General features: G+C 41.5%; 1 protein-coding gene across 3 annotated transcripts; it reads right to left on the bottom strand.

Annotated features, from left to right (window-relative positions):
- Nucleotides 1-7,798: 7,798 nt before the first annotated feature.
- On the bottom strand, nt 7,799-25,311 carry LOC143741269 (histo-blood group ABO system transferase 2-like). 3 transcript variants are annotated; one of them, XM_077233691.1, is made up of 8 exons: nt 25,113-25,310; nt 9,717-9,746; nt 9,582-9,617; nt 9,367-9,411; nt 9,043-9,075; nt 8,820-8,954; nt 7,950-8,671; nt 7,799-7,917 (listed from the first exon to the last, which is right to left on the bottom strand). In XM_077233691.1, coding segments are annotated over exons 1-8 (1,065 nt in total). In that variant the 5' UTR covers nt 25,175-25,310; the 3' UTR covers nt 7,799-7,915. The 3 variants fall into 3 exon arrangements, with proteins under 3 accessions (XP_077089806.1, XP_077089804.1, XP_077089805.1); XM_077233689.1 differs by having other exon boundaries at nt 7,799-8,671; XM_077233690.1 differs by lacking the exon at nt 9,367-9,411 and having other exon boundaries at nt 7,799-8,671; nt 25,113-25,311.
- Nucleotides 25,312-65,671: the final 40,360 nt, after the last annotated feature.

The following is a 65,671-nucleotide window of genomic DNA, read 5'->3' as shown; positions in this document are numbered from 1 at the left end:
CCTTATTAGAGACAGTCCACATGTGACCTCCCTCTCTTAGTTCTTTCATCCAGCCGGAACACTGTTCTGGTGTTACTGGGGAACCCCCTTCCCCCTCCACGGGGGCCCCAGGGCCCAGCAGGCCTCGATTCCAACCAGATATGGGCTCAGGCAGGAGAGAGATGACTCTCTCACAAAGAACCAAGGACAATCTCAAGAGTTTAGGAACAAAGACTCCAACCAACAACGACTCCAATCACCCATCCTTCCGACTTCCTCACTTCTCCTGGGTGCTCGGCGTGGCCTCAACAGAGTCCCAGGCCTTCACCAAACCCATCATGCGTTCCTGGAGAAAGAGAACGCTCAACCAACTTCCACTTGACACTGCCGGAACCATCAACGACTTCAATTTTCAACAACTTCAAGAATTGTTCCCATTACAAATGCAAGTATTCAATTCAATGAAATGTGAAAATGAAATTCTGATGGTTCTTCTCATAGACCCTCTTCCGGTTTCCAATTTCATCCTATCACTAACCTATTTATGTATTCATGTGTGTATGTTGTTTAGTTTATGTATATTCATATAAATATCTATATTTAGTTAATAAAACTTGTACATAATATGTATTTGGTTCTGTTTTGTTTGCAATACAAGTCACTTTACGATCACGGTTTTTGCTACTGGCTCAAAGTACTGTACAGGCGAAGAAATAATTATTCTTCGGTGCCATGGAAGATACCCTTTTCTTACAATAAATTAATAATCAAAAGAGTTCGTTGGAAGAACTGATTAATTGATTGTAATATTAATTCAGCCACATCAAGTTAATCCAATTAACTGACCCAAATATTTATAATTAATAATAACAAGATATTATTGATTATTAATATTTCCAAAAAGCTGAGTTCCTTACACACAAAAAAAAATGTCCTCTTCCAAAGTCGGTGATGCAGGGAGTCTTGTGATTGGTTGTCAAGCCAGCCAATCAGAATGTAGCAGCCTCATCTCTGATTGGCTGGAATTATGGCATATTGTAACGCTGGGTTGTGTTGAGCAAGTGAGCCGTCTGCGCTTAGAGAGTGCTCAGGGCTGGTATGAGAGGAGCAAGAAAGTGAAACTTTGCACATGCGAAAGAGAACGTCTGTGCATATCCAAATACTTATTTTAAATGCAAAATTGTTTTTCGTTCGCTCGAAATATTTCAGAAAACTCAGTTCACGCGCGTGCAAAATGCCCTTTTGCATGCTCAAAATGTGATCTTGCGCGCAGAATTGTGACCAAAATCTAACCCCATTTGCTTTAAGTCGGAAAAAAACAGTGAGCAACTTAAAGGTGCATAACTTGAAGTGGGCGTAACTTGAAGTCTTGCAGGCTGCAGACAGATTCTAATGAAATGGACAGCTCTCTGATCAATGAAGGACAACGCTGTTTGTTCATGGAACACATAACATTTAACAGTTGTTGTTTTACAAATTTATTAAATGTCTAATTTAGGATCAACAGTATTTTAACTGAGAAAGTTCCCACAAGTGTTTACCATTCGGAGATGATGACATTAACCTTTTGTTACTTTTCAAGAACAGCTGGGCTTTGTTTCTCAATGATAATGCAGGTCTGAGGAATCTCCGGGAACAGACTTTTATTTACCTGCTTTGTTGCGGAGGCTCGGAGTTACACTGTCATGCTGATCTCCATCTCTATGTAAATCCCTCCCCCTTGAAAGGTATAAAACACTGTGACATTTTAGCTATTGAGTTTAGGCTTGATGACTACAGCTACCGACAGCTTGTGTTCTCAATAAATAATCCTGCTGAAGATACAACCAAGTCTCCTGGTCTTCGCTTCTGATTTTCCAACACAGTCAACTGCATAAGGCATGTTATCAGATCGAACAGATTCCCATATTTTCATTAAATATTTTAATGATTTCAGCCACATAAAACCTCAGATTTAAACAACAAACAAAAGGCGCCATTCACGTCATTTGCGCTACAAGAGCGGCATCAACCCGATGGCCCAACCAACTTATGCATTCAAGACAACACAACTTTGAGTTTCAATTTAATCGTCCATTAAAGTGGGAACAATGAGGCCGCGCTTTTGATGCGCAGAGGTGTTCGATGCAGGGCTGCACCGCAGAGAGATATAAACGCAAGTCATCCTCCACCTGCAGCCTTGATCTGAAGCCTATTTGTTTTTAATCTGGGTCAGTGCGGAAAACACACACTCACACATTGGGATGGGACGGTATGAAAATTTCATATCACGATTATAGTGACCGAAATTATCGTGATTATCAATATTATCACGGTTTTGTTAAAACAAGATGAAAGTGTTAAAAAAGAACTGATGCTCACACTGAAAACATTTCAACAAGTTTTATATTTGAGAATCAACAAACAACAAATAAAACGAGCAGCTCTATGCACTTTTTAAAGCAAGATTCTATTCTGTGGCATTTCTTTCCTTATATTGACCATCGTCAATAGCAACGCATTATAACTCAGCGCACATCCATGTATATCACAACGTACGCACGCTCTCATTTCATTCAAATACAACTTGTCATCTTGCGTCTCTGTTTTTGATTGTATTGAAAATGAAATCAGAGTTGATTTATTGTTTACAGAATTTGATAATATTGTTGTGATCATCTTGTCTGGACGAGTTTTGTACGCTGTACAGAATGGATTTAACAGACGAATAGAGACATTAATATCTATGTCCCCGTAATTATGTGGTAAAAAACATCGGTGTAATAGGTGTACAATGAATATACATTATCTCTTAAATGTCACTCTTAATAGTCTTGTTTGAACTTGTTCGTTCGTCTTCGGCTCAAAGCCAATTATTGCTGCAAACTTTTCTTTGCGGAAACTTCAAGTTTATTTCAAGTGAGTGAGATAAAATATTTCAACTCAAAACAAAATTTTGTGCCAAATTATTTCCCAGACGTAGTTTTAGTATTGAGATTTGCCTTGCGTTCGCTACAGCAGTGTGTGATGGTCACACAGGACGGCTCGGCAGATTTGAAGTGTTTACCCCTATCACTGCGACTTTATGTGTGCATGTTCTGCAGACAGAGTGACTATCCTCGATTAAGTTTCCCTCAGGATTTTTGTAAATGACAAAATATGACCACACCTCAGATGTGGTCCTCTTAAAAGGCTGAAAAATACCCTGATCATGGTGACAGCCTTCCGCCATTCATTCTCGAATAAAATGAAAAACCCCAACGCAATGTTCTGTTGCATCAGACTGTTGCTGGCTGGACGGGATTTAAAGTGATTTATTAAAAATCGCGATAATCAAACACGGTTTTAATGATAATTTAATTTTAAACGATATTACTAACCGTCAGTACATTTTATCGTGGTTTATAGTGAAACCGGTAATCGTCCCATCCCTACTCACACAAGTAGGTAGAGGTGAAGGGGATCAGGACGGTGGCTGAGAGAGCTCATCGTGCTGCCACTGATGAAAACGCATGCAAATTAAGAAAACATCTTCATCAGTTTCACAATACAGGTGTGCTCCAAATACCCACAACACAACCAAATACAGAAACGCATTACAAATAACAGACCACAACGGAAATGTTTCCAGGGGAACCAAATAAGTGACGAACCCGGCTAGGTGCTTACAGCTCAAAATTCTACTTTATTTAATTTTATTTCTTTTAACTTTCTTTTTATTTTATTTTTTTGCATAACATACAGATATTACATTGTGGGCCAGAGATGACATGCAACTTGTATACAATATACAAAATGTATTAACAATATGTTCAATGTCATCAGAATACAAAAGAACAATGAGCTGAAAACTAAAATAAATAAATAAAAAAGATAGAGAAGAACATGAAGGAAAGATATAATCTATAAATCAGTTACACCGTTCAAATTGTTTTATGTTGTTTAAATTTTCGTAAAGAAAAGCATCATAAGAAATGTTAGGTAATGTAGGGTTCAAAGTTTTAAAGTTGAGACACTGACACACAGATATAATGCATATTTTAAAAGCTTTTGTGTAAAGTAAAAATAAATGTATCGATGTCTAGCAGATGCTTTCTGGAAGGCATGGAGGAAAGACTATCTTTCAACATTGCAAAAAATAAAGAAAATGTACTGAGGAAAGACTAAACCTTCAGGGGATGTTGGACTCATCATGAAAACCACACCGAGCAGTGATGATAGAGTGAGGAAAGCGGAGGTAAAGATAACTAAAGAAGGATTTGCAAAAGTATACCTGAGGCCTGTCTCAGAGGTAGTACACCTGTTGCCTGGGAAGTCACAGAAGGATTAATAGTGGTATGATAAGTTATTATACCAGGCGGGAAGTGAGCTGTTGCATATGTGTCTATTTGTGTTTATTATCTGTCTCCCACTGGTCATTTAAAGCATGCACTAGGTTTATGCAGTTCAGTTTACTTCAGGTTTCTCTAAGTGAATGCAGTCAAGAAAAACGTGCATGCAGTTCTTTTCAGCTATTAACTACAAGTCAACTTGTTCTCCTAACACCTAACAGTCTACTAATACTCTAATGACAGTTAGTTGACATGTAGTTGAAAAGTTACATATAGTTAGTAGAATGTCTAAAGTGACTATGGAAATAAAGTGTAACCAAAAAATAAATTTTATATATTAGAGGTAGAGAGAGAGATTTATAAAAAAAAAAAAAAACACCAGTACAGTAATGAAGACTGCTGTTATGAACCAGTAGAATCAACGGGATCCATTCGCAGCATTTATTAGAATGGTCAAGACAGGCAGGGTCAAAGAGGCAAACAGAACAGAGAAGGCAAGGCTGAGAAAAACCAGGTAGACAGGCAAAGGGTCGAGGCAGGCAGAGAGAATCAGAGTCCAGTAAACAGTCCAGGGTCAGGGCAGGCAGAGAAGGGTCAGCAATGATAAACAATCCAAAGGTCAAACACAGGAATCAAACTCGGGAAAATAACGTTCAGAAATGATATCCAGGAAAGTCAAGACTTCGCACTGGTGTGCTTGGTGGAAGTGGTTTATATGTGTGTGTGTGAATGAGATGCAGGTGTGTGTAATCAGCGCAGTGCAGGTGTATTGTGTTTGGTGTAATCAGTCCAGGGAGGTGCATGATGGAAAATGTAGTCCAATTAACCCAGGAAGTGCGTGGCTAATCGTGACGACTGCTTTCTGGAGTTCATTTCTCAAATTGTATGCTATCTTTTAAGCCTTTGCTCAACCTACGCAATTGGTCAGAACAATAGTATAGGCATTTTCTTTAAAGGGACCATCCATAGAACAAACAATCAATGCTCCAATTGTTATCCCAAATATTATTTTTATTTGCCCCATTACTAAGTGGTGTAACGGATTGACCTAATTAATTGGGGTGCCAAGCAGGGGTTTCAACCTACTAAATTTCTTTAAAGTCAGTCAACCATACAAAGGATTCAAACATAAAAAAAAAGTTGGTACCCTTAATATGTGGATGAAGAATTACTACACAACCAGCAACAGGCTCAATTCATATAGACTGTTATTAGTTTTTTGAGCAATATAATATTCAGTCAGGGGAAAACATTCATGGTTCACAAATGCAAACAAAAACCCTACAAAACCAGAAACCAAAAAATTATTCAATTTTGAAGAATAATAGCCCAGAAAGTCAAATACTCAATGGGGCTCATTTAACATGACAAAATCTTTCAACACAAACAAATCAGTTCATTCAAAAGTTAAATTAATTCAAATTCAGTTCATTCCTTTTCAACTCATTTAGAGTGCAAACCCCCAGTGTCACAAGTCCACATTAACAGTTCTTGACTGAGTTTTCAATCCAGCATAGGTGCTGGTACATGCACTTAGACCTTTAAGTCCATTCAGACCAGCACTGAGCAACCAGTCCACTGTGCAGTTCAAAAAGAGCTTTCTCAGCACTTTAAATAATACTTAGAGAGTATCATGGTCAAAAGTCTCAACTGAAAACCCAACATGAAAATATAAGAAAAAAAACAATACTTGTTTGGTTTTTTGCCCAGTCAGTCAGTTGAGGATCTGTCCCAGTCAGTCAGAGAAATGATCTGTCCTCCATTGTCGTTTGGACCATAGGTAGTTTCTCTGAACATCCACCAACTTCCAAAAGATCCATATATCCCAAGGCAAATCAATGAAATGTTCCTTTTACCTCACAGGTTGTTTCGGAGATATGCAGGGATTAACTTCCCACATCTTTCCACTGCACAAGGCATTGCTCAACTGCCATCTTCAAACTCTCTTAAGCCAGGTGCTCCACACAACATGTGACTCAGAACATCATGTGACTCAGAACATATCCGTCACAGTGGTAGCTATGAAAACATGTGATTTTCTTAAAAGAAACAAACAAAAGTATACATTTATTCAGAATTTGCTAGTAACATCCAAAAACCCATCAACCTCAAAAAATGCCCTGTGATCCATTAGTAATGTCAGTATTCATTCATAAACAAAATATAACACATAATTATTATTTTTTTACATATGCATTTGCAGACATTATTAACATATCTAATTATAGAGATCAAATATGCTCAGTCTTATCGCTTTTATTTAACAAAATTCAGCATGCTTAATTGCATGTGCATGTGACAATTAACTGGTACATTTATCTACCTATTATTTATATATATACACACACTGTATATATAATGTAAATGGCTCAAAATATATAGTGTGGAAGATTTTTCCCTAAACCTAACTACGTACCCGGGGCGTCTTCTGTCGACACTTAAAAGATTAGTTCACCTCAAAATGAAAATTTCATCTATCGTTTCGCTATATAAGACCCTCCTCCTCAGCTGCGATCGTGCACAGTCCGTTGAAGCACTTCAAAGACCTTTGAAACTGCATTGATTTAAACTCCAAAATGTTGGTTGTCATTGAAGTCCATTATTCGAAGAAAAATCCAGAAATGTTTTCCTCAAAAACCTTTAATTTCTCTTCCACTGAGGAAAGAAAGACATGGATATCTTGGATGGCATTGGGGTGAGTAAATTATTAGGAAATTTTCTTTTTCAGGTGAACTAATACTTTAATAAATAAATTTACCTGGGTCTTCAATCGACACTTAATACTTTATACTCTGCGTCTCCCGTCGACAACTGGCTTCGAGTTCTAAATCTCTCACTTCTTGCTGCTCTAACTAACTTCCTGCGCAGCAATAATAAACAAACAGACTTCAGCAAATGTCTTCTAAATGCTTTAATCACGGCCGGAGAGTACTCAAGCAATTCTCAGAGCATCTCTCTCAAGAAGAATCACGGCCGGAGGATCTCAGACAAATTCCATTGAGAATCCCACCAGTAAACACAGATACAACAGTTTTTATAGAATAGGGGTATGGCAAAATGACATGAAACATTACACTATTTCCCCACAATTTGGTAGGTTCTTCATAGACAAGCCCTCTTGTTACTAGGTAACCAAAAGGTTTCAAGTTTAGACCTCTGTCTAGTTTCATTTTCCATACTTTTTATTTTTACACTCACACAACCAAAGTCATGAGTTTTCACTAGTTTCGAACAGTACATTTTGTTCAAATGTTAGGATGCCTAAAAGGGAAGTCAGGTAAGAGTTAGTCATAATATTAGACCCAAAGGGAAAGTCTGGTAAAAGTTTATCATAAGGTTAGATAATCTAAAGGTCAGATTTTTAGGTCAGTTTTCTGTAGCTAAACCTCCTCCCTAAAATCCATTTAAATAAAAGATTTGATTGCACAGTAGATTTTTTTTGATTGCACAATAAACCAAAGAATTCTGTAAAAAGATATGTTTATATCAGTTCAAAAAGATTTTGGCAGATTTTGTTTACTGGTGCCACATACCAACATTATGCTCATAATTGTCTGCATGTCTGTGATTTTGGTGGCAGATGTCAACTTTCCTCATGTCACTTTGACTTGTGGAAAGACTTGAGATTCTCAATATCTTTCGGTTGGCATTTGAGAACACAGCATGTCAGCTGAATGCTGGCAACAGCTGCTACACGTTTGGAAGAAACTTCTGCATTGTTTTTAGCTACATGAGAGAAGCGAATTATTTTCACTATGCCCACACCAGCATTGATGTCCCGCCACAGATATTCAGGAGAGAGAAGTTTACTGGGTTTGTTATACAGGAAATACTTGTTCAAGTGAGACTCCTCGTGCCATATCGCCTCAATGGAGTTTGCAGCATCAATTTTCAACTTTTCCCAGCAGGTTTTGGTGAGATGATGTACATCAGCCAATGAGCCACCAAATGCAGCAGCAGTGTAATAATAATCACCTTCCCCAGCTGGAATGAATGCTTGAGACTCTGGTCTACGCTCATATTGGAATTTATTTCTTGGATAATCAAAGAACCAAGGATGTATGACACTGACCAGACGGCCCAAAGACTCCACCCCCCAGCGACCATAGAACTTTGCATCCACGTCCAGGCAGAATATATAGTCAGCTTTATTGGCCAGTTCGTTCTTTATTAGTTTTTCTAGTATTTCCATCCTGCCCATACTTATGTCCTGCCATCTGTCCAAACTCGGAACCGTCCGAACTGTCAAATGATGATTTTCACCCATCTTTACTTCAGGAACTTCTTCTGGTTGATCCGTAAACAAGTAGTAATGCACTCGAAATCCAACAAAGTAATGCTCCTCTGCTGACTCCAGGAAAACTTTGAGGAAACGTGTGTATCTAACAAACAGACACAGCGAGATGTATCATGGTTAGCTTATCACTTTATCCTTTACTCATTTCTATTTTCAAAAACAAAGAAAGAAATACAGAGATGGGGATAAGAATGAGAAATATTTTAACATGAGAGGAATCATGAGGAGCTCACTTTCCCAAAGCGAAGACAGTGGTCGCTACAGTTACATTGTGTTGTTTGTAGATAGAATCAATCAGTGTAAGGTCAAAGGTTCCTTCCCAAATGATTGGGGATAACCATGGTGTAATGGAGACAACATCTGTCCGACTGTATTAATAACACAAAACACTGTTATCATTCCATTCATGGGTGGAAATGGGTTTAAACAAGTTAATACTAAAAATATAATACTCACCCTACTAAGGTGCTGGGTTGGTTGTACAGAAACCTGTAACACAAATGACATTTCATCTGGTCATCCGATCAGAACCATAAAAACAGGCATGAACCAAAAATGTTTCTGAGCTGAGCAGTTGTCAGTAATTATGGATCTATTTCCAATTAAAAGCTCATTGGATGAGAGTCTATTTGCTTGAACAAGGTTTTACTTTTTTTTTACTCCAAGAAACTTGCTAAGAAAAAAGAAACTCCAATTTTTTTATTTATTCCTAAATTATTCCTTTTGATTGTGTGTCCATACCAAGTATAATCAGAGCATATGAAATAAAGTTTTACAGACCCCGGAGATGAGCGCAGTCCAAAGTTCTCAAGCTTCTCTTCTGACCTGATAATAACAGAATCAATCTCTTACTCAGTTGAATTATGATGGTGTGCGTTTTGGTGTAAATAAGAATAGTAAGTAAGTAAGTACAAATTGCGCATGTGTTTATTTGTTTTGTGTGTGTGTTGAAGAGAGAGATCAGATGTATATGTATGCATTACATCATTACTTACCTTCTGAAGACTTGTTCTGGCATCTGTTGTTTGCAACTGAAAACAGTAAAAATAAATAAATAATTATAATTAAATAAAAATTGTATATATATATGCACTATGTTTTTGTAGTGAGTATGTCTGTACTAAACTCACCTGTTCTGGTTGGTGCTAATGTAAATTAACCTGTGAAAAAAGACAGTACCTCATGAGGAGAGAAATATATTTAATTTAAAGAAGACATGATTAACTATGTGCACATACATGGTGCTGGTTCATGTTTAGAGCATGTTGTTACATTACATACTATTGTTGGGTCAATGACATGACGTGCATATTTTTGTGTCCAAGTGCATTATTTCCTTTTAAAATAATTTGATAAATTCATGACATATATCACTTTATTCTATAAAACCTGTTTAGTTTAAATTCATTTTTAGTACATTTAAATAATACATATTATTTTATGTTTTGTGATCTTTAACCCCCAAAATGTCAGGCGGTGCAACTGTCTGAACAGAATAGGAAAACTATTTAAAATGTTGTGTTGATAATAAAAAATTATAAACGAAAATACTATGCCATCATTTTAGGTTTGAAACCTTTCATATAAACAAATTTGATAAATATCAGTAGTTTTAAAGCTGTTAAGATAATTGAAAAACTGTTGTCCAGCAATTAGTATATTCTCAAATGTCAGGGTGGCACAACTGCAAACATTGCTCTTTTATTATGAATTGACAAGATAATAACACTAAACATGATAATGCATCATCCAGAGGACCCCAACTGATCCTTCAAAAAGAGTGAAAAGGTTTGTAGATCTCTCTCAAATACTGGTAAAAACTAGCCTGGGTTTCCCCATGCTGCCTTGCCGCAGCGCGATTTTATTCACGCTGCTAGGCAGTCTGGATTCCATGGTCCAGATTTTCGCCTCATCTAGGGAACCAATCACAGAACAGGGAGGGAGTAGCAAGACGATGACGACGTCTATGCGACAAACCGAAACAGTTTGTTTTTGCCTATGGATCCAACATGGCAGCAGACTTGAAGTTACCTTTCGATGCGCCGTTTCACACCGCAAGCGTGATCGGCACTTGAGCACGCGCGAGAGTTTTCACACTGGAAGCGTTTGTAGGCCTACAGTGTCACAGCAGCGGCTCCAAAGCTACATATATAAGCGAGCAATTCTTTACAAAGACAACTATACATTTGTTTTTAGAAGTTGGTCATAACATTGATAGTCTTGAAAGTTTGTTATTAGGAGGTGTACAACATTCGCATATAAATGTTAAACAACAAAACAACCCAGAAAATGGCTCCAATCTATTCGTTTCAGTCATACTTTCGATATGTTTACAAGACTGCAAACTCTGCGGATAAAAAACAAAACACACAAAAAAAACACACACTCGGGTATGATTTGGGTTGTGCTAGACTATGTAGCTGTCTGTGTGTTACATAAACTAAAAGAACGTTTATATATAATATTTTCTGGCTAGTTTACTTTAGTTTTTTTTTATATAATACACAACTTTCACCCAAACTGAATAATTAAAAACAAGTTTTTACTGGGTAGCCTATATCAGGTGTGCCCAACCATGCTCCTGCCGATCGGCTGTCCTGCACAGTTCATCTCCAACCCTAATCAAACACACCTGAAGCAACCAATTAAGGTCTTCAGGATCACTTGAAAATTAAAGGCAGGTGTGTTTAATTAGGGTTGGAGATGTAGGATTACAATTTTTATTTAAATGTTTAATTTAGATTTCCAATACAATAGTATTTTATATTGAGAAAGTTTATAAATGATGAGACCAGGAAATCTCTGCAAACGGTAGGGGTTCCCAGCGAGATATTCCTGACTGTCCCGCTCGTGCCTCACCGGGTAAAGACTCATGCTGAGCAAGTTTGAACACCTGCTATTTAATTACTGAGACCATTTGTCTTGTAGTTCTTGTCACAGTACGAGAAGTCCTGCACCGTCCTTTTCTCGTGTCTCATGCTGAGCAGGTTCCAAAACCTGTATACCTCATTTACATTTGCTTTGTTTCAGAGAAGTCTCCACCTATATGTAATCCCTCCCCCTTGAAATGTATATAAACTACAATGTAAAGTTCCCTTAGTTGGACGAAGCAGACTACAGCAAATAAAGAATCCTGCTTAAAAGATACCCCCAAGTCTCCTGGTTTTCGCTTCTGAGTTTTTCTACACTTAAGAAGAAGAAGGTTTACAACAGAGATAAACTGTGCAGGACAGTCGATCGGCATGAGCAGGGTTGGCCACCCCTGGCCTATATCTTCTATAAATATTTTTGAGTCTTCGTTTTCTTTTATTTGCCTACTCAAGTTCTTGTTAAAACTCACTAGACATGCTTATTCTGTGCATTTTGGGTACTTTTTGTGTGAAATCACTGCTGCTCACATGCCGCTCCTGCTCCCAGACATGCACGCTGGAAAAAATACATGCCGCTCACGCATGCGGTGTGAAACGGCCGTGATACACGCCATCGTGTACACATAAATCTCTGACCCATCGTCTTCTTCCTCATCTCATTTCTGTTGCTCTACATACGTCATCTGGTATAATTGAAACGATTGGCTATGAGCTACGTACAGGCGCATTTGATAGACATTCTTAGCACCCAATAAACGGCTCTGGGCATTCGTAAACCACGCCTCAAATACGAGAAAATGAACATCTGGGTCACTCAATTAGACTTGGGTCTGACATTAGCCAGGCTAGGTAAAAACTAGGGATGCTCCGATTGATCGGACGCCGATCATGATCGGCCGATATTGGCTAAAAATAGATTGATCGGCGAACCCCAAAAGCGCCGATCAAAAAAGCCGATCACGTGACGTAAATTACTCGCGCGACTTTTTCCCACCTGCATGCGTGGCGCACGGGCACACAACAGCAGAGTGGAGCTTGGCAGTGGCAACATGAGTTCTCCCTCACCGGAACGAATAGGGAGTCTCCCAACGGATTGAAGCGCGCGTCCGAGTGAAGACCGTGCACCGCGCGAGCCACAACAGAACGCGGTATCTGCGCGTATCACTTGATAAAAAAAAAGAAATTTCAGCACTAGATCGCCTCTTATTTAACAAATGAACAAAATGAATGCTCTGAGTTAACTGGAGATTTTTTTATTTATTTGTATTGGTACATTCGTGCCGCGAGATGTTTCAAAAGTGGTGGTGGTATTTTTTTTTTGATCTAACGTAGTTGATTCCTCAACTACATCGAATTCAGATTCAGATTATTTTATGTAATGCCATGTCATCATTCAAAGCTATTTTCATGGCAAAAATTAAATAATAAAAATACAAATATCATATAAATACAATAAAACAAAACGAATATAAACAAGAAGTCATTTTATACAATATATATTTTTAAATGAACATATGATAAAAAATCCAAAACCTTTTCAGGCATAATCTCATTAAATATGTCATTTAATGAAGTAACTTCATAAAAGAGCATTCTGCTCAACTACATCAGACGTTCATAATAATAACAGACAAAAACTTGCCATAGTTCCCTTTCAGTCGATAACGTCGGAGGTAGTCGTAGCGTGCGTGATCGGTCTGGCGATGTCCACCTTGGTGGTCCAGTAGTGCATTCGTTGGCTCAGCCTGGTTGGTATGGCGGATGCGGACAAGGTTCGGTTCCTGATCTCCCCAATTTCCCAGGTTGGGCTGGTCGGCGACGCGGTGGAGAACTGCATCCACATCTGGACGTGCGGAACGTCTGGTGTTAGGCCTACCACTCGTAAGCTGTGTGGAACCTGTGTTAGGCTGGGTCCATATGTTGCGGTCCCTACGGCGACCCCATATGTGTATTCTTCCACGATACGGCTCCCTGCGGCGAGCCCGTGTCTTCCCTCGGCAGAGTCTCTCTGCCGTCACTGTCCGGTGTGTCTCCCCCGTCTTAGGCTGGAGCCACCCCAGTGACATTCCATAGGTTAGACTGCCCGGTTTCCGCCCAGTTCATATGTGTATTCTCCACGTTACCTCCCTCTGGGTTGGATGTGGCTTCCGCAGCGTCCCTTCCTTCCAATGTACGGGGAACGCTTTCCCAGTGGTCCTGTAGGAACAGCAGTGACTTCCCTGGCCTAAGCCCTGTCCTTCCCCGCCCTAAATTTGCGGGGGCATCAGGAGGCTTTGGTTTAGGCACTGGAAGGTGGCAGCGTTAGTGGCGTGTTCAAAGGGTGATCCCATTTCAGTCGACCGTCGACTACGTCCGACGTTATCGACTGAAAGGGAACGTCCTGGTTGCGTATGCAACCCACCGTTCCCTGAAGGAGGGAACGAAGGACGTAGTCCCCTTGCCACTACCGCTGGACCACCGCTGACCCCAGGTTACTCTCGGCTCCTCAGCGAAAAGCAACTAGTGCGTGCATCCACTTCCGTATTTATACCCGCACCGCGGGGGCGGAGTGTGTGATGCGAATCACGCACGCCAATTACATTGGCTCGTTCAATAGTACTCGAAGAGGATAGGCTCTCTAGCGAGATCCCATTTCAGTCAACCGTCGACTACGTCCTCCGTTCCCTCCTTCAGGGAGCGGTGGCTTGCATACGCAACCAGGACGTTTTGTCCTTTTATCAGTAACCAGTTTTGGTGTAACAAGTTGTACATTTTGTTGCCAATTAGTAAATGTAGTGGGTGTATTAAGAGGCTACAATTTCCAAATATGCCTAAGTGTAACTTGATCCCCTCCCATTAGGCTGATCTGATGTGTGTTGGTCTGCCTGACCCCTCTTTGTTTGGAATAATTTAATGTTACTCTGCCTTATTTGGGAAAGCTGACCTACAGTAGCCTTAAGACATCTAATTTTCTAAATACAATTAAATAAACCCATTTCTACAAATGGTGCAAACTCTGCTAGATTATAGATAAAAGATTCCCATTCCCCTGCCATTCTGTGATCGGCAGTGATCGGCAATCGGCAGATCATGATTTTGGTGATCGGTAATCGGTGATCGGTCCCAAAAATGCTGATCGGAGCATCTCTAGTAAAAACTGCTTATTTCAAGAGTTGGTACACATTCCATGTCAGGTGGTACAACTAACTATTTGGTTGTACCACCTGACATAAAAAGTCAAAAAATAAATTGAACACTTTGACATGTTATTTAAAAACTGAAATTTGCTCACACTTGAACACATTGTTCAAGGCTCAAAATTGCATAACATCAGTTTTGAAAAAAAAAAAAAAAATTGAAGCATTTGTCAATGATCCTGTTACAGTCATATTTTCCATATGCAAACTTATGACAGCATAGCATCGTGAAGAAAATGAAGCAAAACTTTTGTGCTACTGTGCTGAGGAAACATTCATATACAGGTATACTTTTTCAGGTGTTTTAGTGTCCAAATGCAACGCTGAACAGGCAGAAGTGAAGGTACAGCATGAAATGATCTTTTGTGACGTTTGAATTATTCGCTGTAATGCGACCTCATCTGCATTTTCAGAATTCGACTCGGTCTTGAACTGATATGTATCACAATTATGTTCTGTCTTGTCTGCACCTGTTCTCGTTAGTCTATATGGCTTCTAATTAGTTAGTTAGCTCTGCTTCCCTTATAATGTTAAAAAATTAATGGTCAAATTTGTACTATTGTGTTAACATTTTATTGACTAAAAATGCGTTACAACACATCTCAAAGACGAGTTGGCTCAGAATCAGCTCCATATAGCAGATCGGCTGACTCGATTTCCTTCTCATACATTCCCGGAGCGTCACAGTGCATTTCCCTGTTGAAGCCCAGCGGCCATTGACTTCAATGGGGCTTTGAACAGTTTTTTTCAGTGCTTCGAAACTAGACGGTCATTGGATAAATCTGCGATTATGCGATTATTATGGGCGGGGATGGACTCCGGGCTTCTGCGTTATAATTGGAGGGTCTGTCCAAAGACTGCATCTCCTTTGGATTGACAGCGATTTTGTACTATAAAAAGTCACTGACGCTGAAGCTGTTCGAGCTCAGTCCCATCGCGGATTTGCAAGTGTAGTCAAAAGACAAACTGCTGCAACATATTTCTTGGTATTTTCTTGGTAGTTTAACCTAATTCCCACATTTTCTCAGTCGAGTTTAATATATATTTTTTATTAGACTTCTCTCTTTATTAGACTTCCACTGCTTTTTTTTAGCTCCACTGCTTTATTTTTTATTAGACTTCTCTCTTTATTAGACTTCCACTGCTTTACAGTGATAATAGGAAATGAAAGTAGCAGAGATTGTTTTGGCTTTACAGCAGCTCTAGAATAAAGTTATTGTCCAGCTAAAGTTAGTTTTGATGAATTCACTTCCGTCACAACGATCATTAGTTATTAACTTAGGGGCCGCTAAGACGACACCATTCTAACAGAAAACTCGTAATGCGATTCGGCCTCTCATTTGCACAGATGTAACAAGTACATCAGGATTTATGGGAAGTGTTCCCGGTTCCGGCTGACCTTATCTATGCAGCCTAATATTGAATTATAGAAGTCTATAATATGTTGTGTATGCTAGGTCAAATAGATGTGTTTTTAGTCTAGATTTAAACTGACAGAGTGTGTCTGCTTCCCGGACATTGTTAGGAAGACTGTTTCAAAGTTTTGGTGCTTAATAGGAAAAGGATCTACCGCCTGCAGTTGATTTTGATATTCTAGGTATTATCAACTGGCCAGAATTTTGAGATCGCAATAGACGTGACTGACTATAATTATAATTAAGAGCTCGCTCAAGTACTGCAGAGCTAAACCATTTAGTGCTTTGTAAATAATCAGCAATATTTTAAAATTTATACGATGTTTAATAGGGAACTAATGCAGTATTGACAGAACCAGGCTAATAAGGTCATACTAAATGGTTCTAGTAAGAACTCGAGCTGCTGCGTTTTGGACCAGCTGTAGTTTGTTTATTAAGCGTGCAGGGCAACCACCCAGTAGAGCATTACAATAATCTAGCCTTGATGTCATGAACGCATAAACTAACTGTTCCGCATTTGTCATTGAGAACATATGACGTAATTAAGATATATCTTTAAGATGGAAAAATGCGGTTTTATCGATACTAGACACGTGACTTTCAAATGAAAGATTGGTATCAAAGAGCACACCCAGGTTCCTAACTGTCGACGAAGACTTAACAGAGCAGCCATCAAGTGTTAGACAATATTCTAGGTTAGAATGTGAGGAAGACTTTGTCCAATTAATAGAATCTCTGTTTTTTCAGAATTAAGTAGTAGGAAATTACCAGTCATCCAGTTTTTTATATCAGCTATGCATTTCTATGCATTCCAGAGCACCAAATTGGACAATGTAGCTCAAGGCTACCCACCATGCTATCAACAAAGTTTAGCTGCTGTATGTTTTGTTTATGACAAAGCATCTGCTGTCATCATGGGCTATCCAGTCATTATTTACACTCATAAGATTGCTGACTTACTAGAAAAGGGACATTTTGTTTTGACACAGGCTAGATGTTTGGCATTCTCCACATTGCTTACTTATCCTGATATCACAATAAAGAGATGTGCCACAACAAACCCAGCTAATTTTGTCCCACTAGAGGGGGAAGGAACACCCCATGAACGTGTTTCTGCCTCTCTGGCCTTTACTCGTCTGAGACCAGATTTAGAATCAACACCAATTGTTGATGCAGACGTGGACTATTTTGTAGATGGCTCGTGGTTTAGAGACCACTTGATGGTTTTGCCGTAGATAACCATAATGGTTTTGCTGTTGTACAAAGAGATGGAGACAATTTTAATTCTGTGCTAAGGGCAACATTGTGAACAGCCTTGCTCAGCACAATTGGCCGGCACTTTGATGGATTGGATGTCAGGGTAAGATTGGCTCAGGAAGTGGGAATTGCAGACTGGGATCCTGATGATATGGGAGCATTGGAGAAACTTACCAGGCAAAAACAGAGTTAAAAGTGCTTATGCCCCAGACCCTAAGGTGAGGATTGATGCAATTGGACAACCAAGGGCTCATACCCCATGAGTTTAAAGCCAGAAATGGGGTATCATCAGGTTTTGAATCCATACTTGCATGTATATTACCAAATAAGAATCAATAATGGATTAATTATATATTTTATAATCAACAGAGGTTCATTAACTATACAGACCAAGCACTTGATGGCTTAGGCCATCAGCTAAAATACACCAGCAAAATGACGTGGCAAAACAGACAAGCTCTGAATTGGCTACTGGCAGAAAAAGGAGGAGTGTGTGTGATGTTTGGGACTGATTGTTGGACCTTTATCCCTAATAACACAGCCCCTGCTGGAGCTTTTACTAGGGCCATAAAGAAGTTGAAGGATCTAAGACAGGAAAGACAGACATATTGGATACTGGTTAGTTAGAGTGTTTTTTTTGTGTTTCTTTGGTTTTATGAAAGGACCCCTTCCTGAATATATTTTACACTTATAATCATACTAAGAATATTTTTACATATAATCACACAAATTTTTCACAATTATGAATATGTGAATGAGAGGGGACGACATAAGGTTTGAAGCAGGTCATTGCCAATGGTATGAGGTAATGCAACCAGACATAAAGGGAATGAGATAAAAATGTTTTTATTACACTTAAATCACTTTATTCACTTTTTTAACTTTTTAAATTTTTGAATGTGTTTTAATACATTACTGTAACAAGTTTAGAAACTATGCATTAGACTACTAGAACATGCAAAAGAGAAATTAATAGCATGCGTGGTCGTCCAATGTTGAACCAACAAGGGCAGACTCAACTGGTGGTTTAAAAACCCGCTGTCTGCTCCAACACCAGATGGCACCCTAAGCAGAACCAGGGCACCTCTGGCAACGATGGAGCAACCCAAATAGCACTCCAGGCCACCGGAAGCACCTGCGCAGTTCCTCTGGCACCGTGGGACAGATCCTAACTTCAAGCTTGTACACTGAGATAAGTTGATTACACTGAATGTTTGAAGTAATATATCCCTTCAGAGTAGTAGTCTGACAGGAAGGTGAGATCTTTCACTCCACTTCAGTCAAAGGGGGGTGGAGATGTTTGGTCTCACTATTCCTCCAGAGTGTACCTTTGTGACAAGAAACCTATTGATAAGAAAGATGAATGGTCTATATTGACCATGTTTGATAGATAAATAAAGAGAGGCTTACTCATGAAGATATATTCGGGGAAAGAAAGATGTGAAGGTGAGACTAGAGTTAGTCCCAAAGGGGGGATGTGTTGGGGAATCTCATCTGTCTCATGCATAAGTTTAAATTCTGTAATGCCAAGCAGAAAACTAAGTCACAGGGCATGTAAAGACAGAAAAGTACCTGAAAGACCATGTACAATATATCTTATTACCAGGTGGAATTGGTGGAAGGTACAAAGAGGTACTAAAAAACATGTATGAGGTATTTTTTTAAAAAGCGCATGCGCAGAGATTGTCCACCAATAGAAAGAAGGCCTCGGAGAAGATGTTTGAACTGTGGCGAAACTTCGAGGAGGAGCAAAAAGCAAAAGATAACTGTACAGATGCTCATTGCGTACCAACGATAAGAAAAAGGTATAATACCTGAATGCTGACCATTGTGAGTTAGATGAACAGCTGGCATCTCACTTTGTTGAATTGATCAATAATGTTAATTCTTCTGAGACCTGGAACTTCGACTCTGAAAGATTTATTTGAGACCTGAACCAGAAACTTTAAATCTCCCACAACAGAATTTCCACAGGTTTAAGCAGTTCGAAGACGACAAACTCATTCAATAATCCATTGATAATTCCCACGCACATTAAGCGGTCGAATTTATCATAAAACAGTACAATAAAGAAAGTTGCCTCAAGACTTATTTAGCATGTGCTCAATTAGAATATAAGGCTTAAATGAGTAGCAAAGAAAATAATTATTTCTCCTCAGAAACCAAACCACAGATGAATACCTTGAGCTACAGCTCACATCCATGTTTTTTGACATCGCCCCCTAGTGTAGTGGAAAAGCACTAGTAACAGTGAGTTCATCCAACTGTAACAACATTACACATACTGGCCATTAATACATTTATTTATTAAGCAAATATGAGCACAATAGGCTTCAGTTTAATGCAGAAGTACACATCTTCTATGTGTGTGTGCAACTGTGCATGGCTGCTTGCTAGCTTCTCATAGTCATGTGATACGAGTCAGCAAAATATGTCAGGGGTGTCTTGGCATAAACATTTTTTTTTAATTTTTTTATTTTAAAGAGTATTTGAAAGTGATGCAGGAACACATATTTTGTATTAATATAATGATACCAAATAAGTAGCTTGTGAGTATCAACCGTATTTGTGTGTCATTTGCAATAAAACTTGTCTAGAACTGAACAGGTTGAACTAGCTAAGCAAGTTAAGGTTCTTTATTTTACATGACATTTAAATTCAACATCACTGAGCCCAAAGGCATCATGCAGATCACTATTTCTGAAACACTTCTGACCAAGTCCAACTAAAATCCAACAAAATAAATAATGAACTAATAAAATATAAACAAAAATGAATTTAGATCATTGACAGTCTTATATATTAAGAATAAATGAAACCAAAAATGTTCACATTTTTTAGAAAGAATGTCAATTAAAACAACCACAGCAGGGAACCAGTTGATAAATTCTGTTAAATTGAAAATTTAATTTAGGCTACCGAATTATCCATTTGTTTTCTGACAGAAACACATGAACGAATCACCGCTCCACATTTTGATTGACAGCATCACGACCCACTAGTGACCGTGTTTACTCCTGTGCTTTCAACCATTGGATAGGATTTTAAAAACGGCTGTTGTATTTGTACTTCTGACGAAGCGCTGTTAAATACAGGTGAAAAACTACGCCGCAAAAAGAAGAAATAAAATGTTTTCTTAAAAAGGCAAAAGAACGCATGCACGTTTTCTTAATATGATCATTAAAAACCGACAGACTGATGAAAATGCGGGACATTTTCTCAATATGCGACGTGCGGGACAAGGGGTGAAAATGCTGTGCGGTAACGCAAAGCGGGACGGGTGCTCACCCTACCCTAGTATTTTATTTTATTTTATTTAAACATATCTTTATTACGAGGATTAACCCCTTGAGATGAAATATCTCATTTTCGACCGGTCATCCAATACATCAAAGCAAAAAAAGAACCAAAACAGCAGAGCCAATATCACGGTCAAAAACAGCACAACAAAACACAACAACACACACACACCTGGGGCCTATACCATGAAGCAGGTTTAGGTGGCTAGCCAGCTATGTTTCAGTTTAATTTGTATCAACCCTGGGTTTTAGGGACCATGAAAGTGGTTTGGCTTTTAGCAGTGTTCATCGCCATAGTAACTTACGCTCCACGGCTAACCTGGTCCGGGGCAGGTTATGTTCCAGGTAAGAGGTTGCAAACCGAACTTGGACCAATCAGCTGTGAGCAAAGTGACACATGTCTGATGCGATAAAGTCACTCCACCTGTTTCTACTCCAAATTAAAGGTCACTACATAGCAAATTATTTTTACAGACAATATCGTCTGGTTTTTAGTGATGCTTATTTAGAATAATAAATTTGTATGATTTAGATATTATTTATGCAATTATTATACCCTTTATCAATCACACATGTACAATTTTAGTTCATCAATTATTATTACGCAGTTTAAATGAATAAATATATAAAGGTAATATAAATACGCTTTAGCATCAATAGATGAAGCAATAAAATGACTACATGTGAGCTTAAATGTTCAATTCTCTCTATACCTTTATCAGCTGTATAAACTAACTTCAAAACTTTTACTTGCACTGATATACAGTAGCGAGACTTTTCCTTTTAGTTGTCCTCTTTCATAGACAGCTGTTTTCTTCTGGCTGTGTAAATTTGTTTAAATTCTTAATATTTTTATACTTTTATTTAATAAGTGAATTGCGCTGCTTCTCTCGCGATAAATTAATCTCAGTTTCACTCTCTCTCAACATGTGATTGGCTGTTCGCTACTGATGTCACACTTAAACTCCTAAACTCAGGATCAAAGCCTGAGTTGACAGAGAAAGTTGATGATCAGCATCATGGTACCAACAAAGCCTGGTTGGACTGGTTTGGTTTTGTCAACTCTAAACTAATCCTGTAACCCTGAGTTTGTTCAACTACCATCATGGTACAGGCCCCAGGGGCCTATACCATGAAGCCGGTTTAGGTGGCTAGTCAGCTATGTTTCAGTTTAGTTTGCGTCAACCCTGGGTTTTAGGGACCATGAAAGTGGTTTGGCTTTTAGCAGTGTTCATCGCCATAGTAACTTACAATCCACGGCTAACCTGGTCCGGGGCAGGTTATGTTCCAGGTAAGAGGTTGCAAACCGAACTTGGACCAATCAGCTGTGAGCAAAGTGTCACATGACTGATGCGATAAAGTCACTCCACCTGTTTCTACTCCAAATTAAAGGTCACTACATAGCAAATGATTTTTAAAGACAAAATTGTCTGGTTTTTAGTGATGCATATTTAGAATAATAAATTTGTATGATTTAGATATTATTTATGTAATTATTATACCCTTAATCACACATGTACAATTTCAGTTAATTATTATTAAGCAGTTTAAATGAATAAATATATAAAGGTAATATAAATTCGCTTTAGCATCAATAGATGAAGCTATAAAATGACTACATGTGAGCTTAAATGTTCAATTCTCTCTATACCTTTATCAGCTGTATAAAATAACTTCAGAACTTTTACTTGCACTGATATACAGTAGCGAGACTTTTTCTTTTAGTTGTCCTCTTTCATAGACAGCTGTTTTCTTCTGGCTGTGTAAATTTGTTTAAATTCTTACTATTTTAATACTTTTATTTAATAAGTGAATTGCGTTGCTTCTCTCGCGAGAAATTAATCTCAGTTTCACTCTTTCTCAACATGTGATTGGCTGTTCGCTACTGATGTCACACTTAAACTCCTAAACTCAGGATCAAAGCCTGAGTTGACAGAGAAAGTTGATGATCAGCATCATGGTACCAACAAAGCCTGGTTGGATTGGTTTGGTTTTGTCAACTCTAAACTAATCATGTAACCCTGAGTTTGTTCAACTACCATCATGGTACAGGCCACAGCTCACAATGCTCAACCCCACCCCACCCAACACGATCCACATAGATAACATGACAGAAAAACAACCACATAACTAGCATTGCACAAGGTCAAGGACTAAGAGTTACACAAAAAAAACAATAAAAAAAACATTGAGGATGAAAATTACAATAATAATAAATAAATGAATAAAAATGAAGACATAAAAATTAGATATAGTAAACACATGACCAATGAAGCCCATGGTCAAACAAGCAAAACTAAAAACAAAGACAAATATTCCGAACATATTCCACGAGGGCCCTTCGAAACGCTGTAAATGAAGTTAAAAGTGAACGAATATTTGATTGTTCTTTTTTAACTTTTTTTACTTGCGTCTCGGATGTTGCTGTAACATAATCAGGCAAGGGAGGTTTGAAATGTTAATTTTCAGGAGAGTCTTTTGTTCCCTCGAGGGGTAGCCCAGCTTTCTGGCACCCGCCTTACAACTATCGAGAAGTGAACAGGTTGATCTAGCTATGCAAGTTAAGAGAGTCGCATCCTTCAGCAAAACTGAAGATTTCCATTTGCATTTGTCAAAAATGTTTGTTTTCTAACCTTTAACACAAATTCCATTCACCATTGTTGTTTATGTAAAGCTAAAAGAAAAATGACTTCCATTTTAATAATAACCATTTTAATGACCATTTTAATAATAAAAAATGCATACCAGCAGACTGGCAGACTGTCACGACAGCTATACACTAATAAAACAATGTTGTTAGACCAAAAAAAAAAACCCCTGACAGGTAAAAGATAACGCAATCATTATTAGATTTGTCAGAACTTGATCACAGATCAGAACATTCAGAAGGTCTCAAGTACAATCAGAGCTTGCCTATCCTATCCACAATGCGTTTACATGCACGTTCTGGCTGACTTTTCCATTAGTTGACATGACATGGTTAAATTCAGATGGCAATATCATATATTAAGTTGGGTGTCCACCTTAGAGATAATACCCATGGCCTATTTATAATGAAACTGTCATATTAAAAAATATGATATTAATATAATAAAATATTTTTGATACTATACTGTAAATCTATATTAAATTATTATGGGATCTCAATCAATGCATTCATAATCTTTACTTTTTAAAATAATTTTGTTTCTGTATAGTTTTAAAAATACATTTTTATATTAACATATTTTAAATTACAGTACATTTATTTAACAAAAAATTATTTTATTTATCAAAATAAACAGAAAATAGTACATACCTTACTATAAAGTGAAAGTTTTGAACAAGTATTAACTTAGACAGTATTAAAAACATATTTTTTATCTAAAGTATTTGAATCAATACTGTGTGCCTTTTGCCCCGTGTGTGGGTTAAAGGCCCCCCTTCACCACCTCATACATTTATAAGATTTTTAAACAAAATTAACCACTTTTATGATTTATTTTCACACAAAGTTTTTTGCTCCATCAGTATTCAATACAAAGATATATTTTTGTTTTTGCAATTATGCACTTTGGGAGGAGTGAAAAGCATTTTTTTTCCAATTGCACCCAATGTGACAGGAACGTTTTGACGTCACTGCAGGGAAGAAGCCTGATTTACATTTACATTTATTCATTTAGCTGACGCTTTTATCCAAAGCGACTTACAATTGCTATGTCAGAGGTCGCACGCCTCTGGAGCAACTAGGGGTTAAGTGTCTTGCTCAGGGACATATTGGTGTCTCACAGTGGATTCAAACCCGAGTCTCTCACACCAAAGGCATGTGTCTTATCCACTGCGATCCACTGATTTGTATGTAAACCAGCCCAACATGTTATTTCAATAAGATGAGTTGTCAGTGTAATGGTGTGCATCTAAACATGCTCAGTGATGACCGGTAACACAAATTTTCCATGTATGTTTTAAAAAAGAAGTTTTTTAGCTTGGTAGCTGATGTGGGAATATACAGGATATTTGACTCATTCCATAAGGGTATTTTTATGTCATTTGATGAGTTACATGTAAAGCATAATAGCCCCAAAAAGGATTTCTTTAAATACTTGCAGATAAGACATTTCGTTCAGATTAGAAATGCTAGTCTTAACTTGAATAGCTCTGATTTATTTTTGGATAGATTTTTTCTTAAGGATACTGAAGTTAAACACTTCATATCCCAATTTTTCTCTATGACAAGCCATCACAAAGCAGACAATCTGATTTTGTTGCAGAAGGCATGGAGTAAGAACTTATAATGTGACATTGATGAAAATGTCTGGGAAGATTTCAGACTACCCTTGAATATTTCAGTCTGCTATAGATTCAAAGAAATGCAATTTAATATTGTGCATAGAGTATTTCTCAACTTAAAAATAACTCAAATCCTTCACGTAATTAAGAGTTTGTATTTATACTGAGGTATCATCACATCAATTCAAAAACCAAACAGAAAGTCAAACCAACAAATAGTGATAAAGAGTAACTACATACCCACTCAGGGCCATCCCAAAGACTACGAAAGTCATGAAAACAAGATTCCGATGGTGTGGCATTATTCCAGTTTACTTGTGTCCACAATGACATGAAGTTATAGACTAAACTGGAGGTTAAGCGAGAGGAATAAACCAAGAGAGATTTAGAACAAGGAAGGAGGAGTGTGTTGCCATCGTGATTCAGGTTCAAATAGTCACCATGGTGGGGCGCTGGATAAAAGCACAGGTAGCCTAAATAATGCTCACATAGAAAACACTCTGACAATCTCAAAGCCATTAGCCGATGATAACATTATATAAGCCTGGTGACAAACTTAAAACTGGTGACAGTGACATTGAGGTAATATTTATTAGTAGTGGATGATAGAATCATGAAAGCATATGTGGAATGGTAGTGGGTGTTACCCAATCAGTGAGGGGTTTTCAAACCAAGATGGGTATTTACATCCAATGAGTAAAATACATAATGAATATTCACATTATATATGCTAAAATAGAGTTTTAATAGTCCTGTGAAAACTTTGGGGCTTATTATAATGTTATCAGCGACTAATGGCTTTGAGATTGTCAGAGAGTGTTTGCTATTTGAGCATTATTTACCTGTCCTTTTATCCAGGGCCCCACCATGGTGACTATTTGAACCTGAATCACCATGGCAACACACTCTTCCTTCCTTGTTCTAAATCTCTCTTGGTTTATTCCTCTGGCTTAACCTCCAGTTTAGTTTATAACTTCATGTCATTGTGGACACAAGTAAACAAAAGTTAACTTTGGGTGTTTATAAACAGACAACTCACTTACATGTAAAACACTCACTGAATGCGTTTGCACCAGAGATTACACTTCTTATGCAGATTATGTCTTTGCTGATGCCTAAGAATGGCTTCACGTCCACGAATGATCCAATAATAACGGCGCTTTTCGGCAATCACTCGTTCAGGTCCTGGATGATGCAACTTGCAATCATAATGCTAGATGGCTTGTATTGGTCTTTTGATATCTCCGTGTCTGTTGGCAACTCTAAAGCTTTTTTCCTCACAGTTTTCGCTGTTGCACTGTTGTTAGAAATATCTTTCTCCTTCAGCATACAAAACAATAGTCTATGTATGATTTTTATACTAGGCAGCAAAACTGCCACGTCTGTACATTTTTCCTTTTGTGTGTATGTTAAACATCTGGTATCCGTTAAGAGAGGACTACTCAGCCCCTCCTTTCTCAATGTTCGTTCCTTTCTATACATTGTGTGTTTGAAAAGCTCCTAGGATCCAAAGGATCCTGTGGAAATCTAACAGGATACTGCCCATATTAAGAAGCTGTTATATAACGTCTATATGATATCTATGATGTAATGTTTGATTTTATTGGTTAGACTTGTATTCTTTTGTTTAAGACTTTCACTATATAAACCCTAGACAAAGGATATTGGGTTGAGCTTCTACTCCAACCAGCGCTGGTTTATTGTATTATCTGTTCATAATAAAGGACCAAGAATTGGGGCACTTTTCGTTTGGACCATTTCATTTCCATTTCTAACAATTTGGGTTGCTCGTCCGGGATTTCTCCAGACAGGTAAGAATTAAATTTTTTTTACAAAAGAAAAGGTTGATTCTTCCTGTCTGCTGAGAAAATTTTACCTATAGTGCCGTGATTTTCACCATATTTGGTGAAATTTGTTTGTTTGTCCGTCGTATATGCGGGACGCCTGTCCGTCGTATATGCGGGACGCCTGTCCGTCGTATATGCGGGACGCCTGTCCGTCGTATATGCGGGGCGATTTGTCCGTCGTATATGCGGGACGTTTGTCCGTCGCATAAATAAATGCGGGACGTTTGTCCGTCGCATAAATAAATGCGGGACGTTTGTCCGTCGTATAAATAAATGCGGGACGTTTGTCCGTCGTATAAATAAATACGGGACGTTATCCTCGTGTTTGTGTTTGAACGCGGGAGGAACGGCAGGAAAACTGATCACTTTCCTCCGTTTGGAAATATAGATTTGACACGAGATATTCGGTTTTTCTCTTGCAAATTGTATTTCGATTTACCTTTGGTCTTGGTTATGGATAGATAATACATTATTTTATTTTATTATTATTATTTTTTTTTATTTTTTCTCTCTCTCTCAGTTTTTCTCTTCTCTCATTTCTCTCTTTATTGGCCAATTTACTAACACAATTAATTTTCTACTGCATGTTTTTTATTTTGCTTTCTATTTGGCCATACTTATTTGTTTAAGTTGCATCACGGAGAAATTTTTGTGTTGATAATGGGGAATAAAATTAGTCCACCGTTAAAAGATGAATCTCCGAAAGACTTTATGATTAGAAATAATCAAGCATTTTTTACGGAGCCATATTTGTCAAATTTAGCTGGCTGGTCAACTGGCAAAACACAATTAGATCCGTTTCCCCGTGACGGCTCCTTCAAAGACGCGGATTTACACGCAGCAAAAGATATGATTTTTGGAAATTGGGGCGACCCCGATTGGGATTATTCATACATGAAACAATCTTATAAAATTTGGAAGGACATGCAATGTTATTGGAACAAAGGTCCACAAAGAGTTGACAATACAGGCAATAATATGATTCCACAAACTGAATTGGCTGTGAGAGAGAGTGTAGTTTCTGCCGTCCTTTCTTCTCCGGCCGAGAGAGACAGAAATTCTCTGCTAGGGGAGGGGCTCTCGCAGCCTATGGAGGAGAAAAAAAGGCTCTCACAGTCTGTGGAACAGCAAGTTGTCCCGCAGCCTGTTGTAGCAAAAACCCCCCTACCTCCAAAATACGAGTGTATTCCGACTCTTTCTGAACCAACAAAAAATAGATTGTACCCCGATCTGACGACTCCGACTTTGTGTCCTTTTGTTGAAACTTCAGAAGGATTCAAAGTTCATCCGTTGCAAATTTCTGAAGTGATGGCAATTTCTAAGGAATTGCCAGACCCAGCACGGTCGCCACATCAATTTGTTTCGATGCTTAAACGCTTAACGGCGTACAGCCAACTTACTGGTCGTGATTATCGTTTTATTTTGACTAAAACGTTGCCTGCCGACATTACAGAGGAAGAATTAATTGCTGAGGTTGATTTGTTAGACCCAGTGAACGACTCACCACCCGTCCGGGGTATTGTGTTTAAAGATTCGGATCCTGTTGATTTGTCCGACCCCACAAGCGCATTTAGGATCGCTGATTACGGGGACTATAATCCCGACTGGATTTGGGCCAGTCCTGGTAAACTGAAACTATTTTTCAAACAACTGACTGCCTTTTTAGTGAAGTTGTCTTCTGCTAAACAGGACATTTCTCACGCAGCGAACACAAAGCAAAAGGTGGGAGAAAGTCCACTTGCATTTTTTAATCGATTTCGAAATGCTTGGATTCACGAATCTGCGATTCCTATTGATGAGGATAATTGTTTGTTGTTTGTGAACACGTTTTTGAATAACATGCACAACGAGACTGCACAAATGATTCGAATCACTACCACCAACATTAGTAACATTTCTGTTGATGAATTGGGCAGACGCTTGCGTGAACTTTCCTCTGCTGGGGCATTTGACCACTCCAGAGGAAAAGTTCCCGCAATGTTTCAAGTTAGTTCCGCTGTCCAAAATCGCCCGCCACCCAATGACGGAAGGGACATAAAGTGTTTTTTCTGTGGGTGTCGCGGACACACGCAACGCTTTTGTAAGAAAAGAGCTGAGAGATTTCAGCGAAATAATGATAAACAGATGTTCAGGCGCTCTGATGGCCCGATGCCAAAACCCCCTCCCTTCATTCCTCCCTCTGAAAGACAGAGACCTGTTTATCCAAACGCATGGCAAAAGCAATGACTGTGCCGAGAAAAGGTGCTGCATTTTTCTGATAACTTTTCACAGATTTCAATGAGTTATGCAAACAAGTCAAATGTTTTGCCCTTTATTGAATTGAATGTTGACCACAAGCCATATGTTTTTTTAATTGACAGCGGCGCCTCCATCTCATCGCTGTCTTCTACTGTGTATGAGGGACCAATTACAGGAAAAAAACTAAATTCTATAGGAATAGACAATGTTCCTGTGGTTTGTAATTTGACACCAACTTTACCAGTTACCTCTAATGATGTACCATCATTATTCAAAATGCATGAGTTTGCAATAATTCCCGATTCTCCATTCTGTTTGTTAGGAAGAGATTTAATGCACAAGATGGGCGTTAAATTGGAATTTGACTCTGACTCTTTGCAACTCATGTTTCCAGCAGCCTTTTCTCTTACGACCGACACAGGAAGTGCTCCCTTCGAGGATGTGTCTGCAACTGAGCTCGGACAGGAAGTTGCTGGGGTAAACCCGAAACTGTGGGCGGCGCATAAGGATGACGTAGGCCTACTCGACATTCAACCTTATGTGGCTAATTTGACAACGAATAGGCCTGTGTTTCAAAAACAATACCCGCTTTCAAAGGAAAAGGAGGAGGGAATTCGACTTCTCATTGATCAGTTTCTGGCTCAAGGCATTCTGGTCCCCACTCATTCACCTTACAACACACCAATTAATCCAATCAGGAAAGCAAATGGTTCTTGGCGCTTAACGCAAGATTTGAGAAAAATTAATGAATTGATAAAACCACTTGCTCCCATTGTGCCAGATGTACAGACTATTATTAATTCTATTCCTTTGGAACATACATTTTTTTCTGTTATTGATTTATGCTCCGCCTTTTTCAGCATTCCTGTTGACCAACGAACACAGCCACTTTTTGCTTTCTGTTTTCAGAATTGCCAATACAGCTGGACTAGATTACCCCAGGGATTTAAGGACTCTCCGGCCGTTTTCTCCGCTGTAGTGCACGCAACGCTGAAGGATGTCAGACTCCCTCCTGACACCTGTCTGCTCCAATACGCTGATGACATTCTCGTCACTGGTGCTTCTGCGGACCTGTGTGCTGCTGCCACTACTATTGTCTGCAACGTTTTAGCAGAGGCTGGTTTCAAGGCATCTAAAGAGAAACTTCAGTGGGTGAAGAGGAAAGTCACTTACCTCGGCCATGAACTGTCACAAGGCCAAGTTCGCCTGTCGGCGGACAGAGTCAAAGCTATCGCTTCGTTCAAGCACCCATCAACACGAAAGCAAATGCAAAGCTTTCTGGGACTGGTCAATTACTGTCGATCATGGGTACCGAACTGTTCCATGTATGACAAAATCCTGCGAGATGCTACGCTGGATGACAAAGAGGACATTACATGGACAAGTGAAATGGACCAAGCGTTCAGACATTTAAAGTCCTCCCTGTTAAGGCCTCCTGCCCTCGGCCTTCCGTCCTATACCGACGATTTTCACCTGTACGTGCACGAAGGTGGGGGCACGGCCGCGGGAATCCTGGCCCAAGAGCATGGGGGTACCTTTCGTCCAGTAGCTTATTTGTCTAAAACTCTTGATCCAGTGGCTCGGGGACTCCCGGCCTGTTTACGTGCAGTGGCTGCTGCAGCGATCATGGTTGTTGACGGATGGTGAATTTGAGAGCGATGACCACGACTGCCTGACCAGACTCCAAACTTCGACTGCCTGCAGGCCAGATGTGTCTACATCTGTCCTGGAGGAGGGAGATAATTGAAAAGCCAACGCACCCGTTTGTTCCAGGACAGCAGGTGCTCATAAAGTGTTTGAAGCCCACGAAACTCGGTGAGCCGAACTACTTAGGACCATCCACTGTTATCGCTGTGACGAGGACAGGTGTTCTGACTGATCTCCAGCCCCAGTGGATCCATGCTAGCCGAGTGAAAGCAGCTCCATCCCAGGGGAACGCATAAGCCTATGCGGAAGTGGTGATCGAAAGGAGAACGAGGAAGAGAAGCAGACGAGTAACGAGATTGCTGATTGAAATTAGCAATAATTATCATTGAATCCATTAAGCCATGTCTGCAAAGTTGATAATATGCCTGATCGTGCTGACAAGCATGCTCATATATACACAAGCACTTATTGGCAGTGGCAATGAAACTTGGTTGAAACAGGAAGACGAACCACATGCGTTTGCTTCCAATATGTGGTGGAGGTTAGCCAACTTCACTGCTAAGTCTACAGGAAAACAGGGTGACTGTTATGTTTGTACAAAAATGCCACAAAGTGCTTCTGGACCTCATGTAACTGTTCAATCGCCAACGACAGAAGAAGAACTGTTCTGTCCCTTATATCTTAGTAATATTGGTGCACTTGCTCCCCAAAATTCAACAGGAAATTGGACTTGTCCTGGTAATCGGGTATTGACAGTTGCAGTACAAGTACATGTTAAAGTGGCAACTGTAGGTCCTATTCCAGATTCGTTGTTCTGTATGGAAAGAAAAATAGGAGCCGCAACATTGGGTTCAATTCCTGAGAATAAATGTAATCAAATATATCGCCGTTGTGAAGTACGAAATATGCCCTGTTGTTTGAGCTGTTTGACGGGAAAAGGAACATTTGACGTGGAAGAATGCTCAAAAAGATCTTCACTCCCTCTAACTACTCTGCATGCTTATGCAGGGGCAACTCCCGAAGAACAAGAATTATGTGATGAGTATTGTGGACTTTATTCGGGTAAAAATTGTAATAGGTATGTGCCATCTGTAAAAGGAACAAGAGCTTTGAAAGATTGGTTTTGGTTATGCGGGCACATGGTTTATACCTCGTTACCTTTTAACTGGAGTGGACGATGTGCCCTAGTAACTTTGGAAGAATATTCTATAGTTATTAGACAACAAAGAAATGATAGAGTAAACAATCAAAGGAACACACGTGCTCTCTCTGACCGCAGTTCAGTTAGTAGTTTGGGTAGAGATAATCCAGTACCAAAAGAACACCGATTATGGACTGGTACAGAAAAATTCTTTGAAGGTATTTTTCCAATGATAGGTGTAACCAGTCTGCAAATTGAAGTAGAAGTTACCAGATATGAATTGATTTCCTTTATTAAAACTACAAGGAACACTTTAGCTGGTGTAAAAGAAGAGCTTCGAGCACTTCGCTTAACTGCCTTACAGAATCGTTTAGTCTTGGATCAACTTACCGCTTCTCGCGGAGGAGTATGCGTGATTGTTGGAATTTCGTGTTGTACGTACATCCCTGACAATGATGCAGATGGTCACATTATAGCTGATGGAATAGATAATATGACAAGAATTGCTGACGAGCTACAGAGGAGAGAAGTGAGCGATAGAAGTGGTTTTCTAGATTGGATCACAAATTGGAAACAAATGCTTATATCTGCTTTAATCCCAATAGGAGTTATACTTTTAATCCTTGCATTTATTGTTTGTTGTATTATTCCATTTATTAGGATGTTGATTCATCGTGCGATGAATACATTTGTATCCTCCCAATATGCTTTGATGAACAGAACTGTTAAGTATTAGTGATTTTGAAGGAAATGTTTGATTGAAGAATATCTCATGTATTATGGTACTAGAATGAGTATGCTGAAAAGTATGTGATACGATAATTCTATTATAATCATCTTATCAAAGTGGCCATTGTTAGAAATATCTTTCTCCTTCAGCATACAAAACAATAGTCTATGTATGATTTTTATACTAGGCAGCAAAACTGCCACGTCTGTACATTTTTCCTTTTGTGTGTATGTTAAACATCTGGTATCCGTTAAGAGAGGACTACTCAGCCCCTCCTTTCTCAATGTTCGTTCCTTTCTATACATTGTGTGTTTGAAAAGCTCCTAGGATCCAAAGGATCCTGTGGAAATCTAACAGGATACTGCCCATATTAAGAAGCTGTTATATAACGTCTATATGATATCTATGATGTAATGTTTGATTTTATTGGTTAGACTTGTATTCTTTTGTTTAAGACTTTCACTATATAAACCCTAGACAAAGGATATTGGGTTGAGCTTCTACTCCAACCAGCGCTGGTTTATTGTATTATCTGTTCATAATAAAGGACCAAGAATTGGGGCACTTTTCGTTTGGACCATTTCATTTCCATTTCTAACAACTGTATACATAAATTATGGTTTATGAAAAAGGTATTGAATAAGTATTTTTATTTTAGGCTACCTTAAAAAAAACTGGCAGAAAATAAAGTTTTGTGAGAATCATCCTCAAGCTTAATCCTGAACATGGTCAAATCAATTAGCCTATCTTTATTTAAATTATTTTTCAAGCCTTCAAAAGATGATTTAAGTCTTAACATGTTTTCCTTCTGTTAAAATCATACTGGGATGTTTGTTAAAATTGTTGGATGTGGCACAGCCCAACCTAGAAAATGTTCGACTAGCCGCCACTGCACACGACTTGTTTACTGACATTCTTAAATATATCTTCCTGTGTGATTAGCAGAAGAAAGAAACTCAAACAAGTTTGGAAAATTTGGGGTCCTACATTGTTTGAAACAGTCAAGTGACTAGGCGAGTGTGATAGGCTACAAGCTCCGATCCACTGACAAGAAACAAAACTAATTCGTAAAAAATAAAATTAAAAACTATCATCACCTCAGACTATATATATATATATATATATATATATATATATATATATCGATCGGCCCAAAGGAGGCATGTCCGATCCGCGGGTGAAGGTCTCTGTCTTTCCGCGTGGCAAAGTAATTTGATTAAATGAAATACATTTTCTCATATGTATTAACTCGTTATTTCATCTGACTCCATGAAAAAGGTTTTAATGACATCTGTGCATTTTTTAGTGTGCGCAAATGTTTGACTATTCTTTTTAACTCTTTACTGAAAATAATGTCAGTGTCCATTAGAATAAAATCAAATGTTTACAATTTATTATGTCAGGTAAATGTATCACGCCAATTGCATAATCAGTTTAAAGATAATAGATGCAAACATCAAATGCTCTAGAACAGGAGTTTTCAAATTTGGTGAATGTGAGCCTCCCAGTACAGTACAGTACAGTGGGTAACAGCCAAACCCCCCCTTACCCAAAATCCCGTCCACCTGCCCTAACCCACACTCTCCTCTGCAGTAAATGCCATCCTTTGTGTGTTCCAGGCAATGATGAGTTTCAATAAAAACTGATAAAATTTAAATATTTTTTAATATCGTATTTGAAGACATTTTATTTCCATAACTTTTTTAAAGGTGCATTCATAAACGATTCTTTGTGTATTGAATGCTATAGTATGCACCGATTGCTATTACGGTTCTAAACCACCTTTAGAGGATTATTTTCCAATTCATGTCCAGTAATTAAGAGAGGAGTAAGGGACAAGTATTTGAGAATTTTCTTGCCCGACCGGACAAGTAGCCTGATTAGAACAAATATATATATATATCAATAACAAAAATAAACAAATGACTAGGGAATCACTAATCCGAGAGAATGATTCTGATTTTATTACATTTATTGTAAGTTGCGATCGATTGTGGATAATGTATAACTGACGGTAAGGTTGCGCTGTTGACGCTCGCGCAGCCTCTCGAGGAGAAATCTACACAAATGAGCGCAGCACTGAGCACACACACACACACACACACTCAGTTAACAACATACTGCCTATAAAAAATCTAGTTTTTATATTATTAACATATGTTAAGCAACCTCAATTATTTTTCCTGACTACTATCACGATTGAAAATGTGACATTGATTTCCTACAACAGTTCAATAAACAGTTAAAATTAAGTTAATTACATTTTAGATGCAATATTGACTGTTTTTGTTCTGTTTCAGCAGCAAAAATAGTTCCAAACAAAAATCACAGCAGAACCACAGCGCATCTCACAGGAACACTCAACCTGTTTTCGTTACTGAATGATTCAGCATTTTGAACAATCGGTTAAGTCAAAGATTCAATGACCCATTCATAAACATCTGTGGCCCTGTCCCAAATGGCACACTCCGGACTTGTGGACTTCCTCAGAGTCCACACTTCGGTGACGTCATGTAGTGCAGACCTATAGGGCCCTTAGCGCGAGGGCGCATTGAGAGGTATTTTTGTGACAGACTCGATCGTCACGCCGGAAACAGGAAGAAGGTCTCAGCTCAGACGTCAAAGCTGAATAAACTTAAAGGTCATCTCATCAGTCCCTTTATTAGAAAAATATCACAAATATCATTAAAAAAATTACAGTCTTTAGCATCGAGAACAGGATTTATTTTATTCTCCCAAATATTATGTCCATGTGAACTACACAGCCTGCTTTTACATTTCTATAACTGTATATGCCACCTGGGCATTAGAATAGATGTCATGGTTATGTAAATGATCAATACAGTTGTACATAATAATACATAATGTTCAATTTTAACACAAAATTAAAATGTAAATGAGTTTAAGAAAAATGTATAGGTTTCAATATTCATACTACGTTTATATGACTCAGTAAAGCCATGACATTCGGTTCTATTTATGTAATGAATCATAATGCGATCGTATTATTTAACACGCTATTATTATGTTTGAGATATCAACCACTGGTCGATAATGTTTGTATAAACTGTAAGTAACAACTGGTAAAATGTACGCCTATATCATAGAGCCATGTTAACATTCATTGAGCGAAATCTCCTCCCATCAGTTTTCTGATTGGCATTTCGCAAGGATTCCTGGGTAGTTAAAGTGCGTGGAGCCTGCATCTATGCGGGCTTCGCGGAAGAACGCTTCAAGGGTACAAAGGGGGCGCTGCTGAGCACACTTCAGAGCGTTAAAATGCTAAATGGGACGGCCTACGGACTCGTAGACTCGGCGAGCACGCGCAAATTAAGTCAACGAGACCGAAAGTCTCCATGAAGTGCGCCATTTAGGACAGGGCCTTCATTCTTGAATGAATCAGCCGTTTGAATGAATCAATGACTCACTCATTAAGACGGTCGCCTGCCACCACCTACTGGCGGTGTAGTATTATGTTTAAATTAAAAGTTGTATCATTCTTTCCAACATTTCTTATTTGTATATTTAAATCAATTTCATAACTGATTTCCATTACACGAGAGTAGATGTTAAAACTTCATGCTGATTTGTACTCGGCTTTCGCCAAGATAAGCACCAACTAAGACATAGCTTTACAGTAACCTATGCTTCTCCATCCATTTACGCTTCTTTCCATATGGTGATGTAAATCTCCTTCTGTCTAGTGTTGACACGCGTCAACACACACAATGGCTGCAATCACAGTGCAGTCCCCCCATGACAACCGTCTGGATTGAGCTAAGTAGGGGACATCTCTAGGGTCTTCAAGTGGGCACCTTCCGTCCTCAGTGTTTCGTCAACTAGCTCACGACACCTCAAGAGGGCTCGACAGTGACTCTGGCGTCCCAGAGTCACCCCCCTCCGTCCCCCACTCAACTCAGCCCAGCTTACTGACCTCTACATCCCTCCTGCTGCTGAGACCTAACCACAATCTCTCCGCAACCCAACCATACACGCCAACCCGTTTGACTAAGGCTGTCGAGCCCCACTGGTGCATTAATATGCAGTTTCAGTGGCAACGGTTCCGTATGGCATACCACCTACCGCAAAACACAATATCTGCCCAACCACCCGTCATTCACGCAACATACACAGGAACGTAATGACTGTAAATACTATACAACCTATACAAATAAACCAACAGACTCTTCAAGTTTTAAAGAATTCTACGAAACCGTAGCATGGCGGCCTGTACACAGCCAGCCAGAATCTTTCCGTCTCAACCACAGCCAGATGCTGCTCCTTTCTGCTGCTTCAGATAAGTTCTTTACTGTGCGACGCAACTCTTGGCCACTGAATCCGACGTCTCTGAGGAACCGGGTTGTAAAGTGTGCCAAAAAACCTCGACAACCCACTTCCACTGGATAAACCTGGACTCTCCATCCTCGCTGTTCTGCTTCAGTGGCCAGATGAGGATACCGCAGTTTCTTCCTCTCATATGCCTCATCTACCGCATCCTCCCTATGGCACTGTTAACTCTATTAGTTGAACAATGCGTGCTGATCCAGACCACAAAACAATATCTGGTCGTAAGTTAGTGGTGGTAATCTCAGGTGGAAAAATAAGCCATTGATCAAGATCAGCCAGCATTTTCCAGTCCCTAGCAGCTTCCCGTTGTCCTGGGCGAGAATTGGTGTTAGCACCTTTTCTTGGTGGTTGCTCGCCTGGGCGGAGGAATATTGTCTTCTGCGTGTAATGTTTTGCTAGAACAGGCGGCAACTTATTGGTCATACTACGCTTGTCTTCAAATGCTAAAGCCAAACATCGCAATACTTGGTCATGGCGCCAAGTAAACCGACCTTGGCTAAGAGCCACCTTACATCCTGTCAAAATGTGCCTTAATGTGGCAGGTGATGAACACAAAGGACAAGAGGGATCCTCTCCTACCCAGAGGTTTAGGATCTGCGGTGATGGGAGAACATCATATGTTGACCTAATAAGGAAACTGATCCTACTCTCTTCCATTGACCAAAGGTCTTGCCAGCCCATTTTGCGTTGTTCCACACTCTCACATCTCATCCACTCTGGCCTTTATACATCTCATCCTCTCCTCCTGCTTTCGCAACTTGTTGACTACCAGCTTCCTCCTTTGAGCTGGGCCTGCCCTGTGCCATTTAGGAGGAGCTAAACTGAGCCCAAAACCCCCTCTTCCATGCTGTACCTGTCCCACGATATCCCCAATTTGAAGGTCAGCCTTTCCCTCTACTACAGATTTCTTTGCTGACCACTTTCTACCAGTTTTTACCACAGGGGCTGCCTCCATTACACATTTGTCGCGTGACTCTGCTAAAGTCATTTCCAGTCTGACCTTGGCACACTTAAACTCCTCGGTTAAAGCAGAGACTGGCAGCTGCAATACTCCTTTACAATAAAGTCCCACTCTGCTGAGGCAGCGTGGAACTCCCAACCATTTCCTGGTGTAGGAACTTATTAACGCTTCCAGCTTATCCACTGTTGTCAAAGAAACCTCGTACACAGTCAGTGGCCACAGCAACCTTGGCAGTAGACCAAACTGAAAGCACCAGAGTTTTAGTTTGCCTGGTATAGCACAGCTGTTTATGCTCTTCCAGGGGCGTCGGACTGGGGGGGTAAAGGGTACCGAGTACCCAGGGCCCGAGGCGGGGGGGGGGGGGGGGGGGGGCCCTTAGAAGTCAGTTTTCTATACATGCATATAAATGCACTAACATTTGTATAGCATTAATGTACAAATAAAAAAGTTCCTGTGGAAAACTAAAGTTGAAGTCAGGCACTGGTTTGGTATAAAAAAAGTCATTTTCATGCTGTGCAGGGCCCCACCACCCCTCTCGAATCAATGTAAATGGTACGACCCGCAGGTCAGGCGCTTCTGCTGCGGACCCGCGGTGAATCAGTTGATGAGACAAGAGCTGGAGTGAACCGTGTTAGGAACTACAGGGGATGTCTTTCCTTAAGAAAGGAAAATCAGGGGCTCAAAAACGAAAAGAAAATAAGATTAAAGAGAGAAAGGCAAATGAGGGCAAGCAGTTGCTCACTCAGTTTTTTGAAAAGAAAGGTGAGCTCCAAATGCATCATCGAGCATTGACATTGTTGTTTTAACATAAATATCTACTCCAGGTAGAATAGCATACATTTATGTTCGTACTCTATTTGAATAATATACCAATACTTTATAGTATCACACCCCTACATAGCGAGTAAACAATGTTTCTGGGTAAATAACAGGGAGTGAGAAGCAGACGGAGGCGGAGCTGGGAGCTCAACACACTGCCACTCCAGGCAGCGGCGCAGCTTGTCTCCTCTTCTGCTGCAGTTGTCCCAGTTGCATATTTCCCTCCGTTGTCAAAATCTAACACCCGCGAAAACACAGATCGTTAGCGCCTATTTTACCGCATTGTTATGCAAATTAGCTCGCACACGCTCTTACATTAAAGTACAGGATTGTTCTCAGTTTAATGCACATCTTAATGATTGAAAATTACTTATTTTAAAACGTAACTGACTGAATGTCTAGTTTGGCGGTTAGTGTACCCTGTGATTCTATAGTCTGCATTTATTTTAAACAGACAAATAATCATCAATTAACTTGTACTTAGCCTACACTTTAAAAAAAGGTATTGTTTGAATACCTTGTTGAAGCCATATATTTCAGTTTCAGACCCTGCTGCAGCAGCAGGCCCCTCATCATGGCCAGGTGAAAGCAGTGACAGTGAGGTGAATGTGACAGTGAGACAAGGTGAGCTTTTAGCGGAATTGCCTGTTTTAACACTTAGTAATTATTAATTAAGTGTTATAAGAGGAAATAAGCAAAATGGGTACATTGTTATTGTACACATTGAAACTTTAAACTGTAATTATTTCCTCTTGTAGCAGAGGCAGAAATAGAAGATGAGGTTGATATTCATATAAGTGATGAGAGGGAAAGTGAAGAATGTGATGAAGGTAGTCAGGAGCAGGAGGACAGAGCTGAAGAGGAAAGAGAAGAGAATGAGAGACTTAGGGATACTGGTGAGGGATTGTCAGAGGACCCAGGATTATGGCCAACAACTCTTACTGATAAGCACAGGAAAACTATTGTTCAAATGCTAGCCAGTGAAGGTGGAGCAAAACCTGGTATTGGAAATATCACACCTAAAGATATGGAGGGCAAACCATTCCCAACGACCTTCAGTATGCAAAGTCCGCTAATGGCCGTGAGAAAATCAGAAGAGATTGGCTTATATATAGTGAAAGTGCAAAAGCTCTATACTGCATCCCATGTCTGCTCTTCTCTCATGAGCAGAAAGCACCATCAAAAAGTGCACTAAATAGCAAAGATGGGCTTAAAACAGCAAACATCAGATGGAAAAAAATGTATGAAAAGTTTCCAAAACATGAGACACATGCCCCCCATAAGCAGTGCTATTTGAAATGGAAAAGTCTTCAGCACTCCATATTGGCAGCAGGAGGTGTGGATAGTCACGTTGAACGACAAATACTGACAGAAATTGAGAAGAACACATTATTATTGGAGAGGCTTTTGGATGTGACCATTCATTTGGCTTCAAGAAATCTTGCATTCAGAGGCAAAACCCTGGAACTAGACAATGTCCATAATGGAAATTTTCTCGGCACTCTTGAGTTGTTAGAACATTATGACCCCATTTTACATGAGCATCTTGAAAAAGTAAGAGAAAAGAAGAAGGGATCACGGCTAACTCATTACCTTAGTCCTGAAACACAGAATGAGTTCATTGAACTATGTGGCAAAAAAGTTCTGAACAGCATTCTTGCAGAAAGAGAAGAGGCAATTTATTACTCAGTGATCTGTGACTCTACACCTGACATATCTCACACAGAGCAAAATGTGCTACTACTAAGATATGTGCATCAAGACAAAAACAGTGGTGTTTGGGAGATAACAGAAAGATTCCTCCAGTTCAAAGACTTTAATAAAAAGTCAGGTAAGGAAATTTCACAAATGATCCTAGACATGTTGAAAGACAGCGCCGTACCATTGGAAGACTGTCGAGGGCAAGGGTATGACAATGGTGCGAATATGTCAGGCAAAGTTAAAGGTGTTCAGGCTCAGATTTTACAACAAAACCCAGTTGCAACATACAGTCCTTGTGCATCCCACACTCTCAATCTGGTGGGAGTACATGCTGCGCAGTCCTGTCCTCAGGTTTCTACTTTTTTTGGATGTATTAATTGTCTGTACACATTTTTCAGCACCAGTCCAGAACGATGGGCAATTTTGAAAGACAAAACTGGTTGCTCTCTTCATCGTCTGTCAGAGACTCGTTGGAGTGCTCGTATTGCGGCTGTTCGAGTTGTGGCAACTCATTTGCCTTCAATTATTGAAGCATTAGACAGCGTAATTGCCAACTGCAATCTGACCAATGAGGCAAAATATGAGGCAAATGGTCTTAAAGATTATTTTTCAAAGTTTGATGCAGTTCTTCTCCTTACTGTGTGGGTAAAGATTCTGCAGTGCATTGAGAATCGAAATATTATTCTTCAAGCAGGAAATATTTCACTGGATGTGGAGGCTGCAAACATCGCAAGTTTAAAAGAGGAAATGCAAGCACTTCGCAATGAATGGGACAGCCTGCTTGGTGAGGCCACACTGGTTGCTCAGGCAATGGAGATCCCAACTCAGTTCAAAGGTGAAGATAAAAGAAAGAAGAGAAGAAAAAGGATGTATGATGAGACAGAAGGGGATACATCTGAAGAAAATGCAGAACAAGCATTCAAACATAACATATTTTATGTGGCTCTGGATTCTATTATAAGTAGCTTGACAACAAGGTTTCAGACCACAGCATCTGTATGTGACACATTTGCAGCTTTTCTCAAGATTACTGACATGACAGAAGATCAGATGAAGATTTCGTGTCAGACTCTAATAAAAAAATACAACAAAGACCTTACAGCAGAATTTGAAAACGAAATGCTTCATTTAAAAGCAATTCATGGAGACACATTTCCAAATACTCATTCACCACTGGAGCTGCTGAATGCCATATACAAAATGCAGCTAGAAAGCATTTTTGGAGAAGTTTGCATTGGCTTGAGGATCTTTTGTACACTCCCAGTGACTGTTGCTGGAGGGGAACGTGCTTTCAGTAAACTTAAACTTGTAAAGAACTATTTAAGGTCAACAATGTCCCAGGATAGACTGAACAGCCTTGCCATACTCTCTGTAGAAAGTCAGTTGGCCAAAAAACTGGACTTTAAAGACCTGATCAGCAAATTTGCACATGCAAAGACCCGTCTATGGGCATTTAGTAAAAACTGACATTTAGTTTGTGTTTATTAATGTACAGACCAAAGTTTTTCTCATTTGGTATGGTCATTGTTCAGAACTGCTTTACAGTATATTTGATTTAGTCCAGGTTTGGACCTGCTAGACCTTTTGTCATCTCAGTAAGTAGTACTTTTGACAATAAAACAAAAAAATATTAATCAGAGTGTGGCTTATTTTGTTTACATTTTAAGTGTTTTTATGATAAAAATGCAATACCCCAACCCACTGGTATCACTATGATATTTGGTACGGGGGCCCAGCAAGATGGTTTGTACCCAGGGCCCAAAATTTGGTGCTACGCCCCTGTCTTCAACCCTTCCACTGCTTGTCGTCTAACTTCTCCCACTCGAACTGTGTCCTTTAGATCCCCATCGTACCATCTCCCAAGACTCTTCACTGGCTTCTCAGAAACTGTTGGTATTGCCTCACCATTAATGAAGAATGTTTTATCTACTACCTTTCTTTTAACTATTGAGATGCTCCTTGATTTAGGGGGCTTAAATTGCATTCATGCCCATTCGATATTATCTGTTAACTTCCCCAATAACCGGTAAGTGCAGGCTACTGTTGTAGTCATGGTTGTCATGTCATCCATTTATGCTCTGATTGGTGGTAGTCGCATCCCAGAAGCCAAGCGCTCTCCTCCTACTACCCATCTCGATGCCCTAATGATTACTTCCATTGCCATGGTAAAAGCCAGTGGAGAAATGGTGCATCCTGCCATTATTCCAACCTCTAAGCATTGCCATGCGGTGCTGAATTTTGGAGTTGAGAAACTAAATTGCAAATCTCCAAAATAGGCTTTCACTAAATTTGTTATTGACATTGGTTCTCTAAAAAAATCAAATGCTGCCCAAAGAAGCTCATGTGTCACTGAACCATATGCATTAGCCAAATCCAGGAATGTCACATGGAGCTCCTTCCTCTCCTTTTTAGCTAATTTAATTCGTTGCCAGATAACATTGATGTGTTCTAAGCATCCTGAGTACCCTGGAATGCCCGCTTTTTGAACTAAAGTGTCGATGAAGCCATTCTTTAATAGGTAGGTTGACAATCTCTACGCAATAATGCTGAAGAAAATCTTACCTTCGACGTTTAATAGTGAAATAGGACGAAACTGACTGATGCTTGCAGCATCTTTTTCTTTAGGTATAAAGAATCCACCTGCTCGGCGCCATGCTCTAGGTACAACCTGCTCTTCCCATGCCACTTTAATCAATTAACATTATTAATAAAATTATTTTATGCAATTGAAATTTTTCAGTGTAAATTATTTAATTTGATCAGCCCTACCTAGGCTAACAGCCCTATAGTGTTTTATTATTCTTAATAATTGAATTTATTGATCAAATTAAGGAATTTAAAATGAAAGATGAAGCATACATTTAATAAGATTGGGGGAGGAGATGCCCTTTAAAGGTGCAGATATTACAATATTTTAATTTAAATATCAAAGCTGATTGAACACTGATGAGAATATTGCTTCAGAATAAATTAACACACACACACACAAAAAAAAAATCCGGACAAGCAACTTTTTTACTCGGACAAGTGAATGACAGATTTACTTGTCCGAAGGACAAGCACATTAAAAGGCTTAATGTCTAATGTAGAAAACAGCAGTGCGTTAAGTCAATGATTACAATGAAATTCATTACATATGTAAAAGAAAACACACACCATAAGCATACAACGCAACATATCTGCATCAAATAACACCAGATAAAATTAAAACAATGTGGGATTTGCAACCCACATAGAATGCAGTGCCTGTTTGTCATGAGAGAGAATGGATAACTTGGACAAGAAGAAACTGTGTCAAGAATTTGTTCAAGTTACTGACCGGCGCATGCATGTTTTGGGGTCATTTTAGAATCAGTAATAGTTTATTTTGTTAAGTTACTTTTTCTGGACAATGTACATTGTTTCTTTCTGTATATAAACTGCATTGAATGTTTTATTTTCTTCAAATAAACCTTTAACATTTCTTGGTTCGTTTGATTTTTCAGAACATTTTAACCAAAAGCTTTCAAAAAGTGGGGACAAAATTAGCCATTTCAAAAAGTGGTGGGGACATGTGCCCAGTGTCCCCAGTGTAAATGACACCTATGTATGAAGGTAAGGAAAATTATGTTAGTGAAGTACTCAGTCTTTCTTAAGAAGTCCCAAGTATTTCACAGGAAGTTCACTTGATGGCAGAAAGGTACAGATGTCCTCAGGCGGCGATCATCCGACGCGGAGCAATCCCAGTGAAAGTTGAACAGGTTGAAAGTTTTACATGTCGGCGAGGATCCCGGTCTGGTCCGGATAGGGTTAACGTGATGAAACTCCAACCGTGAGGCTCGTAGCTTCGCGCGTTGCAAGGCTCAGTATGCGATAGGTTTGTGTGATAGGGTTCAGCTGGATATTTGTGGATAACTTGTATGGCAGTGTATTTAATGCGTGGTTCTACAATAAACAAACATGGTCAATTATCTTTCTGTGACAATTTGTACAACAAAAACGAGTTATCACTTCACGTGACTGAACGCGAGACATCGCAAATATATAATAATAACATCATATGTCAGCAATTCTCTTATAACTGAGGAAATATGTTATCGATGCATTTAACAGAATATCAAACAATGATTATTAGATTAAATGATGTCAGATAAACACTTACAATCTGCAATGATGCACAAGATGATATTCGCCAGATAATACCAACGAGCTCTGTAAATGATCACACAACTTCGACTGCCCATCAAATCTGAAATGCAAACTGGTTACCACCTAAATGCTATATTGTCGATCGATAGCTTTATAATCTTAATCCACCTCACCTCGTTGCCTCACGATATAACATATACTACATTCCTTCTTTCTTTTTCCTATTGCCTCATATCTGATCTCGCTTCACTTCACCGAACTCGCGAGACTTCCTAATAAACTCGTGATACTTCCTAATAACTCTGCCTATTCAGCAGACATAACACTTAACAGAACACTATACAACTGCAAATACGAGTTAAGTTCAACATGACCATAGCCTTTTGCACACTTTGCAACAGCAAATCATTTCCACCTTCATGCAGGCCTAATTAAGGCTACTTTAAAAATCACTGAACATATAGCCTAACCACAAGTCAACAAAACGTGTAATCGAAAGCTGATGACAACCGATGGCTGAAACCGGCGCGGTGTGTGTTGGCCTTAAACACACATTTGAAGGAGATGCACATTGTCTGCACAAAAATCAGGACAATGGACAGCTTACGGAACACATGACATTTAACAGTCAACAGCTGCGGACATCCCAACCTGCATGAAGTCATTTCAGGGAGGTATGTCTTTTTGTTGATGGGGGTATCTCTTTTTGTTGTGTAAACACAAGCTGTGTGCTACACAGCACAAGACAAAACATGACATGAAAGCACGCAGCCATTGTAAACTGCATTGAAGGCATGTTAACAGATCGAACAGATTCACTATTTTCATAATTTTTTTTAATGATTTCAGCCACATAAAACGTAACCTCGGTTCTCTCTAGAAGAGGGAACGAGTATTGCATAAGTTGCTTACGCTACGGGTAAAGTCATCTTTTCCCAATGAGGGTGCTTCGTGCCCTCTACGCGTCACAGCCCGCCAAAAGGGGGGTGGCTTAGCGTATAAAAGTCGGGCTCGGAGGCTGCGTCACTGGTTTCATCAGCTGAAGCGAAAATCGCTCGTGGCACCTGCACGGTTGGGTTACGCAATACTCGTTCCCTCTTCTAGAGAGAACCGAGGTTACGTATGTAACCGAGTACGTTCTCTTACGAGAGGTTCTCTCGTATTGCGTAAGTTGCTTACGCTACGGGAACCCATTGTCAACGCCGTGCGTGCCCAGCATCCACTTCATGAGTCCCAGGGATTCTCGGGGGAACATAGATAAGTGGGAAACAGGTGGCCAGCAATGCGGGCCAGCACATATTATAAGCACATATAGGGTATACAGAGCGGCGTTGCTGGTCTATATAAATATTCACAATACAGTGCAGCTCAACCAGGAGAGCTAAGGTCGCTGAGTAGTCTGCGCATGATAAATCTGGACAGGAAATACACACCGCTCATACTGACAGAAGTCTAGCTTGCAGGGCGTGAACTTCCAGGTTATAAAACCTAAGAAATGTGGACGGGGAGGCCCATCCTGCCGCCTCACAAATGTCCTGAATGGAAATCCCACTGGACCAAGCCCACGACGAGGCCACGCCTCTGGTGGAATGAGCCCTGACGCCCAACGGGCATTACAGACCTTTAGACACATAAGCGGATGCAATAGCTTCCACTATCCATCTGGACAGGCTCTTTTTCGAGGCGGCGAGATCTTTGGTGTGCCCACCAAACGAAACAAAGAGCTGCTCCGAGCGCCTGAAAGGGGCGAAGCGCGTAATGTAAGCCCTCAAGGCCCTGACAGGGCAGAGGAGATTAACATCGCTCTCACTATCGGATGCTGGCAGAGCCGATATAGAAATTACCTGCGCTCTGAAGGGAGTGCCTATCACCTCAGGGACGTAGCCATGCCTTGGTTTAAGTATGACTTTAGAGTCATTTGGTCCAAACTCAAGACACGCAGCGCTATCAGATAGCGCGTGTAAATCCGCCACACGTTTAACTGATGACAGAGCTGTCAGAAAAACGGTTTTGAGCGAGAGGTACTTTAGGTCCACGGAGTCTATAGGTTCAAAGGGAAAAGCTTTCAGGGCCTCTAGGACCAAGGAAAGATCCCAAATGGGAACCAACACGGGTCGCGGGGGATTCATCCTCCTGGGTCCCCTAAGGAAGCGGATGACCAGCTCGTTCCTTCCTATTGACTGGCCGTGCGTTGATTCAGCAAATGCTGCAATGGCCGCCACATAACCTTTAAGCATGGAGGGGGACCTGCCCCTGTCCAACAGCTATTGAAGGAAACTAAGCAACCACGATACCCCACATGTCCGGGGGTCCAGATTTCTATTGGCACACCATTGGAACACAGACCATTTAGACGCGTAGAGCCACCTCGTAGAGGGAGTTCTGGATTGCGTAATCGTGTTCATCGCTCCTTCTGGCAAGACAATGGGTATCCGTTGATTAACCGTACATGCAGAGACCAGCGCTCTGGATGGGGATGCCAGATCGAGCCGCGGGCTTGAGAGAGGAGATCTCTCCTCACCGGAATCGGCCAAGGGGCTGTGTGTGACAGCCGCGTCAGCTCCAGGAACCAGAATTGGTTCTCCCATCGCGAGGCTATAAGGAGCACCGAGTGGCGTGTTTCCCTGATCCACTTGATTACCTGTGGTAACGGAGAGACCGGAGGGAAAGTATGGAGTGGGAGGCTGGGCCAGATTTGGGCACGCGCCTCCTCGTTCTTTGAAAAGAACATTGGGCAATGAGCGTTGTCTTTTGACGCAAACAGGTCAACTTCTGCTTTGCCGAAGAAGGCGCCACAGTAACTGGACTGTTTGGGGGTGCAGGGACCATTACCCTGGGGGAACGCTGTTCGTGGACAGTTTGTATGGGCCGTCGTTCAGATGGCCTGGCACATGCGCGGCTCTCAGCGAGCGCAGAAGGTGCTGGGACCATATGAGGAGGCGTTCTGTCAGACTGCAGAGATTCCTGGATCTGACACCGCCCTGACGATTCACATATGACATAACAGACATGTCCGATCAGACTAGAACATGGTGGTCTCGTATGAGCGGTAGAAAGTGTTTCAGCGCATTCTCAACCGCTATCATCTCTAGACAGTTTATGTGAAGGCATTTCTCTCGGTCTGACCACAGGCCAAAGACCGGTTTGCCCTCGAAGAGAGCCAAAACCTAGGTTGGAGGCATCCGTCGAGATTACTTTTCGATATGAGACGGCTCCCATCGTCACCCCTCGCTGGTACCAGTCGGCCACTAACCAGGGCTGCAGAGCTGAAACGCAGCTCTGAGTCACTCTGATTCGTCTGCAGCCGAGAGTAATGAGCTCTTGGTCCAGTTGACCGTGAGACCAGGGCCGGAGTGGGACTAGTTTTCAGCCCTGGAGTTTCATACCTTAGACCGGCCCACTTTAGTTCCCGACCGACTATATTAAAATAATGTAATTAAACCCTCGGTATATAAGTCTGCAATAGTGCACTGTTCTGTACAGCCTTGTAATTCATTGTATTTTTCAAAAATATAATTGTCTATTCAGTGCAATAGCCGTACATAAATACAAAGGTCCCAAAAGTGATCTGGGTTCGAGGGCATATTATTTTTCCACTGTCATTGGCAAAAGAACATGTATATCTGTGTTAAATAGGAATCCATTGTAATAAAGTTGTTCTCCTTCTGGGTATAGTATGCAATAGGCTATTGCTCTTCCTGCTCTCCTCTCTCATCTCCATCTCCTTCTCTCATTCTTCTTCTCTCAGTCTCTTTATCTTTAGGTTACCTGTAAATCTCCCCTTCCCGAAGCTGAGCTTTGATTGATGCAGTCTTTGCAAACTGATCATTTATTTCGGTCGTTTAAAACTTCTATCGTAAAACAGCTGTTTAGTTCAGTTCCACTTGCTAATCTCTTGAAGCGCTGCGTTGGGATTCGCGCGCGGCCACAGCACGTGCTTCTGTTAACATAAATCCCGCTTGCTTTGATCGGTCATCTCAAACATTTTGCCATTGCCGACGAGCGGTGTTGAGTAGCTACTGAAGCAGCTCAGATTATGAGGTCGGTTATCGTCGTGATATGCGAATCATTGCAGCACCAAATTAGAGTATTAGGCAATTATTTCACAAAGTTCATTATACACTCAGAAAAATGACCAAGGTCCGGACCTCGGAGACCACAATGGTGGGTACGGCCCTGAGGCTATTTGGCCGCTTGAGTTTCTAGAGAGGTTTTATTATTCTGGCCTTTTCAGCGCCGCCTTTGCGCCTATTATACATGTTTTGCATCTCTTATTCTTTGTTCGCACATCTCTAACAACTGACTTTTTTTTTTGTGGGGTTGCGAGAAAATTATAATAAAAAATAGTGGTGAGACTGGAGCATTCAACCCAGAGACTGGAGCATTCAACCCAGTGCCATGACAACACCAGCCCTCCTGGCCAATAAAACAGACCGGCCCAACGGGAATTCTCCCGGTGCTCCCGATTAGCCAATCCGGGCCTGCGTGAGACCCAGGCTTTCCAGATGATTGAGGAGCACTGTTCTGAGAGATAACAGTTCTATCTCTGACTGTGCCAGAATCAGCCAATCATCCAAATAGTTCAGAATCCGCATACCTGATTTCTCAGAGGAGCGTGAGCCGCGTCCATGCACTTCATAATGTACAGGGTGCTAAAGACGATAAGCATCTTTCAGATCGAGAGATATAAACCAGTCCCTCGAGCGAATTTGCGGGAGGATTTGTCTGGTCGTGAGCATATTGAACAGTCTTTTCACGAGAGCTTTGTTCAAAAATCGCAGATCTAAGATAGGTCTTAGAGCTCCGTCCTTCTTGGGTAGGAAAAAATAGCGGCTGTAAAAGCCTTACTCGCTCAAAGAAGGAGGTACTGGTTCTATAGCCCCTTCGCATAACAGTTTGGCCATTTCTGGGTGGAGTAGATGCGCTACTTCTGCTTTCACTTTCGTCTTGGTCCGTGCTCGAAAGCGAGGGAGACGGCGAGCGAACTGTAGTGAATAGCCCTGTCTTATTGTGCTCAGCACCCACTCTGATATCCCTGGAATTACTTCCCATGTTTTTACATGTATAGCTAAGGACAGAATGGCCTCCGAGTTCCGATTGACGCACTTCGTGGGCTCGGGAAACTGAACCGGAGGTCTGGGTGCGGTGCGCGCCCTCTGCGCTCGAATACGGCGGCTCACTGACAGTGGTAGCTGTTTCATATGTGACGTCCCGATTGCTTTGAATGGGGAACGTTTTATGATACGCGAGCGGCGCCCGGGGCAAAAAGTTTGTTAGTAAGCGTGAGCGGGCACGTAACTTACATTTATATGTGACGTCCCGATTGCTTTGAATGGGGAACGTTTGGTGATCACTTTGTGATGCGAGCGGCGCCTGGGGCGAGGTGTTTGTTAGTAAGCGCTCGTGAGCGGGCACATAACTTACATTCATAACCTGACCGATATGAGGCTGCATTGGCTGTGCAACAGAGCTGGCAGATAGTAGGCGTGGGCACGTAGTTGTGGGCACGTTTCCTATATCTAACATTCGAGCGGCATTCGCCAGCTTTAGGAGAGTGGGCTCTGTGAGAGAGAGAGACATGGGTATAGTGCTTGTGTGTAGGTGTGAACACTGAGATGTGGGCACCTTTTCTACACTTATGACACCATCGGCCTGAGCCGGATAACCAGACATTATACCCTTCTTTGTGATGTGCGAGCAGCGCCGGGCATTTATTAGTAAGCGTGAGCACTCGTAAGCGGGCACGTAACTTACATTCATAGCCACGGGCAGAATAGCCTCCGGGTTCTGATTGCCATGTGACATTCTGATTGCCATGTGACGGGGAACGTTTTGAGATAACTTTGTGATGCGCGAGCAGCGCCGGGCGTTTACTAGTAAGCGCGAGCGCTCATAAGTGGGCACGTAACTTACATTCATAACCTGACCGATATGAGGCTGTTTTGGCCGTGTGACAGAGCAGGCAGAGAGTAGGCGTGAGCACAGAGTAGTGGGCACATTTCCTACATTTAGCACTGGAGCAGCATTTGCCAGCTTTATGAGAGTGGGCTCTGTGAATGTGAGAGACACGGGGGTATCATGCCTGCGTGTAGGGGTGAACACTGAGATGTGGGCACATTTTCTACACTTAGAGCACCACAGCATGAGCCGGATAGCCAGACGTTATAATCTTGAGATTTTGCAGGCGAGCGGGTTGCATTACCGGCTCGTTGGCTGCCGAATACATCGCTGCAGTAGCCTTTCTAAGGGGACTGACAGGGCGAGATGTTTCAATGGTGGTCCGGCCGCGGCGGGACTCAACCATCTTTTGAGAGATTTGACCGGGTCGCCGTAGCAACGGCGGTTGTGTGCAGGCGAGCGGGTTGCCAAAAACACCGCTGCAGTAGCCTTTGTAGCCTTCCCGGATCGAGGAGGAGGCGGAGTGATGAGAACTCGACCACTCCTCGCTGTCCGATGCCAGGATGGAACAGCTGTCACCTGGGTCCATTCCTTCAGCTTCGTCCCCTGAGGCGGCGGCAGTGAGGGCCAAAGCCGGCAGCTGCGCGTCCAGGAGGGGTGGATAAGGAGAGAGAAGCTGACGGGATGTAATCCGGCAAACTCTTCAGTGTGACCTCAGGCTCCGCTCGCTTCTGTGATCGGCGCTCCTTCTTGTGCGGTCCAGAGGGCGGAGTGACAGTATCCATAGTGACGGCCTCGAGTCGAGCCCGCAGGGTCGACAGCGGAAGCGCTTCACAGTGCACAGACTCCCGAATCCTGGGTGAGGGCTGCCTGTTCCGGGCCAAGGCAGAGAGCGCACATCACATGGCGGTCTCCGGCCCTGGGCGGGCTCTGCACGAGCCACAGGAAATGCGAGGCATTTTTAGAAAAATGCCTTGTGCCCTTTTAGAAAGTGAGTGTCGCAGCGGCTAACACTCACAGAAAGCAATAGCACTAAATGAATACTCGTCGCCGGATGGTGTAGCAGGCACGGAAGGCTGAAGGCGCCGAAGACGACCGGCTTCCTCAGGCTCTTTCCTCTGCATGCTGGTCGCTGGTTTCAACGGCGGCGGCTTCTCTCAGAGTCCAGCGATGAGGAGAGCTTCGCTGAAGATGATGAAATCAGTGACGCAGCCTCAGAGCCTGACTTTTATACGCTAAGCCACCCCCATTTTGGCGGGCTGTGATGCGTAGAGGGCGCGAAGTCACGTGCGAGGCTCAGTGGTAGGCTGCAGCAGTTGCCGCAGGGCAGCCAATGAGCACGCAAGATAGCCTGCTCTAGGTCTGCTGGCTGCACTGCGTTGACAATAAATGCAAAATTAAGGATAATTTTTGGCTTCAATATCTCAAGAAAAGCTGACTTTACCCATAGCGTAAGCAACTTACGCAATACGAGAGAACCTCTCGTAAGAGAACCTCAGATTTAAACAACAAATAAAATGCGACATCAACCCTATGGCCCAACCAATTTATGCATTCAAGACTACACAACTGTGAGTTTCAATTTAATCATCCATATCAATGGGAACAATGAGGCCGCGCTTTTGATGCGCAGAAGTGTTAGATGCAGGGCTGCACCGCAGAGAGATATATCGTCCTCCACCTGCAGCCTTGATCTGTATTTGTTTTTAATTACTGTCAGTGCGGAAAACACACACTCACACAAATAGGTGGAGGTAAAGGGGATTAGGACTTTCATAGCCTTAGTGAAGATCTGGGGGAACTCGCTCTCCACAGACAACCAGAAACACGTGATCAGCATTTCTCCCAGTCTCTGCTTCAAGTCCACATTCGAGCTGAGCTCGACCAGGACCTCCTCCTCCCGCAGGCTCAGTCCATCACGGGGTGTGTCGGGGAAAGAGAACAGATTTCTCACTCACTGATTTCCCATTGCCGCCTCTCCAAAATACTCGCCAAACTGGTCACGCAACCCATTGAAATGCGCAGTGATGAGCGGTTGGACATAGGCAGCCCTGTCTTCCCCCGGGGGGCGCGCCTCACCTATTCAAAACCCCTGGCTTAAATTATTGACTATATTTTGAGACAAAGGTCTTGTTAATGATTTTCAGTTTTGTTCAAGATAATTAAAGTAACAGTTTATCAGTAACGGAAGAATATGTTGTAAACAATTATTTATTAACATAATTAACATGATAATATATAACCAGCTGACTTTTCCACTGTTTAAAATAATGAGTTTTTGTTCAAGGTAATTAAAGTAACAGTTTATCAATAACGGAAGAATATGTAAACAATTATTTATTAACATATTTAACATATAACCAGCTGACTATTCCATTTTTTAAAATAATGGATTAAAAATTTTGGCTTTTTCATCTAATTAATCGATTACCAAATAATCTTTAGTTGCAGCCCTGTTGAATAGTATTAAATGCAGATATAAAAAAATCAATAAATAAAATAAAATACAAAAATAATAATCTTATCAATATCTACGTACTTATGAAGTTCCTTTTACTATGTGCACTATTTGGATTTTGTGTCTTTTAGTCGTGAGTTCCCAAATGTGCATAAAATCATTTAAAAACAGCAACTTTAAATGCTGAGTTTTCATTATCAAGTTGTTATTAACATTACATTGAAGGAGCTCTTCTCTATTCATTTCACAAACTGCTTATGATTATGCCTTTATTTGGCGCATCTAAAAATGTTTTTGTTCTGCAGTTTTTTAACTCTTAAATAATTTTACTACTAACAATGCTTTATTGTATTTTACTAAATACATTTTACTAAAAACTAAATAAATAACATTTTGACGCTTTTTCTGTGTAACATATGCATGTAAAATGGAGCACTTGTCTTGTATTTGTTGTAGATTAAGAAAACATGCATCACAAGATAAAACAAAGTTGTAGTAAATTACCACTGATTATTATTATTTTGTCTCTCAGTTTAATTTTTAGATAGTCCTTGTGTAAATTACAAAACACATTTTTCAACCGAGTGAATCTACACACGAGAGGTCTTCAGAAGTCATAACTTCAGGGGTCAATGGGTCTCCTGAGAATAATTAATTTCCCTTAAAAACCAAAGATTAAGCTAAATGACTGGTTTCCAGCGTTCCCCCCAAAATCAAATACTCTATACGATTTGTATTACACATTTTTCAAAGGATAATCTTGCTTTAAAGTTTGAACAAAAATTTAAAAGCACTTCTTCATATTTGTCGTGTTCTGACACCATGCCATTAATTGGTACTTTTTCTTTTATAAAATGTACTTTTCTTATTATTACAAAGGTTCAATTTCAATTAATTTCCTAGCAAGTATAAAGTAAAACATGTCTGATGCAATCTTTTTAAAGTAACACTATGTAGTTTTTCAACCTTCATAATATATTTCCAAGACTCTTGTGATGGTACATCGACTTACAATAGGTTAAATGACACGTCTGCCATAGCCTGACAGTGTCTGTATCGCTTTTATTGGCACTATGTAACTTCGGGTTTCGGGTAGTAACCGGAGCAAAAAAAGAACTACAAAATTCGACAGCTTTACGGCATACATAGTTTTTCCTAGTTTGTGATGTCTACCTTGTCTGTGGCCATTGTTGATTCCAAAGCCGGTGCTGGATATACAGCGAGCGTGCGCGTGCGAAAGTAGGCTGCGGTAGGCTAAATTATTTACGACAGCGGTAATGGACAATTCCGCTTCCAACCTGTAGGGCGACCGCAGAGGAAAAGTTCCTTGGTTTTGCTTTAAGAAATAGGTGCTGAAATAATCCAAACAGTTCCTCGCACAATGACAGCATTAAGGATGGTTCCCTATCTATCAGTCGGTCACTCTGGCATACGTTGTGACCGACGAATAGGAATCTCGCTAGAGAGGCCAATCTACTTTGAGTGAAACTAAACGAGCCAATGCACATCGGCATGCAATCATTTGCGCTATCAGCTGTTCAGCCTCGCAGCGCGAGTATATAATGAGCAGAAGGTGCGATTGCACTTCAGCTTCAGCACTTCGATGCCTTCTACAAAATGTCAAGAGTGTGAAAGGAAATGCCTTTCTTGGACCTCTCCATCCCAGTGCAGGCGTGACAGCACAGCAGCCCGAGTGGTCTTTTTTTCTCTCTCTCTCCTTTCGGTTTCCTTTGTTTTTGAGCAAAACAAAATGGCTGATTTAACAGCTGGTAAGGTGCGCCGGTGAGAGCGCTCAAAAGCTGTTTTTACAGCTGGTAACAACCTGCCGGTGAGAGAGAGACAGCGCACAGACTGGTGCACATTCCTGTCTGTGTTCGAGGTGACCGTTCCCCTGCGTGTTTCAAGTCAAGTCACCTTATTTATATAGTGCTTTTTACAATACAGATTGTTTCAAAGCAGCTTTACAGAGATAACAGGAAAATAATGTTGAAATAATATTGTTAAATATAAAATTAAATGTCCGCAACTAAGCAAGCTAAAAGCCAATTGCGACAAAAAAGAAAGGCGGAAAAGATGAAAGTGAAGGAACCAAAACTCAATCAGTGACAGAAGGCTCAGTCGGGGGGGGAGGTTCTCTTCTGGCCAGCGAACGAACAGTGTATGATTATGATTTAGGCACAGGTCAGAAGTCAGATTGGATCAGAACTTTCACAATATTTATCCAGTTCATCTGGTTGGGGTCGGAGTCATCACGCCAGTATGGAGTTTGTTGAGGTGTCTATGAGGCCTTCACAGTGTTGATGAGGCTGGCACTTCAGGACTGCGTTGTCGTTGTGTCCATGCGATGGTCCTTCATCAGGTCTGGATACGGCTTGGATCCAGCGGACTGCGGTAAACCTCGGGATAAACAGAGAGACTAATATTAGCGTAGACGCCATCCTTCTTATGATGTACAAAGTACATCAGGATTTATGGGAAGTGTTCCCGGTTCCGGCTGATCTAATCTATGCAGCCTAACATTGAATTATAGAAGTCTATAATGTGTTATGTGTATGCTAAGCCAAAGAGATGTGTTTAGTCTAGATTTGAACTGACAGAGATTGTCTGCTTCCCGGACGATGTTATGAAGATTGTTCCAAAGTTTTGATGCTTAATAGGAGAAGGATCTACCGCCAGCAGTCGATTTAGATATTCTAGGTATTATCAACTGGCCAGCTTTTTGAGATCGCAATAGACGTGAAGGAGTATAATGCGTTAAGAGCTCGCGCAAGTACTGGGGAGCTAAACCATTTAGTTCTTTGTAAGTAATCAGCAATATTTTAAAATGTATACGATGTTTAATAGGGAGCCAATGCAGTGTTGACAGAACCGGGCTAATATGGTCATACTTCCTGGTTCTGGTAGGAACTCGAGCTGCTGCGTTTTGGACCAGCTGTAGTTTATGTATTAAAAATGCAGGGCAACCACCCAGTAGAGCATTACAATAATCTAGCCTTGATGTCATGAACTAATTGTTCTGCATTTTTAATTGAGAGCATATTATGACGTAATTTAGATATATTTTTAAGATGAAAAAATGTGGTTTTACAGATACTAGAAACGTGACTTTAAAATGAAAGATTTATATTAAAGAGCACACCCAGGTTCCTAACCGACGACGAGGGCTTGACAGAGCAGCCATCGAGTGTTAGACAGTATAGGTTATTACGTGAGGAAGTTTTTTGTCCAATAATTAGAATCTCTGTTTTTTCAGAATCAAGTAGTAGGAAATTACTAGTCATCCAGTTTTTTAAATCAGCTATGCATTCCGTTAATGTTGTAAAGGCTCCTTTAAGAGAGGACTTTTATTCTGACATAGTGCATCGGAAACGCCTTCGCGTCCCATAGACAGTAAAAGAACAGGCCGAGCTCGGGGAGATGGCGTGTACCGCGTCTAGCATCTCAGCACGCGGTGCGAAGGAAAGACAGCATGGGAGGTTAAGCGACAGCAGGGTGTGAATGAAGATAATGAAGGGGGTGTAAGGGGTATACAGTCAAAGACCCAGAACCAGATATGAAGAATGAAGACTCAGAGTCAGAATTATAAAAATTAAAAGAAAAGTTTTGCTGAAGATAGTTTGCAGTTTCATCAGCAGAATTCAGCTTCAATACTCCACAGGAGTTTGTTGGCCGCCCCGCTTACAGTTACAAAGATCACAGCAGTTATACTATTTCCAAGGTCTAAGCTACGTCATTGCTTACAGGATGAATGATTCTCATTGGCTAAGAAATAGATAAACAGTAATTTTCCACACATATACAGATAGACTGAAGCACATCTCCATCGATTATGCAGCTGAAGTTAGGCACGTCGTGACCTTCCAGGTCGCAGATTTGGGTTGCTGGGCGCCAGCATGACCAGAACAACAACTCAGTCAATCTCCAATAATGCCAGTGGTTCCTTAACCTGTAACCAAGAAGACTAACACACACACCGACACACAGCTTTTCCAAGGTTGGATTTGGCCAGGCTCTAACTATAAACAAGAGAGTCCTCTCAAAACATCAAGATAATGCGTTCTTTCTCTCAAGGATAGCTAAACTTTAGTCTAACTGGAAAGTAAGGCTTTAACTGAGAAATGGTCCCTTACACTATTGGCTTCAAGGGTCCTATATGTTTTAACACGTTAACACGATAACACTTTCTCAATCACAAAACGAGTCCCTATTTTATTTCTGGAATCTGGGCTGAATAAGCAAGCACTATTACTGCATTCATATATCAAATACAGACATTAAAGAATACATGAAAAGAACATTTCAGTAATCACACTGGTAACTTATATAAACAAAGTAAAATCTCCAGAGAAGTCATTCAACTCATTTGATATTTAGAAGGAAAAGTATTGATTAATACCTTAATTATAATCAATCATTACATATACATTGAAGCAGCAGTGGATTCTAATCGACCCCCTTTAGTCCCCCGTTTTAGACCAATGTGGAGTCCTAAACACCACATCTGGTCTATCCATAAAGAGGCTGCTTCAAAATGTTAGGTTTCTGACCCATGCTCCTCTGTCAGGTTAAAATTTTTATAAAACAAACAATATCTTTTTCCTTCAATGACTTAATATCAACAAAATATCCCACATACTACAATATTGATCTCCAGAACCTTTGGACATAGCTGTCTTTACATGTCTTACACAGCTATTATTCATCTTGGCTAATTTGGTTTAATCATCAAATTAACTGATACAAAACAAGTACATATTTATTCTCTGGAAGCTGGGCTAAATAAGCAAGCACTGTTGCTGTATTCCTAGCATGGGCTAGACCCGCAGTCACTACTAAGATCCCAAATACAGACATTGTTTATAATCATAAATACCAGGATATATGCACTAGTTTTTATAAAACTATAATTTCCAATTCTTTTTTATAATAAATTAAGAAAGATAGTTAATCCATTATTTTCACTACTCCCCTTTATAGACCCAAAAGGTTCGAAACACAATTGTTGTCAAACTGAAAATTAACAACAACAAAGAAAAAAAATAAAGGCAAGGCAAGGCAAGTTTATTTATGTAGCACATTTCATACACAATGGTAATTCAAAGTGCTTTACATAGAAGAAATTAAAATAATCCCAAATTAAAAATTAGAAATTTAAATAATAAAAAATTATGAGTAGAGTTCAAGATGGCGCCGAGTATGGCTGCTGCGTTGCGAGCTCCGTCACAACATGGTAGTTTTTTGTTTGTTTTGATTACAGTTCTTTTGTTTTTTGTCTTGGATGTTGTCTGTCTTATTGAGTACGACATACAAACACTTTTGGACATTGGTTCGGCAATCGAACACCGAAAATCGGACTTTCATTTCTTCAGTGATGCCCCGCTGTTTACAAACACGACAGCGGAGCCCTTTGTCTGGGCAGCTCGGCCGCGGAAACGCAGACGGAGAAGGGGAAGAATGGCCGGCGTTCTCGTCAGAGTAAGACGGCGCGCAAATCGACCCCCGCTTCCAAGTATTTTGCTAGCAAACGTTCAGTCTCTAGACAACAAGCTCTGTGAGCTGAGAGCGCGGATCTCTTTCCAACGGGAGACGAGGGACTGCTGCATTATCTGCCTTACAGAAACTTGGATGTCTGGTGAGATTCCAGACTCGGCCATTGAAACCGTGGGGTTCTCAGTGCACCGAGCGGACAGAGTTAAAGGCCTCTCAGGTAAAAGCAGAGGTGGGGGTGTATGTTTTATGATCAACAAATCCTGGTGTGATCAGAGGAACGTACATTCTATCAAGTCTTTCTGCTCTCCTGATCTGGAATTTCTCATGCTTCTGTGTCGACCATTCTGGCTACCGAGGGAATTCACAGCGGTCATTATCACGGCTGTGTACATTCCCCCACAAGCCGACATAGACCGGGCACTAAAGGAACTGTATGGGGAAATAAGCGAGCAGGAAACCGCGCACCCTGAGGCCGCGTTCATTGTGTCCGGGGACTTTAACAAAGCCAACTTCAAGAAAATAGCACCTAAATACCACCAACACATAAACTTTAACACACGAGGGGACCGGGTTTTGGATCATTGCTACTCCCCTTTCCGGGATGGCTACAAATCCCTCCCCCGTCCACCTTTTGGCAAATCGGATCACTCTTCCGTTCTCCTTCTGCCCGCTTATAGGCAGAAACTGAAACAGGAAACACCCGCCCTCAGATTGATCCAGTGCTGCTCGGACCAATCAGACTCTATGCTTCAGGACTGTTTTGATCACGCGGACTGGGAGATGTTCCGGTCGGCCTCTGATGACGATATCGAGGTTTACGCTGACAGCGTAACATGTTTCATCAGGAAGTGCGTAGAAGACGTTGTTCCGACCAAAACAATTCGGATTTACCCGAACCAGAAACCATGGATTAATAGCGATGTTCGTGCGGCACTCAATGCGCGGACTTCCGCTTTTGACTCCGGGAGTGCGGAGGAGAAAAAACAAGCAAGTTATGCACTCCGTAAAACTATCAGAGCAGCAAAACGCCAATACAGGGACAAGATTGAAGGACAGTTCAACACCTCCGACTCTAGAAGCATGTGGAAGGGAATTAATATCATTTCGGACTACAGAGGAAACATAAACTCCACAGTGAACAACAATGCCTCTCTCCCAGATGAGCTAAACACTTTTTATGCTCGCTTTGAGGGAACTAACACCCCCCTCGCGGAGAGAGTTCTCGCGGCTGAAGCTACAGAGGTTAGTACACTCTCTGTCTCTGTAGCGGATGTAACCCGATCTTTCCGTCGAGTGAACATCCGTAAAGCCGCGGGTCCAGACGGTATTCCGGGCCTCGTCATCAGAAAGTGCGCAAATCAACTTGCTGGTGTTTTTACGGACATTTTCAATCGGTCCCTCTCCTTGTCTGTAGTCCCCACATGCTTCAAAACGTCCATCATTGTACCTGTACCGAAGCAAACCAACATCACCTGCTTAAATGACTGGCGCCCTGTTGCTCTGACCCCCATCATCAGTAAATGCTTTGAGAGACTAGTCAGAGATTACATCTGCTCTGTTCTATCTCCCTCACTGGAACCACTGCAGTTTGCATACCGCAATAACCGCTCCACTGATGATGCTATTGCATCTACAATACACACTGCTCTCTCCCACCTGGAAAAAAGGAACACATATGTGAGAATGCTGTTTGTAGACTACAGCTCTGCATTCAACACCATAGTGCCCTCCTTGCTTGATGTGAAACTCCGGGCTCTGGGCTTAAACAGCTTGCTGTGCAGCTGGATCCTGGACTTCCTGTCAAACAGACGCCAGGTGGTTAGAATAGGCAGCAACATCTCCTCATCACTGACCCTCAACACTGGAGCCCCTCAGGGCTGTGTTCTTAGCCCACTCTTGTACTCCTTGTACACATATGACTGCGTGGCAACTCACAGCTCCAATTCCATCATCAAGTTTGCTGATGATACGACGGTCGTAGGTCTGATCACCGACAACGATGAAACGGCCTATAGAGAGGAGGTGCTCACTCATGACGCACTGGTGTCAGAAGAACAACCTCTCCCTCAACATCAGCAAAACCAAGGAGCTAGTGGTCGACTTCAGGAAGAACGACAGAGAACACAGCCCCATCACCATCAGTGGAGCACCGGTGGAGAGAGTCAGCAGCTTCAAGTTCCTCGGTGTCCACATCACAGAGGAACTCACATGGTCCGTCCACACCGAGGCCGTCGTGAAGAAGGCTCATCAGCGCCTCTTCTTCCTGAGACGGCTGAGGAAGTTCGGAATGAACCGCCACATCCTCACACAGTTTTACACCAGCACCGTCGAGAGCATCCTGACTGGCTGCATCACTGCCTGGTACGGCAACACCACCAGCCGTAACCGCAAAGCCCTGCGAAGGGTGGCGCGCACTGCCAGCCGTATCATCGGAGGTGAGCTTCCCTCCCTCCACGATATATATGCCAGGCGGTGTGTGAGGAAAGCTTGGAGGATCATCAGAGACTCTAGCCACCCGAGCCATGGACTGCTCTCACTGCTACCATCAGGCAGGCGGTACCGCAGCATCAGGACACACACCAGTCGACTCCATGACAGCTTCTTCCCACAAGCAATTTGATTTCTAAACTCTTGATCCCTCATTATCAATAACCATAAACAGTCTAACTGTCAACACAGCACAACATAACCTACTGCATATTACAATATATATATATATATATATATATATACATTTTTTTATATATATATCTACCTTACGTGTATCTATTGCATGTATACATACCTCTTTTTGTATTTTTTGTATATTGTTGTATATTGTAAATTGTTGTATATTGTATAGTGTATAGTGTATATTATTTATTGTTCTGTTAGTGTGTATGGTACAGTGAGTAATTGTCCGCACATAAGATGTGTAATCTATGTAAATCTGATGTTTGCTGTAATTGTTTACGTCACATCGTGTCATACTGCTATGTTGCTCGGAACTGCACCTAAGAATTTCACCCACTGTTGCACTTGTGTATATGGTTGTGTGACAATTAAAGGATTTGATTTGATTTGAATAATCCACTTTAAGTTTCTCCATGAATTCATCCTTCAGTTTACAGTCACCATCTTAATTTTATAACATCTTATACCTTTTTTACTCTTTTCAAAAATAAAAATAAAATAAAACAAATTCAAATCAGCCTTTCTGTCATGATCCTGGTATTCTCCTTCCTTTCTCTGTCTCCCTCTTCTGGTCACACACGCTATTATCTTTCATTCATTCATTCACTCTCACAAACACACACACACACACTCTGTGCAGACACACCCATTTACTATTACTCTCTTCATTCTCTGCCAGCCCTCTCTTCAATTATCGCTATTGCATTCATTCCTTTCTCACCTGCTACCTCTTTACCTCTGATTAGTCTTCCTACTTCTTGTTCCTTCTTCCACCTCTCCTTTGCCAGATTATTATCTATGATTGCGTACGAGTCTGACTGTTCACCTGATTATCTTGTCCTGTCCTGTCTTGTTTGGTGAGTCCTGTTCTGCAGGCTTCTTTGATTGTTTGCTCGCTAAAACTGTTATCTGCCCAGTTACCCTGCTACTGAAGACAAGAGACGGGTTCCTTACCTGAGTTCCATACCGCTGCTGTAGAGGCTCTGCTTTTCTCCTTCGTTGTCACCCCGGGACCCGCCAGCCCTGCCCAGGGTTACTTCTCTACTGTTTGCAGCATTTAATGAGAGACTTTCTGTTGCTAGCCCTACGAGGCGCATTCCTTTGTTATATTAAAGACATTGTTAATCTGCTATCGCTCTTGGGTCCTTCCTTCAGACATCCCTGACAGAATAATCTGGCCACTATGGACCCAGCGATGGAAAACCCCATTCAGACGGCGATCGAGCTTCAAGGAGCCATGCTGGGCCGTCACGAGGAGGAACTGTCCACTACCAGACACGCAGTGGAGTCGTTAGCGGCTCGGATGACCGACCTCTCCGAGCAGATTCACCGTCTCCGGCTTGATCCTCCACCCAGACCTCCAGACGTTCATGAGCCCAGGGTTAACAATCCGCCCTATTATGCCGGTGAGCCTTCAGAATGTCGCTCCTTTTGGACACAATGTGAGGTGGTGTTTTCTCTTCAACCAGTCACTTACTCCCTGGATCGAGCCCAGGATCGCCTATATTGTCTCCTTGCTCACCGGAAGGGCACGCGAATGGGGCACGGCGGTCTGGAACGCCGAGTCTGACTGTTTAGACCGGTATTCGCTGTTTAGAGAGGAGATGACCCGAGTTTTTGACCGCTCCGCTCATGGAACAGAGGCTTCTCGTCTTCTCTCATCTCTTCGTCAAGGTAGACGTTCGGTTCCCGACTTTGCTATTGAATTCCGCACTCTCGCTACTTCCTGCGGATGGAACGAACCCGCCCAGGTCGCTCGTTTTTTGGAAGGACTCAATGCGGACATTAAAGATGAGGTAATCTCCCGAGAAGTTCCCACTCGTCTTGACGCTTTGATCGACCTGGCCATTCGCATCGACAAGCGTTTCGAGCTCCGGCGTCGATCTCGCAGTATGGAGTCCACTCTCCTTTCTCCGCTCCCCGCTACCACCATTTCCTCCTCCGCTAGTGCTGGGGCGGAGCCTATGCAGCTGGGAGGGATTCGCATTACCGCCGCTGAACGCGAACGCCGAATCTCTAATCGACTCTGCCTTTACTGCGGGTCGGCTGGTCACTATGTGTCGACATGTCTACTAAAAGCCAACGCTCGCCAGTAGAGAGAGGGTTACTGGCGAGCGCTACTGCCCTTGTCCCTCCACTCAGAACCCGCACTCCTTTTTCTACTGCTCTCCACTGGCCGGGCTCCTCCGTTTCCTGTCAAGCCCTTATCGATTCGGGAGCCGAGGGAAATTTTATTGATGAAGCCTGGGCCCTTGAACAGGGTATTCCTTTAATTGATTTAAATCAGCCCACTTCTGTTTTCGCTCTCGATGGCAGTGTCCTCGAGAGGGTTCACCGTGCTACCATACCGGTGAGTCTTACTGTCTCGGGTAATCACCGAGAGACAATTTCGTTTTTAATTTTTCATTCTCCTTATATACCTGTTGTGTTGGGCCATCCTTGGCTTGTGGAACACAATCCTCAGATCGATTGGTCCAGGGGTTCTATTCTTTCATGGAAGTTATCATGTCATGTTAAATGTTTAGTGTCTGCTGTTGCCCCCGTTTCTTCTGTTTCTGTGTTTCAGGAGGATCCAGGTGATTTGTCTGGGGTGCCGGAGGAGTACCATGATTTGCGGGCGGTCTTCAGTCGTTCCCGGGCCACTTCTCTCCCTCCTCATAGACCCTATGACTGCGGTATCGACCTCCTCCCCGGCACAACGCCCCCTCGTGGGAGGCTATATTCTTTATCAGCCCCAGAACGCGAAGCCCTTGAGAAATCTCTCTGAATCCTTAGAAGCCGGTACTATTGTCTCGTCCTCCTCTCCCGCCGGTGCTGGATTCTTCTTTGTGAAAAAGAAGGATGGTTCTTTGCGCCCTTGCATTGACTATCGTGGGCTGAATGACATAACGGTGAAGAATCCCTATCCACTTCCCCTTATGTCATCCGCCTTCGAGATTCTGCAGGGCGCAAAGATTTTCACAAAGCTGGATTTACGCAATGCGTACCATTTGGTGCGCATTAAGGAGGGAGACGAGTGGAAAACCGCGTTTAACACTCCACTTGGGCACTTCGAGTATCGGGTTTTACCGTTCGGGTTGGTCAACGCTCCCGCCGTGTTTCAAGCCCTGGTGAATGATGTTTTGAGAGATATGCTCAATATATTTGTTTTCGTTTACTTGGATGATATTTTGATTTTCTCCCCTTCTCTCCAGGTGCACGTCCAGCACGTTCGACGGGTTCTCCAACGACTTCTAGAGAATCGTTTGTTTGTAAAAGCAGAGAAGTGCATGTTTCACGCCCAGTCTGTCACGTTTCTCGGTTCTGTCATTTCGGCGGAGGGGATCAGCATGGACCCTACTAAGGTGCAGGCTGTTACCGGGTGGCCGGTGCCTGACTCTCGCGTCGCTCTTCAGCGTTTTCTGGGGTTTGCGAATTTTTACAGACGGTTTATCCGCAATTTTAGTCAGGTAGCCGCGCCCCTAACCGTACTCACCTCCGTCAAGTCTCGTTTTGAGTGGTCTCGGGCTGCCCAGACAGCCTTTGATCATCTCAAGTCTTTGTTTACTTCCGCTCCCATTCTCACTACTCCCGATACCTCCAACCAATTCATCGTCGAAGTGGACGCGTCAGAGGTGGGCGTCGGGGCCATCCTCTCCCAACGCTTTTCCACTGACGGCAAGGTCCATCCGTGCGCTTATTTTTCTCACCGCCTTACACCGTCTGAACGCAATTACGACGTGGGTAACCGCGAACTGTTGGCCATTCGTTTAGCTTTGGGCGAGTGGCGTCACTGGCTAGAGGGCTCCTCCGTTCCGTTCATTGTCTGGACCGATCACAGAAATCTCGAATACATCCGATCTGCTAAGCGTCTTAACGCCCGTCAGGCTCGTTGGGCGTTATTTTTTGGCCGTTTCAATTTTACCATTTCTTATCGCCCCGGTTCGAAGAATCTCAAGCCCGACGCGCTTTCTCGCCAGTTCGCTTCCCCCAGGGAGGTCCCTGTTAAGGAAGAGATCCTTCCTCAGGGATGCGTCCTCGGAGCTTCCATCTGGGGAATCGAACGACTAGTCAAACGAGCTCTTTCCCTTGTCACCGTTCCTCGTCAGTGTCCTAGGAATTTGTTGTTTGTTCCCGTCACTGCGCGCTCTGCCGTTCTGCAATGGGGGCATTCCTCTAAGCTGTTTGCTCATCCCGGAGTAAGAGGAACGCTTGCGGCTATCCGCCAAAGATTTTGGTGGCCCACCCGCGAACGTGATATCCGCCGGTTCGTTGCGTCTTGCTCTGTCTGCGCCCAGACCAAACCCAGTAATTCACCGCCCGCGGGACTTCTCCGGCCGCTTCCTATTCCGTCCCGTCCGTGGTCTCATATCGCGCTCGATTTTATAACAGGACTTCCCTCCTCGGGGGGAAATACTGTTATTCTCACGGTCGTTGACAGGTTCTCCAAAGCCGCTCATTTTATCCCTCTTCCTAAGCTCCCCTCCGCCAAAGAGACTGCACAGACGGTCGTCGATCATGTCTTCAAGATTCACGGTCTTCCCTCTGATATCGTTTCTGACAGGGGACCCCAGTTCACTTCTCAATTCTGGAAAGAATTTTGTCGACTAATCGGTGCGTCCCCTAGTCTCTCTTCTGGTTTTCACCCGCAAACTAATGGTCAGGCCGAACGCGCTAATCAGATTATTGGGCGCATTCTGCGCAGTCTTGCGTTCCGCAACCCCGCGTCTTGGACTGAACAG

The sequence above is a fragment of the Siphateles boraxobius genome, unplaced genomic scaffold (assembly GCF_051911475.1).
Source record: "Siphateles boraxobius isolate OS27281-9 unplaced genomic scaffold, OSU_SipBor_1 183, whole genome shotgun sequence".
Classification (NCBI taxonomy): domain Eukaryota; kingdom Metazoa; phylum Chordata; class Actinopteri; order Cypriniformes; family Leuciscidae; genus Siphateles; species Siphateles boraxobius.
Note: the sequence above shows the minus strand (reverse complement) of the source record. Positions and strands in the feature narration are given on the sequence as shown.

What these genes read in the sequence shown, in the direction of transcription:
- LOC143741269 (XM_077233689.1), bottom strand. Translation starts at nt 25,174, where the DNA reads ATGCCACACCATCGGAATCTTGTTTTCATGACTTTCGTAGTCTTTGGG. An exon ending in ATTAGCACCAACCAGAACAG is followed by an intron (nt 9,618 to 9,716) that starts GTGAGTTTAGTA and finishes TACTGTTTTCAG; the next exon opens with TTGCAAACAACAGATGCCAG. An exon ending in GGACTGCGCTCATCTCCGGG is followed by an intron (nt 9,076 to 9,366) that starts GTCTGTAAAACT and finishes TTTGTGTTACAG; the next exon opens with GTTTCTGTACAACCAACCCA.